Raw genomic sequence first — 71,141 nt, 5'->3', positions numbered from 1 at the left:
TTTCTTAATGCTAAAAAAAAAACTTTAAACCAAAGATGCAAATCCTTAAAATAAGTCTTAGCCTATATTTGAAGCGTTTTTATCTTAAATATAAAAATTCAATATATGAGTTGAGTTAAAGACGATTTCTTTAAATTAAAAATGTTTTTCTTTATTTTAAGGAAAATTTTCCTTACTTTAAAGATCTACAACTTTAGTAGAGAAACGCAAAATTTCAAGATTTGTGTCCTAAATTTAATGAAAAAAATTTTTGAAGCAAGGATTATAAACTTTCTTTTAATTAAAATGTCATTGTTTTAAAGAATTTTGTCCTTAGCATTGCGTAAATTTTGAGTCCTAAAATTTAAGTTGCATAATCTTCCATATTAGGTCAAAATTTTTTTTCAGTGTACTCGCTTGATATTAAAATTTTAGATCCATTAAGATTTAATGTCAAGCATTTTCACATAAAATTATCAGTTTTTTTTTTCATTTCGAGTTCGATTGGGATGCCCAAATTGAAACAGATTTCTAAGAGTTTGTCCGAGACTGGTTCCTGAGGACCTGTTTATGGGGTGCTCCTGCTAAATTGTCCCAGGACGTGTCCTTTGGGATGAGACGCGTCCTAAAATGTAAATTTACCCCGTCAATGACAAATCCATGTTAAAGTGACCGGTCCCTTTCATACGTTTTGACCAGAACAGGGACTGGTCCATACACACCAGGGACTAGTCCTGTACGGGTTCTGTGATTGATCCATTTCCCGTAGGGAAAGAACCTATTTGAGAGGACATTTTTGGAAGTGCTTTTAAAGTTGTGCCTTTAGCATTCCCTACTTTTTATACCCTCGACCATAGAATGGCAAGTATATCTGTGAACTTATGACAAAACTCCATAAGTCAAAATAGAACAATTTCTCAAAAGTTTGATGTTGTGTGTAGTTTTTGAAGGCGCATCTTTCTGTGTTTGCAGATTTTCAATATCTGCCCTAGATCGGGATATATAGAATGGTGAAAACAAAATAAGTCGCGAATTTTTTAAGTATATATTGTAAAATAAAATGATACTTTTGACAAAACAACATTAGTCCACATAAGGTTTGTGTAATTGTTTTGTCGAAAAAAACGCACACTGAAAAAAAGTAGCTCGTAATTTATGACAAATTCTTCAATTCACTTCAAACTTCAATTTAGTTAATCGCACTTCTACACAGTTAGTTTAAATTTCAAAAATTTTATGAAAATCTGATAATAATTATTATTTTTAACTCTTGCAGTTCAAATGGTGTACTATGATATAAAGGGTGATTTGTTAAGAGCTTGATAACTTTTTAAAAAAAAAAAACGCATAAAATTTGCAAAATCTCATCGGTTCTTTATTTGAAACGTTAGATTGGTCCATGACATTTACTTTTTGAAGATAATTTCATTTAAATGTTGACCGCGGCTGCGTCTTAGGTGGTCCATTCGGAAAGTCCAATTTTGGGCAACTTTTTCGAGCATTTCGGCCGGAATAGCCCGAATTTCTTCGGAAATGTTGTCTTCCAAAGCTGGAATAGTTGCTGGCTTATTTCTGTAGACTTTAGACTTGACGTAGCCCCACAAAAAATAGTCTAAAGGCGTCAAATCGCATGATCTTGGTGGCCAACTTACCGGTCCATTTCTTGAGATGAATTGTTCTCCGAAGTTTTCCCTCAAAATGGCCATAGAATCGCGAGCTGTGTGGCATGTAGCGCCATCTTGTTGAAACCACATGTCAACCAAGTTCAGTTCTTCCATTTTTGGCAACAAAAAGTTTGTTAGCATCGAACGATAGCGATCGCCATTCACCGTAACGTTGCGTCCAACAGCATCTTTGAAAAAATACGGTCCAATGATTCCACCAGCGTACAAACCACACCAAACAGTGCATTTTTCGGGATGCATGGGCAGTTCTTGAACGGCTTCTGGTTGCTCTTCACTCCAAATGCGGCAATTTTGCTTATTTACGTAGCCATTCAACCAGAAATGAGCCTCATCGCTGAACAAAATTTGTCGATAAACACATTTCGAACCGAACACTGATTTTGGTAATAAAATTCAATGATTTGCAAGCGTTGCTCGTTAGTAAGTCTATTCATGATGAAATGTCAAAGCATACTGAGCATCTTTCTCTTTGACACCATGTCTGAAAGCCCACGTGATCTGTCAAATAATAATGCATGAAAATCCTAACCTCAAAAGAATCACCCTTTAGTTTACAAAGATTTGGTTCATACCAGTCAGTTCAATTCTATAAAACTTAATGATATTTTTTCTTAAATGGTGGTAAAAATGACCATGATTTGGCCCATTAGACAATTTTAGTATCAGTACGTTCATTTTTTTACTATGGTCCACGAAATGGTTACCTATTTTAAAGAAATTTCCTACGATTAAGTAAGTCGGTAGTTCCTAATTTTTTCAAAATCGGGGGGTGCTAGGTTGATTTGGCAAAGACTAAAAATAAGCTATCGAAAATGTCTATCACATAAATTATAAACATTTTCCAGATCTTTTCTACAGAAGTTTTTGTGACCCCTTAAAGGTGTATTTTCGCTCTCCTGTAAAATTGAGTTTTGAGTTTTATCATAAATCCACAGATATTAACTTTGTCATTCACACCGTTGTGAAGTTTTGAATCGATCTAGCGATGTCCGTCGGTTCGGCTATCCGGCTGTCCATCTGTCTGTTGAAATCACGCTAACTTCCCAAAAGAAACAAACTATTGATTTAAAACTTGACACAAGTAGTTGTTATTGATGTAGGTCCGATGGTGTTGCAAATGGGTCATATCCAACCATTTTTAGATATAGACCCGATATAGGTTAGGTTAGGTTAGGTTAGGTATAGTGACAGCCCGATATTTCAGGCTCTCTTAGACTATTCAGTCCATTGTGATACCACATTGCAGAGTAACCACTTAGAGAAGAAATGTCACCAGCACTACTGAGGTATATTAACTGTCCCCCAGATTTTGCTCCCGGAAAGTGCAAAATTTCATCCGATTCAGTTGAAATTTGGCACGTGGTGTTGGTATACACTAATAGAAAAAATTACGTTCCATAGTCGTGAACGGACGGTGACAAAATGAAACGGAAACGTTCACAAAAAATCAAAACGGAATGTTCACAATTTCGTCCACGGGCGTTCACGATTTCATGAACGGAATTCGTTTTTCTTTGGCCATGAAAAGTCTTATAATAATCGTTAGACGTTATTATGGCAATTATCTTGGTGGTGCAATGTGCTAAGGCGACCGTTAACGCGTATGGTGCAGAAAATACAGGTTCGAGTCACGCTAGCGGAAATCTTTTTTTTTTAATTTTGTTTATAAAGTCGTAACCATAACGTTTTCAGATCATGAACGCTGGTTGTTGTTTTGACAACTCATGGTGTCATTTTATCGTTGTCAGATTGACACCGCCCAGCAAAAAAAGCGTCGCCAAAAAAGTAGTGGAAATGTTCTTTTTGGATCCGGAAGTGATGCAAAATTGGCGCAGAAGCGATGAATTTAACATGGGCTTGTCATAGGACGGATGTCCACCATTTCAACAGCCGTTGCACTGAATACGCACCACTTCTTTAAATGTGATCCGAATTCAGTGTTTTGGATGTGATTAAAAAATTTTGTGGTATTTTGACAAATAATTAATTTTTATAATTTTTTATGCAATCTAACAGTTGTCTGAAACCCTTGACCTCAAATATTTTCAAAATTTCGCAATTTTTCTAGAATGAATTTAGAAATTTTTTGGACAAAATTTAAATAATTTATACCATTTTATTAATCCTTACCCTGTTTTTAACATATTTAAAACAAAAAATGTTAAAATCGCCCTTTAAAAGTATGAAAAAAGCGAGTTATAAAAAATTGAATTAAAAGAACTTCCTGAGTAGTTAAAATAAAGAACATCTCTGGATGGACATTTTTGGAAGTGCTTTTAAAGTTGTGCCTTTAGAAGTACTTCCAAATTTTTTTGCTGGGCGCCTGTTCCCAGTTTGACACCACATATGCGTTGATTCACTTTCATGAATGAATCGTTTTGAAATGAGCACGCCGTGCATGATTTTTTCTATTAGTGTATGGCCTCTAATAATCATGCAAAAATTTGTCCATATCGGTCCATTACTAAATACATATATACCCCCATATATACCGATCCCCAGATTTGATTTCCGGAGCCTTTTGAAAGTACAAATTTCATCCGATTTGGTTGAAATTTGGTGCGCGATCCGATTGAAATTTGGTACGCAATGTTACTCTATGGCCTCTAATAACTATGCAAATATTGGTCCATACCGGTCCATAATTATCGATTTATATAGCTCCCATATAAATCCCCAGATTTTTTCCGGATCCTCTTGAAAGAGGACATTTCATCTGATACAAAATTTAGCACGTGATGTAAGTACATATGTGCCTTGTAATAACCAAGCTCAAAGTAGTCGATACCGGTCCACAATTATACCTAGCCACCATAATTATACCTAGCCCCCATATAAATCGATCTCCAGATTTTAATTCCGGAGCCTCTTGAAGCACCAAATTTCATCCAATCTGGTTGAAATTTGGCTCTCTATTTACCATCTGAAAATTGGTTCATATCCGTTCAAAATTATTTTATTTTATAATTATAAACTGATCAAGATTTAAAGAGGCTTATATAGGTATTTAATCTGCCTCTTTTATCTAACATAGATGTCATATGGACTAACTTGCAATTTAGAAGACAATGATAATAAATAAACAACGAAAACACGTTCTTCATATTAGTTTATATTAAGGCCGGTTCGCTATAAAATGTTCGAGTATTCAGTCCATTATGATGGCCTTAAACTATAGTCGACATTATTTTCTCCTAAATTAAATTTTAGGCAACCAAATATCTCTACACCCTAAGAGAAAATACTTTTCTCTGGAACGCAATTTGATGAAATTCCTCTTTAATCTAAAGTATATTCTGCCGGAGCAAATAAACCTGAATTTTCGACAAACGAATCAACGATTGCCTCTAATATTGTTTAATTGATCTTAAAGAATTTTTTTTCAGCGTCAAAAGAAAACTTTGTCTACACTGTAAAAAATATTGCCGGGAGGCTAAAGATTTAATGTTCTTAAAATACGAATGCAATTTTCGCTTACCATAGTATACACATTTCTCTAAGTCGTTTTGTCCTTAAGTGATTTGACTTAAAAATGGGTATCCTAACATGAAAGAAAATTTTGTTTGACTAAAGTCAACTTGGCTTTAATATTTCTGAAAAATTCTTTAAAATTAATAAAATCTTCTTTAAGTTTGTTGACTTTTTGTATCTTGACTACAAAGCAAAAAGCCTTTAAAAAATAGGAGATTTTTTCCATACTTTAATTTTAAAGACTTTTTTTACTTAAAACATAGCATAATTTCTACTTAAAGACGAGTCTGGAAAATTGGAAATTTAAGTTGTCGTCAGCGTTGCCAATTTAGCTTTTTTCCCGCTAGATTTGGCTTTTTTTTTAGACGTTTAGCGGGAAAGAAATGCATTTAGCTTTTAGCTTTTTTTCTGGCTTTTTTTCATGCCCCTTTTAGCTATTTTTGGCTTTTTTTATTTTCGACATGTTCCTATTGAAATATGGATAAAACTTCGTTTTTATCTAAGCCTTGCTGTCAGAATAAGGTTTTCCACATATTTCAATTCCTTATATAAACTGTCAGTAAATTATTAGGAATATTAGCATTTGACTCGTTTATTATGATATAACTAAATTAAAATAGTAGATGTGAATTGCTTTGTACATTGAAAAAATATTGTTGTGAGGCCAAAGATTTCATTTCCTTAAAATACGAACGCGAATTTTGGTTATAATAGCATTTGTGAATTTCTCTTATATAAACTGTTTTCCTTGTCCAATAGCCGATAAATTCTTTTTGTCCTTATAGTTAAGTGATTCAACTTAAAAATGGGTATCTTTTCATGAAAGAAGGCTAGGGTCAATTCTAAAAAATTCTTAAAATTAATGAAATAGTCTTTAAATTTGTGGAGTTTTTGTATCTTGACCACAAACCAAAATAGCGTTCAAAAATAGAAGAGGTTTTTCAACATTTTAGTTTAAAAACGTATACATAGAATAATTTCTACTTAAAGTCGAGTCTGAATTTGGAAATTTAAGTTGTCGTTAGCACGTTTTTAAAGCACTGTGATAGCTCATGAAGAAAAAGCTGAAAAAAAAAACGAATATTTAAATTCAAATTTGACTCGGAATCAATACCAAAATCATTAGTGTACAAAATCTTTGGAACCGAATATAGAAATAATTAAGGAAATAAAGTTTTGAATGTGGTATTATTTTTTTAACATCAAAAAATGCAATGAAAAAATTCGTAGTGATAGGATCAAAACAAATCTGCTATATATTAATGGAATGGATTTACATTTACGAAAATTGGACAACAATAGGTTTGTATGGGAAATTTTCGAATAAAAGTTATTCAATATAAACTTGCAAGACAGTTAGAATGGGTTTTATTCTCTTGGGTAAAATTAGGAGAAGTGTTCACGTTCACGAATTTATCATTAATTCAGTTAAAACGAAATATATTGATATTTTCTAATGCAGTTCTATGTGACATTATGCAATATATCGCACATTGGACTTGTTGATGATTAACCAGCTGGCAATTGCAAGTTTACTGGGAAAAATGTTTTTACTAGGAAATATAAACGAAGGACTTCCAGTAAAAATTTGTGATAGTAATCAAAATGTATCGAGTACGCAAACAGAGCTAATATGACTTAAATTTTCTTACAGTCTCACAGAAATTGAATTAAAATGAATACAATTAAAATAATATGCATTTTAAGTGAAATAAAGCCTTTAAGTTTGTTAAATTTCAATCAAAAATGTGACTTTTGATACAAAAAATTTTAGCTTTTTTTCTAGCTATTTTTTAAAATTTTTTAGCTGTTTTTGGCTAGTTTTTTGGACAAATCTAGCGGTTTTTTGTGAAACAATTCTGGCAACGCTGGTTGTCGTTAACATTTTGTTAAGGGACTTTGATAGAACATGAGGAAAAGTGAATTGTCTCTTAAAGATATCCTTACTTCAAGTTTTGTGTACATACAGAAAATAAAAGGAAGAAACAAAACAAAATATCCCTTTTTCTTTTAGACTTTCTTATTGAAAGAAAAATAAACCCTATTGGAGAACATTTTCTACGTTTGCTACAAATTTATATATATTTACACTAAAAGAAACATTGTTAACGGCAAACATGGACTTTATTCATACACAGTTGAAGTTTGGAGGAAATTATTATTTTCTGTAGGCCGTCAAAAATTATAATCAAAATAAAAATATATATTATTATATAAATATTACAATTGTATGAAATATAATTTTTAAGAGTATATGCTTTCAATGTAAGTATGTATGTATGTATAATTAATTAATTTTGTGTCCGAATATCACGTAGATAATATTCTTTGCCCATAACCATAATATGTAAAATATACATTTTTGTTTTCTTTTCGTTTGAAAAATTTGCCTCCAAAAAGGAATCCATTCCCCTTTTATGAATGTTATTATATTTATGTCTATGTATATGTATGTATATCCAATGGGAAAAATTGTTGACAATAAAATATATTTAACAAATATTAAACTATAATTTATAAAACTACTGATCTACATATATGTGTATACTGATTATTGTATATTCGCATACAAAAAAAAATTAAAATTAAAACAGGAAAAAAATAATAATAAAATAAAATTATGAACTTTGCATAAACATTTATTTGAAATTCGAATTTCTTTCATTTAAGTTTAGATTGACGCATTGGACACACAAGTCCAAGATTTGGAGAAAATTGTACCAAACAAAAAATCTTATTTTGTCACAATTTTATTTCTATGGGAAATTTTGTCAAAATTGTATTTCTATAGAAAATTTTGTCACAATTTTATTTTTATAGAAAATTTTGTCAAAACTTTATTTCCATAGAAAATGTTGTCAAAATTTTATTTCTATAGAAAATTTTGTCAAAATTTTATTTCTATAGAAATTTTTTTTTTTTATTTTTTATTTCCATCGAAAATTTTGTCAACATTTTATTCTATAGAAAAATTTGTCCATTTTTTTATACCCTGCGCCACACTGTGGAACAGGGTATTATAAGTTAGTGCATATGTTTGTAACACCCAGAAGGAGACGAGATAGACACATGGTGTCTTTGGCAATAATGCTCAGGGTGGGTCCCTGAGTCGATATAACCATGTCCGTCTGTCCGTCCGTCTGTCCGTCCGTCCGTCCGACTGTCTGTGAACACATTTTTGTGATCAAAGTCTAGGTCACAATTTAAGTCCAATCGCCTTCAAATTTGGCACATGTTCCTAATTTGGGTCAGAATAGAACCCTATTGATTTTGGAAGAAATCGGGTCAGATTTAGATGTAGCTCCCATATATATCTTTCGCCCGATATGGACTAATATGGTCCTAAAAGCCAGAGTTTTGGTCCAATTTGGTTGAAATTTTGCACAGGGAGTAGATTTAGCATTGTAGCTATGCGTGCCAAATTTGGTTGAAATCGATTCAGATTTAGATATAGCTCCCATATATATCTTTCGCCCGATATGGACTAATATGGTCCTAGAAGCCAGAGTTTTGGCCCAATTTGTTTGAAATTTTGCACTCGGAGTACAATTAGTAGTGCAGTTAAGTGTGCAAAATTTTATTGAAATCGGTTCAGATTTATATATAGCTCCCATATATAGCTTTCGCCCGATTTACACTCATATGACCACAGAGGCCAATTTTTTACTCCGATTTAGTTGAAATTTTGCACAGGGAGTAGAATTAGCATTGTAGCTATGCGTGTCCAATTTGGTTGAAATCGGTTCAGATTTAGATATAGCTCCCATATATATGTTTTTCTGATTTCGACAAAAATGGTCAAAATACCAACATTTGAAAAGTTGTAAAAATGACTCTAATTTTCCTAAACTTCTAGTACATATATATCGAGCGATAAATCATAAATAAACTTTTGCGAAGTTTCATTAGAACTGCTTCAGATTTAAATGTTTCCCATATTTTTTACTAACATTGTGCTCCACCCTAGTGCATTAGCCGACTTAAATTTTGAGTCTATGTAATGTATAATGTATGTCTCTTGGATAAACCTTTATATATAGCCCCCAACACATTTGACGGATGTGATATGGTATCGGAAATTTAGATCTACAAAGTGGTGCAGGGTATAATATAGTCGGCCCCGCCCGACTTTAGACTTTCCTTACTTGTTTTCTATAGAAAATTGTGTCAAAACTTTATTTCCATAGTAGATTTTATCAAAATTTTATTCCTATAGAAAATTATATCAAAATTTTAGTTCTATAAAAAATTTTGTCAAAATTTTATTTCTATAAAAAATTTTGTGAAAATTTTATTTCTATAAAAAATTTTGTGAAAATTTTATTTCTATAAAAAATTTTGTCAAAATTTTATTTCTATAGAAAAATTTGTCAAAATTTTATTTCTATAGAAAATTTTTTCAAAATTTTATTTCTATTAAAAATTTTGTCAAAATCGTATTTCTATAGAAAATTTTGTTAAAATTTTATTGCTATAGAAAATTTTGTCAAAATTTTATTTTTATAGAAAATTTAATCACAATTTTATTTCTATATAAAATTATGTCAAAATTTTATTTCTATAGCAATTTTTGTCAAAATGTTATTTCTATAGAAAATTTTGTCAATATTTTATTTCTATAGAAAACTTTGTCAAAATTTTATTGCTATAGAAAATTTTGTCAAAATTGTATTTCTATAGAAAATTTTGTCAAAATTGTATTTCTATAAAAAATTTTGTCAAAATGTTATTTCTATAGAAAATTTTGTCAAAATTTTGTCAAAATCGTATTTCTATAGAAAATTTTGTCAAAATTTTATTTCTATAGAAAATTTTGTCAACATTTTATTTCTATAGAAAATTTTGTCAAAATTTTATTTCTATAGAAAATTTTGTCAAAATTTTATTTCTATAGAAAATTTTGTCAACATTGTATTTCTATAGAAAATTTTGTCAACATTTTATTGCTATAGAAATTTTTGTCAAAATTTTATTTTTATAGAAAATTTTGTCAAAATTTTATTTCTATATAAAATTGTGTCTAAATTTTGTTTCTATAGAAAATTATGTCAAAAGTTTTTTTCCATAGAATTTTTTTTTATTTTTTATTTCCATCGAAAATTTTATCAAAATTTTATTTCTATAGAAAATTGTGTCAAAATTTTTTTCTATAGAAAATTTTGTCAAAATTTTATTTCTATAGAAAATTTTTTCAAAATTTTATTTCTATTAAAAATTTTGTCAAAATCGTATTTCTATAGAAAATTTTGTTAAAATTTTATTGCTATAGAAAATTTTGTCAAAATTTTATTTTTATAGAAAATTTAATCACAATTTTATTTCTATATAAAATTATGTCAAAATTTTATTTCTATAGCAATTTTTGTCAAAATGTTATTTCTATAGAAAATTTTGTCAATATTTTATTTCTATAGAAAATTTTGTCAAAATTTTATTGCTATAGAATATTTTTTCAAAATTTTATTTCTATAGAAAAGTTTGTCAAAATTTGTTTTCTATAAAAATTTTTGTCAAAATTTTATTTCTATAGAAAATGTATAGAAAATCTTGTCAAAATGTTATTTCTATAGAAAATTTTGTCAACATTTTATTTCTATAGAAAATTTTGTCAAAATTTTATTTCTATAGAAAATTTTGTCAAAATTTTATTTCTATAGAAAATTTTGTCAACATTGTATTTCTATAGAAAATTTTGTCAACATTTTATTGCTATAGAAATTTTTGTCAAAATTTTATTTTTATAGAAAATTTTGTCAAAATTTTATTTCTATATAAAATTGTGTCTAAATTTTGTTTCTATAGAAAATTATGTCAAAAGTTTTTTTCCATAGAATTTTTTTTTATTTTTTATTTCCATCGAAAATTTTATCAAAATTTTATTTCTATAGAAAATTGTGTCAAAATTTTTTTCTATAGAAAATTTTGTCAAAATTTTATTTCCGTAGAAAATTTTATCAAAATTTTATTTCTATCGAAAATTTTGTCAAATTTTTATTGCTATTGAAAATGTTGTCAACATTTTATTTCTATAGAAAATTTCGTCAAAATTTTATTTCTATAGAAAATTTTGTCACAATTTTATTTATATAGAAAATTTTGTCAACATTTTAATTTCTATAGAATATTTTGTCAAAATTTTATTTCTATAGAAAATTTTGTCAAAATTTGTTTTCTATAAAAAATTTTGTCAAAATTTTATTTCGATCGAAAATTTTGTGAAAATTGTATTTCTATAGAAAATGTTGTCAATATTTTATTTCTATAGAAAATTTCGTCAAAATTTGATTTCTTTGAAAATTGTGTTAAAATTTTATTTCTATAGACAATTTTTTCTACATTTTAATTTCTATAGAATATTTTGTCAAAATTTTATTTTTATAGAAAATTTTTTCAAAATTTTATTGCTATAGAAATTTTTGTCAAAATTTCAATTTTATAGAAAATTTTGTCACAATTTTATTTCTATATATAAAATTATGTCAAAATTTTATTTCTATAGAAAATTTTGTCAAAATTTTATGTTTATAGAAAATTTTGTCAAAATTTTATTTCTATGGAAAATTTTGTCAAAGTTTTATCTCAATCATCAATTTTTTCAAAATTTTATTTCTATAGAAAATTTCTTCAAAATTTTATTGCTATAGAAATTTTTTCAAAATTTTATTTCTATGGAAAATTTTGTCAAAATTTTATATCTATAGAAAATTTTGTTAAAATGCTATTCCTATAGAACATTTTGCCAAATTTTTATTTCTATAGAATTTTTTTGTGTTTTGTTAACTACCTCTTAGTTGGAGAGGAATAATTTAAATAAAATTTACCAAAACATCAAGAATTCAACCTCTTTATGTGACTATCTTGGTTGGACAAATCCAGCCTCATACAACCGCCAAGATAACCGTGTATTCTTTATTTTATTGAATTTTTTTTGAACACTAATTTGTACAAAATGGTGAAGAACCTCATAATTATAACATCATTTACTTTTTTAGTTTTTAATTTTGTGACTAAATTAAATTTCCGAACAAACTCCTACACATGTATCCATACGCTTTGTATTGAAACCAGTGTAGGCAGCTTTGGCAAACTCGAGCATATCATCCATAATATCACCGGCCCCATTTGTTGAGGATCTATGTTGAACTGGTATTTCAAAGAACATCCAAATTTGCATTTCTTGATCAGGGGAATAATAATCTCGTATTGTATCCACCAGCATTGAAGTACTTCCTCGGGGCCGTATGGTTATATTCTCCAAACATTGATTTAGACAAACTTTTCCTTCGGAATCCAATTTTGTTGCAATAATTTGCATATAAGAGAATTTCACTTGATACATTACCCTTCGCCTATCGGCATAGGTAAAAAGGAAATCTAAGCATTCATGGCCTTGACATCCTGCTACCAAATTTTGATATTCACCATTCAACCAACGTTGCAAATCCATGGTACTAAGAAATTTCTTTGCCCTGGAGGGTCTTCCGAGCAGATTGACAATATCAAATTTCCGAATATCATAGTACTCACATTGTATGCAACTAAGGCTCAACTGGGCCGTCTGCAATCGTTTATCGACTTCACAGACCAATAAATGATTGAGAACTGCCGCTGATGATTCTCGATTTGCGACACAACGAATCATACAACAATTGTGATGATTTAGTAGTAACTGACTTATCATGGAAGACATTTCCGATTTGGTATTAGCATCGAAACCATTGCCAACACAATCAAAATGAAGTTTGATTTTGGGCGATGTCAGATTGGATATTTGAGATGAGGGTTTTTTATTGACCTGTAGTGTATTGTAGCCCAGAGCCACACAGGAATCTGTCATTTCAGGTCTAGCTCGTACCTGAACCAAAGTCAGTTTGGAGTGTGAGGCATTTTGGGAACCGGATTTATTCAACTGGACAATTACACGATGTTTTTCCGATATAGCTTTTTCCAAAGAATCCATTTTTTTTTTTTTGATCTATTAGTGTTGATCTTCCGGATGTTACAACGAAAAATTTTGATGTATTGTTTGAAAAATATTGAATAATTTGATTTAAATAAAATAGAAAGCAAAATACTTTAGGGTATATTCTCGATATCAAATGTCAGTTTGGGAAAGCTCCTTTCTGCGAGAGTTGCCTTTTATATTTCGATGGATTATCCCACTTCAGTAAAGATGGAATTACATACCATGCGTTCAATGCGTCCGATGATTGAAGAGTTGAAATTTCTCTTTGAAATCAAAAACTCGAATAGTCTGCCGCAAACAGAAAAAAATCAACCCTTCCATCAACGCACGGATTGACGCATGGTGTGTAATTCAACCTTAATGCTGGTGACATTTCTGAGTGTTTCATAGCTTCTCTAAGTGTTTTCACTGCAATATGGAACGCCATTCGGTCTCGGTTATAAAAAAAGAGGTCCCTTGTCATTGAGCTTAACATGGAATCGGGCAGCACTCAGTGATAAGAGAGAAGTTCACCACTGTGGTATCACAATGAACTGAATACTCTAAGTGAGCCTGATACCTAACCTAGCCCACTGTGCACTCTCCATAGTAGTAAGTCCGCTTGAAGTTCCCGTTAGTCTATATTTTTAAATGCACTATTTATACTAAATACGCAAAAAACGTCATAAATTTAATAAAAAAAAGCAACACCCAAATTTACCAAAAATAAATATGGTGGAATGGTTAGCATGCCCGCCTTGCATACAAAGGGTCATGGGTTCACTTCTAATTTCGACCAAACACCAAACAGTTTCTCAGCAAGGGATTATCCCCTCTCAGTAAAGCTGGTGATATTTCAGGATGCTTCAAAGCTTCTCTAAGGCTATGGTCACACTATTTGACCAAAATGAGTGGCAAACATTTTTCCAGAACCATTTTCCAAATATTTTTATACGGTTTTTGGAAAATAATCCTACTATGATGTTATATATCCAATATGAGCTAAATATGTTTTCTGGTTTAGCTGTGGCGACGGATTCTGTTTTGATTTCTGTCGAATATTTGCCCAGTGTGACCATAGCATAAGCGGTTTCCCCACAATGTGCAACGCCATTCAGACTAGGCTACAAAAAGGGAGTTCTTTGTCATCACGGTTGCCACTTTGGTCCGGTCGGACCAAAATTGGTCAAAAAAATTATTAAATTTTAAATTTGTTCCGATGGTCAGACCAAATTTTGACAAAATTTTCTATAGAAATAAAATTAGGACAAAATTTTATATAGAAATAAAGTTTGGACAACATTTTCAATAGAAATAAAATTTGGACAAAATTTTCTAAAGAAATAAAATTTGGACAAAATTTTCTAAAGAAAAAAAAAATTGATAAAACTTTCTATAGAAATAAAATTTTGACAAAATTTTCTATAGAAATAAAATGTTGACAAAATTTTCTATAGAAATAAAATTTTGACAAAATTTTCTATAGAAATAAAAGCTAAAATTTGCTAAATTTTCTGTAGAAATAGAATTTTGCTAAAATTTTGTACAGAAATAAACTTTGGATAAAATTTTCTATAGAAATAAAATTTGGACAAAATTTTTTATATAAATAAAATTTTGACAAAATCGTCTATAGCAATAAAATTTGTACAAAATTTTCTATAGAAATAAAATTAGGACAAAATTTTCTATAGAAATAAAGTTTGGACAAAATTTTCTATAGAAATAAAGTTTAGACAAAATTTTCTCTAGAAATAAATAATAATAGAATAGAATAGAATAGAATAGAATAATTTACATAAATTGGCCGCTATGTGGCTTCAAATTACATAATGAAAATAAAATAAAAAATAAATAAAATAAAATTTTGACAAAATTTTCTAAAGAAATAAAATTTTGGCAAAATTTTCTAAAGGAAACAAAATTTGATAAAACTTTCTATAGAAATAAAATTTTGACAAAATTTTCTATAGAAATAAAAAATAAAATTTGTTAAATTTTCTATAGAAATAGAATTTTGCTAAAATTTTGTACAGAAATAAACTTTGGGCAAAATTTTCTATAGAAATAAAATTTGGACAAAATTTTTTATATAAATAAAATTTGGACAAAATTTTTTATAGAAATAAAATTTTGACAAAATCGTCTATAGCAATAAAATTTGTACAAAATTTTTACCTAAATTTTCTATAGAAATAAAAAATAAAAAAATTTTCTATAGAAATAAAATTTGGACAAAATTTTTTATATAAATAAAATTTGGACAACATTTTTTATAGAAATAAAATTGTGACAAAATCGTCTATAGCAATAAAATTTGTACAAAATTTTTACCTAAATTTTCTATAGAAATAAAAAATAAAAAAATAAAATATTGGCTAAATTTTCCATAGAAATAAAATTTTGACAAAATTTTCTATAGAAATAAAAAATAAATAAAATAAAATTTGTACAAAATTCTCTATAGAAATAAAATTAGGACAAAATTTTCTATAGAAATAAAGTTTGGACAAAATTTTCTATAGAAATAAAATTTGGACAAAATTTTCTAAAAGAAAAAAATTTTGATAAAACTTTCTATAGAAATAAAATGTTTCTATAGAAATAAAATTAGGACAAAATTTTCTATAGAAATAAAGTTTGGACAAAATTTTCTATAGAAATAAAGTTTGGACAAAATTTTCTATAGAAATAAAATTTGAACAAAATTTTCTAAAGAAATAAAATTATGACAAAATTTTCTAAAAGAAAAAAATTTTGATAAAACTTTCTATAGAAATAAAATGTTGACAAAATTTTCTATAGAAATAAAAAATAAAATTTTTGCTAAATTTTCTATAGAAATAGAATTTTGCTAAAATTTTGTACAGAAATAAACATTGGACAACATTTTCTATAGAAATAAAATTTGGACAAAATTTTTATAGAAATAAAATGTTGACAAAATCGTCTATAGTAATAAAATTTATACAAAATTTTTACAAAATTTTCTATAGAAATAAAAAATAAAAAAATAAAATTTTGACAAAATTTTCTATAGAAATAAAAAATAAATAAAATAAATTTTTGGCTAAATTTTCTATAGAAATAAAATTTGGACAAAATTTTCTAAAGAAATAAAATTTGGACAAAATTTTCTAAAGAAATAAAAAATAAAAAAATAAAATATTGGCTAAATTTTCCATAGAAATAAAATTTTGACAAAATTTTCAATAGAAATAAAAAATAAATAAAATAAAATTTGGACAAAATTTTCTAAAGAAATAAAATTTGGACAAAATTTTCTAAAGAAATAATATGTTGACAAAATTTTCTATAGAAATAATATTTGGACAAAATTTTCTATAGAAATGCAACTTTGACAAAATTTTCTATAGAAATAAAATTTTGACAAAATTTTCTATAGAAATAAAAAATAAATAAAATAAAATTTGGACAAAATTTTCTAAGGAAATAATATGTAGACAAAATTTTCTATAGAAATAATATTTGGACAAAATTTTCTATAGAAATGCAACTTTGACAAATTTTTCTATGGAAATAAAATTTTGACAAAATTTTCTATAGAAATAAAAAATAAATAAAATAAAATTTGGACAAAATTTTCTAAAGAAATAATATGTTGACAAAATTTTCTATAGAAATAATATTTGGACAAAATTTTCTATAGAAATGCAACTTTGACAAAATTTTCTATAGAAATAAAATTTTGACAAAATTTTCTATAGAAATAAAAAATCTTGGTCCAAAATAAAAATTCATTGCGGCAACGCTGTTTGTCATTGAGGTAGAATCGGGCAGCATTCAGTGATAAGGGAGAAGTTCATCACAATGGACGTCTTGTTCTGAAATTGAAATTCTGTAGATTTTTGAGTGAGTACGAGAAGTAAAATCGCGAAATTTGTCCTTTAGTATCGGAAAATTTTAATGACCAGTGCGCCTTCTATGCCTTCAAGAAGGGAAATCGGACCTGTTTGATCATAAGATACTTCTAAACTCTCAATTTCACGCAAAACGGATAAAAACTACGGTTTCTAGAAGCCCAAGACATCAACCAAACCATGGATCGATACACATAATATTCGACACATAATATGCGGTTACAAACTTCATCTAGAATTCCAATGTTATGCAAGTCAGATAAAACCTAGGGTTTCTAGAAGCCCAAGAAGTCAAATAGGGAGAGCTAGACCAAAACATGGACAGATATAAGCCATACACATGGACCGATATACATGGACCGATACATGCCATATTCGATGTAAATATTTTGTGGACCTAAAATACCTTTACATTTTTTAATTTAGGGAAATAGGATAAAACCTACGATTTCTGGAAGCCTAGCCTAGACGCTAAATCTCGAGACCGGTCCATATGCGTGCTATACCAAAATATGAACCGACACACAACATATTCGGCACACCTATTTGTGGTCCTGAAATAACCATAGGTTTCCAATGTCAAGCAAATCAGATAAAAACTACGATTTCTAAAAGATAAATAGGTATATCGGTCTATATGGGGGCTATACCAAAAACATGGATCAATGCACAAAATATTCGGCACACCAATTTGTGGACCTAAAATATATGTAGATTTCCAACTTCAAGAAAATCTAAAAGTCCAATACTCAAAGCAGGGGGTCGGTTTATATCAAATTTTGGGCCAATATAGACCATCTCCGAACTTGCCTAAAAACCTATCTCGGTCAAATTTCAGGAAGATAGCGCCATTATTGAAGGTTGTAGAGTGATTACAACAGACAGACAGACGGACATGGTTATAGCGTCTTCAAATTTCTCCCTGATCAAGAATATATAGACTTTATATAGTGGGAAATGGATATCTCGATGAGTTACAAATGGAATGGAAAACTTATTATACCCCCATCACCATTATAAAAAGGTGGGTATACAAAGGTTGGCAGGGATTGTGTCAAAAATTGAACGCAAGAATTTTTAATTTCGATTTTAATTCATTGTAGTGAAGATTATATATTTAGCATTTTCGATTTCTTAAACAGTATATGGAATTTTCTGTAAAAATGCAAAATAGTATTTGACACTTTTTTTCATAATTAAATATCAACATCGAGAACACCGCTAAAAGTAATGAGATGGCAACACTGCACAATTATCTCAGTGCAGCTGGCAAATGACATCTAGACTGCGCTACTGTCAAATAAATTGACACTGTCTGATTTTCGGCAAAATCTTATTACCGGAAGAAACCTAAAACTATTAGCTACTGAAATAAAATAAAAAACACTTTAGACAATTACTAAAATAAAGTTAAATAGTTCAAAATAAATTATATATTACACAGAATATGAACATTTCTGTGAGGATAAACAAAAAAAGCAACAGCTGTCGGCACAACACCCAATACCCGGAGCCGTAAATTTTGGAATTAATAACAAAAAGGTTAATTGGTAAGACTTTTTTGCTATATAAAACGAAATAATAAATGACTAAACTATGTATATATTCCAAAGATTACATTGGAAAATGGCAAAGGAATCTTTTCGTGAAAGACAAATGCAGGAACTGGAGGCCATAAAGGTATGTCTGTCTATAAATGAACGAGTTTAGTTTAGTGGTTGTAGTTATTTTTGTTTGTAGTTTTTCTACATCTGATTTAAAACGCAATTTATTCGCACATATGCGCTAACACACACAATATATTTTTAGTCAATTTTTGGCAATGATGTGGAGGATTTACGTCCCTACGATAATAATGCTACGCCCTCACAATGGAAGCCTACAGATATTCGATTAATGTTGACACCCCTGAGAGATTCCTCAAATGGTCAGCCGGAGGCCTACGTGAGAACAAAACTTCATGTGGTATGCCCGTCGAAATATCCAAAATTGTGAGTAGAACATTTATATGAATGTTGTTTGTTTTTATTTAGAAACAAAATAACGTGCTAATATGCACGTACATACATGCATACATACGTACGTACGTATTGTACAATTCTATATAAACAAGCTAGATGTCTGCGGTATTTGGGTTATAAAGCAAAATGGCTTAATTACGAAAACAATTTATATGTAGGAATATGAATATTTTTATAATAAAAGTGTAATTAAAAACAATAGTTTATAGATTAGTGAAGTTGAGGGTGATAGTGGCCATAGTTCAGAAAATTAAAATATGAAAGACGTCTGAATTTCAGAACATATATATGTGACCAAGATCTCGGAAATTTGATGTAAATTCTTTAATGTCGTTCGAAAGAAATTTTGTAAAATATACTAGAGATTGAAATGAAAATGGAAAAGTCGATGACCATATAACGTTTACAAATTTGGTAAAAGTCAACTTTCGAATTTTGCGACTGATGATATGTTGGCTTTTTGACGTTCAGCACGAAAATATCTGGATCACATCCCCTCCTTTGAATTCCATGTCAAATTTTTCGTTAAAAGTGCATTAGTCGATTTTGGTCCCTATCAACAGTCTATTTCGCCAAATAAAAAAATTTGATTAGTCGATTTGAAAGATTATAAATAATTAATTGTGACTTCGATTTTTTTGTCAAAAATTTGGGTTTCGTCCTTTTTGTCGCCAAAATAATTCCAAATTAAAAACTTTGTTGAAACTGTATACGCAATCAATTCAAAAATTAACTTTTTAATTAAATTTAAAAAAATATATGTTATTAAGAAAATTATAGAAAATGTTTACGTTTTTAATTGAAATTTTTATCCCAATTTACATTTATGCCTATTAACATTTTAATTAAATAAAAATTAACAAGTATATACGGCCGTAAGTTCGGCCAGGTCGAAGCTTATTTATCCTCCACCATGGATTGCGTAGAAACTTCTACCAAAGAGTGTCATCCACAATCGAATTACTTGGGTTGTGGTATCTTACAACTTAACATCGTTTTCTAAGTTGTGAGTTAATCCATACGTGGTATATACTAGACAAAAAGGGTATGTATATACGGTCGTAAGTTCGGCGAGGCCGAATCTTATGTACCCTACACCATGGATTTCCTAGAAACTTCTGCGAAAGACTTGTAACACTTGCCAATGGCACGGTATCTCAAAACTTCCTAACACCGTCTTGCCGTGGTGCAATGGTTAGCATGCCCCCCTTGCATACACAAGGTCGTGGGTTCGATTCCTGCTACGACCGAACACCAAAAAGTTTTTCAGCGGTGGATTATCCCACCTCAGTAATGCTGGTGACATTTCTGAGGGTTTCAAAACTTCTCTAAGTGGTTTCACTGCAAGGTGGAACGCCGTTCGGATTCGGCTATAAAAAGGAGGTCCCTTGTCATTGAGCTTAACATGGAATCGGGCAGCACTCAGTGATAAGAGAGAAGTTCACCACTATGGTATCACAATGGACTGAATAGTCTAAGTGAGCCTGATACATCGGGATGCCACATAACCTAAACACCGTCTTCTAAATTGTAAGTTAGTCCATACGTGGTATATATTAGACAAAAAAGGTATATATAGGTAAGTCTGCAAATAATTACGAACCGATATGGACTTTTGCGCGGTAATTAGAGAGCCAGAATCGAAATATAGCACAATGTGCCAAATTTCAACCAGATCGGATGAAGGCACCGGAGCCCAAATCTGGGGATCGGTTTATATGGGGGCTATATATAACTATGGACCGATATGGACCAATTTTTGCATGGTTGTTAGAGACCATATACTTACACTATGTGCCAAATTTCAGTCGGATCGGATGAATTTTGCATCTCCAAAAGGCACCGGAGGTCAAATCTGGGGATCGGTTTATATGGGGGCTATATATAATTATGGACCGACATGGACCAATTCCTGCATGGTTGTTAGAGACCACATAGTAACACCACGTACCAAATTTCAACCAGATCGGATGGATTTTGCTGTTCCATGAGGCTCCGGAGGTCAAATATGGGGATCGGTTTATATGGGGGCTATATATAATTATGGACCGACATGGACCAATTCCTGCATGGTTGTTAGAGACCATATAGTAACACCACGTACCAAATTTCAACCAGATCGGATGAATTTTGCATCTCCAAAATGCACCGGAGGTCACATCTGGGGATCGGTTTATATGGCAGTTATATATAATTATGGACCTATGTGGACCAATTCCTGCATGGATGTTAGAGACTATATACTAACACCACGTACCAAATTTCAACCGAATCGGATGAATTTTGCTGTTCCATGAGGCTCCGGAGGTCAAATATGGGGATCGGTTTATATGGGGGCTATATATAATTATGGACCGATGTGGACCAATTTTTGCATGGTTGTTACAGGCCATATACTAACACCATGAACAAAATTTCAGCCGGATCGGATGAAATTTGCATCTCCAAAATGCACCGGTGGTCAAATTTGGGGATCGGTTTGTATGGGAGCTATATATAATTATGGGCCTATGTGGACCAATACCTGCATGGATGTTAGAGACCATATACTAACATCACGTACCAAATTTTAACCTAATCGAATGAATTTTGCTCTTCCAAGAGGCTCCGGAGGTCAAATCTGGGGATCGGTTTATACGAGGGCTATATATAATTATGGAACGACGTGGACCAATATTTGCATGGTTGTTAGAGACCATATACTAACACCATGAACAAAATTTCAGCCGGATCGGATGAACTATGCTTCTCTTAGTGGAACCACAAGCCAAATCTGGGGATCGGTTGTATGGGGACTATATATAATTATGGGCCAATTTTTGCATGGTTATTAGAGACCATACACTAACACCACCTACCAAATTTCAGCCAAATCGGATGAAATATGCTTCTCTTAGAGGTTCCCCAAGCCAAATTTGTGGGTCCGTTTATATGGGGGCTATACGTAAAAGTGGACCGATATGGCCCATTTGCAATACCATCCGACCTACATCAATAACAACTACTTGAGCCAAGTTTGAAGTCGATAGCTTGTTTCGTTCGGAAGTTAGCGTGATTTCAACAGACGGACGGACGGACGGACATGCTTAGATCGGCTCAGAATTTCACCACGACCCAGAATATATAACATATACTTTATGAGGTCTTAGAGCAGCATTTCGATGTGTTACAAACGGAATGACAAAGTTAATATAACCCCATCCTATGGTGAAGGGTATAAAAAAATAATTTAAAATTGTACTCGGCAATAATTAGCTAGCACTTCTTAATTGAATCTATCAAACAATTTATAAAAAAGGGAGGTCAAGTTCAACTAAATACAAATAATTGATTGCTCGATTAAAGTATTAAAGTATAAAGTATTAATTGATTGCTCGAATAAAGTATTAATTAATTAATTAATTAATTCATTAATTTTGCGATAATACCTTATTAAATTTTTAATGGCCAATAGGCTTTTGTATTATAATGAATAAATAAATAAAATAAATAAATTAAAACATTATATTTTGTTGATTTTTTTCTGTGTGTGATCAACTAATAAATTAATTCATCTTTCAAATCAAAATAAAAATATAGTCAATTACAAAATGTTTACATTTTTAATTATAATATAAATTATACCAATTAACATTTTAACTTAATAAACAATAATATATATCCAATTAAAAAAAAATTCTTGAAATTTTATTCGGAAAATATGAAGTTGGACTCAATTCAACTATAAATATAACCGGGAAATTCATAAGAAAGTATAAACTAACGTAAAATTACAAGAAATTTCTTTTATCCAATGGAAAAATAATTATAAATAAATAAACAAACTTCTAATTCATAATAGATATCCTAAAAAAACTTAATTGAATTCAATCAATCAAATTTAAAAATCAATTTTTAATTTAATTGAACCATTAAAAAAATTAATTGAAAGTGCCGGAAAAATTCAATTAATTTTTTAGTCAAGTATATTTTTAATTTTAATCACAGAATTAAGATTTATACAATCATTACCTTGATTGAAGAAATTTCAATTTAAATGTTCATTAAATCAATTAATTTCGTAATTAAACCAGAAAAAAATCTGTCTCTGTGTAATTGACACTATCATTTTTGTGTATGAAGCAATTTCAACAAAAAATAATTGGATGAACTTTGTGATGGAATTCGTAAAAAAACTTGTTATCTGCACGGAAACAAATATCACCAAAATATTTCCAATTAAAAAGTTAATTGAATGAAAAAATAATAAATAATAAATGAATGATGATTACTTTTGATTGTATCAGTTAATTTTGCTGTTTAAATAAAGACAATTAAGATAATGATTGAAAATTTTTAAATTTTTAATTAAAATTATAATTATTCCAATTAACATTTTAAATAAAATAAAACTATTTTCAATTAAAAAATTATTGGAAATTTTACTCTGAAATAATTAATGGAACTGTTATATTCGGAAAACTCGTAAGAAAGTATGACCTCTTGTAAAAATACAAGAAAATTATATTAGGCGATAAAATTACAAATAAATAAACAATAATATAATAAATAAACAATAATATAAAAAATAATTTTTAACCTCAAAAATATAATTTTATTAAAATTTTAATTGAACCACCTAAAAAGTTAATTAAAAGTGCCGGAAAAAATCAATTAATTAATTAAAGCCCACAAAACCTTACCAAAAACAAAAGCTAATAATTGAAAAAAAATCGATAAACCATATAAACTTTCAATTATTTAATCTAGTAAATTTTTTTCTTATTAATTCTGTGATTGATACTATCATTTTCGAGATTGAAGAAATTTCAATTAACAAATTAATTTGATTAGTTATTTTCGTGATTAAATCAAATTTTTTTGTGAACCCCAAAAATGTTTCCATGTAAGTCTAACTTTCTAATATTTTCTTTTTTGCAGAGCACCTAAAGTTACATTGGAAGAATCAAAGGGTATATCCGATCAACTGTTGGAGGAATTACTGCAACAACTTCAACAACAATCCCAAGAATTACGTGGCGAAGTTATGATCTATGAATTGGCCCAAACAGTGCAAGCTTTTCTCCTCAAGCACAATAAACCGCCAAGGGGTTCTTTCTATGACGAAATGTTACAACAAAAGCAACAAAGAGAACAAGAATTACTAGACATGAAGAAACAACGCGAGAATCAAGAACGGCAAAATCTTCTCGAAGAAGTCGAGAGACGTAAAGAAATGTTCAAGTCTGAGGCGAAACGCCGTGAACCAAGACGCAGTATGAGCGAATCAAATCATCGTCATCCAAGTTCTTCCGAAAGCTCTGAGAGTTCATCGCCCTATTATCGTGGACAAATGTATCCGGCTAAATGTATGGAACATCATAATAGTGAAACTTTATATTTCCACAAAGTGGGTAGACAAATTAAACGAGGATGTTGTTTGGGTCACTCGCAAAAGGGTTGCATAGCCTATACAGGCATCGACATCGACACAGGCCAATTAGTTTATATAACCGAATGGAATATTAAATATGCACATATTGAGCAACATTGTGCTGGTAAATGTATATTCACTTCAGAAACAAAATGTCCTGGTGGCCATCGGGTCGATGATGTGATAGCTTCAATTGAAAAACAAATTAGTACATTAGCCCAACTACATCATAAGAATCTCATTCAGTATGAATGTGTACTGTGTATTAAACGCAAGGAAGGTCTCTTGGTATATTTGGTACAAGATTTTGTCTTTGGTACAAGTGTTTTTAGTATATCATCTGCGCTGGGCTGGTGTATGGATGGTGTGCGTGGTGTGGCCAAAGGAGTATTGGAAGCTTTGGTATTTCTACACAATAAAGGTGTATCGCATAGCCATCTCTTGGATACTACAGTTTTTATGGATAATAGTGGCACAATAAGAGTAACCGATTTCTCTATTGTAACAAATCTTCTGGAGTTGATAGGAGGTTCGGGCCAAAGGTCAACACAAGGTGATTTACCAGCTTTGGGGGCATTGGTGGAGAGTTTAATGAATACACATACACCCGAAATGAGAGATTTCGTAGAAAAGTAAGTTAATATTTAAAAATCGGAAATAAATTTTTTAAGCTTTTTTTTTTAATTTAAATTACAATTATTTTTATTTAATGTTTGATTTTTTAAATTTTCGTCTAGTAATTACTCTCTCTTCTACTCTTCCCCAGGTGCAATTCTGATCGTACGCTATCGGCGTCCGAACTTTTAGAACATCCCTTCCTACGATGTTCCCTATTCACCACGGACGATAAGGAACATCAATACACGACAATGGCTTTAACTACACAAAAGACTCATGGTGGACGTAAACCCAGCTTAGCTGTAGCCCCATTAAATCTTAAAAAAGCCCGGACCGGTGACGCACAACCTACAACACCACAAACATTAGCTCCCTTTAGTATCCCATCTCTGCCATCTTCTCAATCTCGTTTGCGTACCGAATTTGAAGTTCTTATGTATTTGGGAAAAGGTGCCTTTGGTGATGTCTTAAAGGTACGAAATATTTTGGATAATCGAGAATATGCCATTAAACGAATTCCACTGCCGGCACGAAGCAAACAACTTTACAAAAAGATGACACGAGAAGTGGAATTGTTGTCGCGTTTGAATCATGAAAATGTTGTAAGATATTTCAACAGTTGGATTGAGAGTGTTACCGATGAAGATATGGAGGAAATGGATAAAATGGTATCCAGTGATTGGTCAATGAGCCTTGAGAGTATTAAACCACCAAAGTCGCCTCAGGTTGACTTAAATGTGACAACAACTGAAACTGACTCTTCAAGTTTGTGGAATGGCTATATACCACATATGGATGATTCCGATTCGGATGGTATACAATTTGTAGATTCGAATGGTGAAGTGGCGGTGTACGATGATGTAGATGGTGACGATGAAGTCGACTCAGAGTTAAATAAGGCTATGTCGCCCAAACCGTTAATGCAAATTATGTACATTCAAATGGAATTCTGTGAGAAATGTACTCTACGTACAGCCATTGATGATAATCTCTATGAACAAACCGATCGTCTTTGGAGACTTTTCAGAGAAATTGCTGAGGGCCTATCGCACATCCATCAACAAGGCATTATTCATCGGGATTTGAAACCTGTAAATATTTTCTTGGACTCTCATGATCAAATCAAGATTGGTGATTTTGGTTTAGCCACCACAAGTTTTTTGGCTCTACAAACACATCAGGAACAGAGTGCACATCAAACCTCTCATACCCATAATAATATAACGTCCACTGAGGATGGCACGGGTACGGGAAAGGTGGGAACAACTCTATATGTAGCTCCTGAACTGACGGGCAATGCCTCCAAATCTACATATAGCCAAAAAGTGGATATGTACACATTGGGTATTATCCTATTCGAAATGTGCCATTGCCCTTTCTCTACTGGTATGGAAAGAGCTGAAACTATTATCAATTTACGAAGCCCCAACATAATTGTCCCAGAATATATGTTGAAAAATCCAAAAAATGAGAAGACAGTTAAGGTAGGAAACGCTTTTTTGCTGAAGACTACCTATACTAACCTCCTTTCTTACAGCTTGTTCGTTGGTTACTAAATCATGATCCCTCCCAAAGACCTACTGCAGAAGAACTTTTAGCCTCCGATCTACTACCACCAGCTCAATTGGAAGCAAGTGAATTACAGGAAATGTTGAAGAACGCCTTGGCAAATCCTCAAAGTAAGGCTTACAAGCATATTGTAGCTCGATGTCTTCAACAGGAAAGCGATGAAATATTGGAACATACCTATCATATGGGTGGAAGTCGTACCATGAAATCATGGAATACACCCATTGTTCTCGATAGTTTGGTGACGTTGAGTCCTCTTATCGAATTTGTTAAAGGCAAAGTTGTCTCACTCTTCCGTAAACATGGAGCCATCGAAGTGGATACTCCTTTAATGTCTCCCCTAACTAAACATACTAACCATTGGGCGAATCCTGTCAAACTTATGACTCACTCTGGTTGTGTTGTGGTTTTACCCAGTGATTTGCGTACCGAGTTTGCTCGTCATATTGCTATGAGTGGGGTGAATATGATACGACGTTATTGTGTGGATCGTGTCTATCGGGAGGAGAAGGTCTTTAATTTCCATCCAAAACAGAATTATGAATGTGCTTTCGATATTATATCCCCACATTCGGCCAGTCATCTGGTGGATGCTGAACTTTTATCTTTGGCCTATGAAATTGCGGCGGAAATACCAAATCCCAGGGAGAAGAATGTAATGATACGTATGAACCACACCAACCTCCTGAGGGCCATTCTTCTGTATAGCAATGTGCCAAAACCCTTGTATGGTGATCTATTTGCTAGTATTTTGGATTTTATTGAGGGTCGAATATCGAAATTTCAATTCCATTCGATTGTCAATGCCATAATGGAAAAATCTAAAACATCTGCTTCAGCTCTCATTGATCTTTTATTGGCCAATTTCCAAATGAGTGGTAAAAATAGTGCCGACGATTCCTCATTACGGTCACTGGTACGTGGAAAAGGTGAAGCGGCCTCATTGGCCAAGGGGGCATTGCGTGAAATGGAATCCATAGTTTTATTAGCTCAAAGCCTTGGCGTTAGATGTCCCATACATATTTTTGCAGGCTTGCCCATCAGCTATGAAAGAGCCAATACCGGTGGTGTTGTTTGGCAAATGATTGCTGATGTCAAACCCAATCGCACATCACGACCTTCTGTGCTGGCTGTGGGAGAGCGTTATGACAGTATGTTAATGGATTTTCAAAAACAGGCCCAAGGTTTTAATCCAAATTTACCCAATCGTGGCATAAGTGGTGCAGGTCTTTCCTTTTCGCTGGATAAACTGGTGGCCGCCATGGGTTTCGAAGATTCTCAGAAATGTCGTACCATTGATGTGGGTGTATGTGTTTCTGGTTCAAGACCTCCTCTCAAAGATGTCACCTACATTATGCGTCTATTATGGTCAGCTGGTATACGCTGTAGTTTTGTTGAATCGGTGACTAGCAGTGGAGATGAATCTCAGGACTTGGCAAAATTGGGAGCAGCGCATGTTATTTTAGTTGCAGAAAATGGAGCCTTGCGCATACGTTCTTGGGATAAGGAGCGTTTCCAAGAGCGTCATGTCACTCGATCTGAATTGGCAGATTTTATACAGAAAATTCCAATACGTTCCGATATAAGTGGCTACAATGCTTCACATGACTATGCGACACAACAGTCGAATTCCGGTGGAAGTGGCTGTGGTGGTGGCCCTGGAGGTGGCGGCAGTCATGGTGGACGTGGAGATAATGCTCTCTGCACTTCTGCTTCGGGTACAAATTTGAAAAATATCAGTTCCAGTAGTTTAAGTAATCTACCCAACATTCAGGTCATATTTTCTTTGACCCATGACAAAATGTCGGCCAATTATCGTAGGAGATTAGAAAATCAAGTGAGTATGCGTGCAATTATGATTGTTTGTGTATATATTCTAATGTCTGGCAACTTCTTTTTCATTTAGGTAACCCAACAAATGTCATCGACGTTGGCACAATTTGCCAAAACTGAAAATATAGCAGTGCTGGTGGTCGAATTGTTACCGTGTACCTTAAATGCCATTGTTGCGGCAATTAATCCACGAGCTATAGATCGTAAAGAGACTGAACAGGAAATAAATTGTGTTATTGATAGGTAAGTTGGACTTACACATTTGGTCCTAGTCCTGTTGTCGTCGTCTCTGAAGAATAATAGGCAATCGTATGTTAGGGGGTTCTACGTACTGTATTGCCAATGTTATACGGCATTCACATTACATCCCAGCAAAAAAATTTGGAAGTTCTTCCAAATGCACAACTTTAAAAGCACTTCCAGAAGATGCACTCCCAATGATGTTCTTTATTTTAACTACCCAGGAAGTTCTTTTAATTCAATTTTTTATATCTTGGTTTTTTCATACTTTTAATAGGTAATTTAAAGTTTTTTGTTTAAAATAGGTTAAAATCAGAGTAAGAATTCATAAAATGGTACAAATCATTTAAATTTTGTCGAAAAAAATGCTAAATCCAATCTGAAAAAATTGTGAATTTTTGAAAATATTTGTGGTCAAACGTTTCCGACAAGCGTTAGAATCATTAAAAATTATAAAAAATTATAAAAATGATTTATTTCACAAAATATCACAGAATTTTTTAATTTACATCCAAAACATTGAATTTGGATCACACCTAAAGAAGTGATGCAAATTCAGTGCAACGGCTGTTGAAATGGAGGACTTCTGTCCTATGATAAGCCCATGTTAAATTCATCGCTTCTGCGTCAATTTTGCACCACTTCCGGATCCAAAAAGAACATTTTCATTACTTTTTTGGCGACGCTTTTTTTGCTGGGATGTAATGTGAAAAGTTCACGGAGGGGTGGATGCACGGTTGCCACAGTTGGTAGAATTCTACCAAAAATGGTAGATTGTTTGGTAGAATTCTTGATGTTTTGGTAGAATATCACAATTTTTTTCTAAAATAAAATTTTGATAGAATTTTCTATAGAAATAAAATTTTGACAGAATTTTTTATAGAAATAAAATTTTGACAAAATTTTCTATAGAAATAACATTTTGACAAAATTTTTTATAGAAATAAAATTTTGACAAAATTTTCTATAGAAATAAAATTTTGACAAAATTTTCTATAGAAAAAAATTTTGACAAAATTTTCTATAGAAAAAATTTTGACAAAATTTTCTATAGAAATAAAATTTTTGTTTCTTGGTGTTTTATTCGATCTTTTTCTTTTTAATAAAAGTCAATAGTTTTTCAAGCTTAAGATCTTCGTTTCCTTTATTTTTTATTTTTAATCCATTATTCCTGATATTTCGCAATTTTCACTGAATTGCTTCTTCAGAGGGGTTATTTGATATATGAGACAATGATCACAAAACAATTATTATTCTAATGGAGCATCACTGCTCTCGTCTACTTTTTCTATTGCAATAGATAAAGTAGACGAGAGCAGTGATGCTCCATTAGAATAATAATTGTTTTGTGATCATTGTCTCATATATCAAATAACCCCTCTGAAGAAGCAATTCAGTGAAAATTGCGAAATATCAGGAATAATGGATTAAAAATAAAAAATAAAGGAAACGAAGATCTTAAGCTTGAAAAACTATTGACTTTTATGAAATAAAATTTTGATAAAATTTTCTATAGAAATAAAATTTTGACAAAATTTTCTATAGAAATAAAGTTTTGACAAAATTTTCTATAGAAATAAAATTTTGACAAAATTTTCTATAGAAATAAAATTTTGACAAAATTTTCTATAGAAATACAATTTTGATAAAATTTTCTATAGAAATAAAATTTTGACAAAATTTTCTATAGAAATAAAATTTTGACAAAATTTTCTATAGAAATAAAATTTTGACAAAATTTTCTATAGAAATAAAATTTTGACAAAATTTTCTATAGAAATAAAATTTTGACAAAATTTTCTATAGAAATAAAATTTTGACAAAATTTTCTATAGAAATAAAATTTTGACAAAATTTTCTATAGAAATAAAATTTTGACAAAATTTTCTATAGAAATACAATGTTGCGAAATTTTTATATAGATATAAAATTTTGGCAAAATTTTCTATAGAAATAAATTTTTTGCAAAATAAGATTTTTTGTTTGGTAGTTTTTTGATAAAATTTTCTCCAAATTTTGGTAGATTATTTTGTATTTTGGGCTCGAGTGGTAACTGTGTGTGGATGTCACGGTAGAATTCTACTAAAAATGGTAGATTTTTTTTTGTTGTTTGGTAGATTGGTAGGATTCTTGATGTTTTGGTAGATTTTGCAAAACATTCCTCTCCAACTAAGAGGTACTTCAATTTTCTATAGAAATAAAATCTTGCTAATAATTTCTACAGAAATAAAATATTGCAAAATTTTTCTATAGAAATACAATTTTGCAAAATTTCCTATTGATATAAAATTTAGCAAACATTTTCTACAGAATTAAAAATTTGCAAAAATTTTCTATTAAAATAAAATTTTGCAAAAAAATTCTACAGAAATAAAATATTGCAAAGTTTTCTATAATAATAAAATTCTGACAAAATTTTCTATTGAAATAAAATTTAGAAACATTTTCTATCGAAATAAAATTTTGCAAATTTCGTAGATTTGTGATAAAATTTTGGTAGATTATTTTTGGCACGAGTGGCAACCGTGGTGGACGTTGGATTTGGGGATCTCCAGACTAGAGGTGTGCGCTTGACACGAAATTCTCGTGACACGCGTGATTCACACGTCAATCACTGAGTCGTGAACAAAATCCAAAGCAAGTCTCGTGAATGTGCGTGAATGGGACTAAAATAAATAAAATAAAATCAGTTCGTGAATGTGCGTGAATAAAATTTCTGCAGTCACGTTCACGAAAAAAAAATCAAGATTTAATTCATACTCGTATGTTAACTGAAGGGAGCCACCGTGGTGCAATGGTTAGCCTGCCCGCCTTGCTACACAAGGTTGTGGGTTCGATTCCTGCTTCGACCGAACACCAAAAAGTTTTTCAGCGGTGGATTATCCCACCTCAGTAATGCTGGTGACATTTCTGAGGGTTTCAAAACTTCTCTAAGTGGTTTCACTGCAATGTGGAACGCCGTTCGGACTCGTCTATAAAAAGGAGGTCCCTTGTCATTGAGCTTAAAATGGAATCGGGCAGAACTCAGTGATAAGAGAGAAGTTCACCAATGTGGTATCACAATGGACTGAATAGTCTAAGTGAGCCTGATACATCGGGCTGCCACCTAACCTAACATAACCTAACCTAACCTGTGTTAACTGAAATTAATTTAGCTTTTGAACTATATTCTATTTTTGAAGTTTGTTTCCTTTGTTGATTTCCGTTTGGAAAATGTCGTGAGGCTCGTGAATTTGTTGTGAATCACGAGAATTGTCGTGAATCGTGCGTGAACGTGAGCCTTTAAAAGTAGTTCGTGCGTGAGTACTGGCTTTCATTTAGTGAATGTGCGTGAGTGCGATTGGCTACAACACGTATCTTGCGTGAGCGTGCGTGAATAAACATTTTTCTTTGTGAATGTACGTGAGTGGGAATAAAATTTCAGTCACGAGCACACCTCTACTTACGTGAGTAATAGTTTACTCACACTCACTAACGACTGAAAAATCATACTCACGGACGATATTTTTTGGCAGGACTCACGCACACTTACGAAAAGAAAATTTGTACTCACGCACGAAAACGTCGTGACTCACGAAAAATACCGTGACTCACGAAAAATATCGTGACTCACGAATAATTTTATGATTAATTTACCTTACCGAAGTGTCTGAAAACATCAGCATTATTAAAATCGAGAGTGTTATTGAACTCTTAACATCCCGGGTGTCACTAAAATTGTAATTGAATTTAACTCTTAAGAGTTTAATGTTGGTGTGCAGGAATATTTTCGTGAGTGTAATTCGTTACTCACGCACACTCACGAAGATATTATTTTCGTGACTCACGCTCATGCACGACATTTTGGTTTGTTAATCACGCTCACGCACACTCACGCTGTTGTCATGAGCGAGACTCACGACTCACGCCCGAATCGCGAAAATTTTCATGAGTCACGACAATATCGTGTCACGTGCTCACCTCTACCTCTACTCCAGACTTCAATTAGAAGAAAGCTAAATTCTGACAATTATCGACCAAACGCTGATAGTCGCTTCAGCGAACAACCGTTCTCTCTCATATTTGTGCTACCGATAAGAAATTCAGGGACATCATCAACCCAAGTAGCAGCTAAGGATACAAAAGTCGAAAAGTTGACTTTTCGTAATCTTGAAATTTGATATTAAGTGATATAGATCATATTATGCAGACATTTCAGTATATAGTCGAATGTCGAGACATAAAAATTCGAATTTTCAATAAGCGAAAAATTTTCCAAAATTTAAAAAATATAGTTTTCCAATTTTGGAAGAAGTCGAAAACTCGACTTTAGCAAAACTCACATTTCCAAATCGAAAAGTCCGTATTTTTATTTTCATTACAATCCCAATAACAATGGTACTCGCAGACAAGCTTGATGAATTTCGTCGACATTGGTATTAGGGATTGAATTGCTGATTGATTGTGTCGAAGAAGTCCAGTATATTTTTTATGTCTGATTAGTTCTGTGATTGAAGAAATTTCTATTAAAAAATTAATTAGGTCGATATCGTGATTAACTCAGAAAGAACAAGTATATACAGCAGTAAGTTCGGCCGGGCCGAATCTTAAATACCCACCACCATGAACCAGATATTAGGGTTTCCTTTGAAATTTCAGGAGGGCTAGAGGACTTGAGGACACTTCCCGAAGATAAATTTAAAGATTTCACCTATGAGGACTATATCAGATTCTGGATTTATAAGAACCATTTTTGCTTGAGTTTTAGAGGAATCATTAACATCTCTTGTAAGTGTGCAAGAAAAATATAAAATAACGTCTTGATTTGAAATCTTAAATCTGTAGAAGTAAAATCTGGAAATTTTACATTGAGTTTCAAACAATTTTTATGATCAGTATTTACAATTTCTGGCAAATCAGATAAAAACTACGGTTTCTAGAAACCCAAGGAGTTTAATCGGGAGATCGTTCTGATGGGGGCTATACTAAAATATGGACCGATACTCACCGCTTTCGGCACACCTCTTTATGACCCGAAAATACCTATAGATATCCAATTTCAGGCAAATAGGATAAAAACTTCGGATTCTAGAAGCCCAAGAAGTAAAATCGGGAAATCGGTCTATATGGGGGCTATACAAAAATATGGACCGATACTCACCATTTTCGGCACACCTCTTTATGGTCCCAAAATACCTCTAGATTTCCAATTTCAGACAAATTGGATAAAAACTACGGTTTCTATAAACCCAAGACCCCAAATCGGGAGGTCGTTTTATATGGGGACCATAAGCGTAGGAAGGCCTCTGGGGAGGGGGCTTAGACCCCCCAGAAAAATTTTAGCCCCCCCCAGAATTTGAAAACCTATTTACGATTTTACATTTTTCTAAAAATTAAACAAGTATATACACAGCAGAAAGTTCCGCTAAAGATTTTCATGCACAATCGAATTACTTTGGTTGTGGTAGCAGTTGCCGATGGCAATGTTTTTAATCTGGTATTTATAAAATAAATCTGTGGTTTTTTTGATTTAGTTGAATAACTAAAGCTCCTTTATTATTTTGTTTAGTCTGGTTTAGTCAATTTAATTTAAAAAATAGTAATTGATACTATTTGGGGGCTACACCAAAATATGGACCGATACTCACCATTTTCGGCACACCTCTTTATGGTCCCAAAATACCTCTAGATTTCCAATTTCAGACAAATTGGATAAAAACTACGGTTTCTATAAGCCCAAGACCCCAAATCGGGAGATCGCTCTATATGGGGGCTATACCAAAATATGGACGGATACTCACAATTTTTGGCACACGTATTTGTGGTCCTACAATACCTCTAGATTTCCAATTTCAGGTAAATTGAATAAAAACTGCGGTTTCTATAAGCCCAAGAAGTAAAATCGGGAGATCGGTCTATATGGGGGCTATACCAAAACATGGACCGACACTCACCATTTTTGGCACACCTCTTTATGGTCATAAAATACCTCTAGATTTACAATTTCGCGCAAATTGGATGAAAACTACGGTTTCTATAAGCGAAAGACCCCAAATCGGGAGGTCGGTTTATATGGGGGCTATACCAAAACATGGCCCGATATAGCCCATCTTCGAACTTGACCTGCGCTCAGACAAAAGACGATTCTGTGCCAAATTTCAGGACGATAGCTCCATTATTGAATGCTGTAGCGTGATTACAACAGACAGCCAGACAGACAGACAGACGGACAGACGGACATGCTTATATCGTCTTAGAATTTCTCCCTGATCAAGAATATATATACTTTATATAGTCGGAAATCGATATTTCGATGCGTTACAAACGGAATGACAAACTTATTATACCCCGTCACCATTCTATGGTGGTGGGTATAAAAAAAATTATTTACTAAAATCTTTATTTTAATTACAAATTATAATAAACGTGTAACAAAAAGAAACTAGCAACTTAGGCTATCGGCTTAAGAAAAAAATATTTGTTGTCTTCAATCACAGAAATGGTAGGATCAGTCATCAAAGTCAATTCCAATTAAAAAATTATTTGAAACATTTAATTGGTTTGTGTTTGATTTTTCTTTCGATTATTTTTTTTTTTTTTTAATTTTAATTGGAAAAATGTTGGTGATATTTTTTTCTGTGTATACCCAGAAAACACAAACAAAAAATATGTCAATTTAAAAAGTTGATTGAAGCTGAACTTTAATTAATTAAAAAGTTATTTGATACAATTAAAATTTTAATCTAATTAATAAAAAATATTGATTTTTAATTAAAATATTTGCTATACCAATAAGTTTTTTAATTAAAAAAATTAATTGCAATTTAAAATATATCGGGGAATAATATGGTTTTTAGTAAAAAATAAATTAATTCACACAAATAATTGAAATTTTATTTAAATGTCCTGTTCCTGTAAATTCATAAATTCACTCCAATATGATTCTATTTGGGTTTTTATTTTTATAACTCATTTCTTGATTGAATTGGATATAATGCTGTTTCAGTGTATAAATGACAGTTAGAAATTGTTCAAAATACAGTGAAACCTCTGAAAGGTGGACATCCACGGTCGCCTAAATTTTGTCCACATTTGTGTCTAGTTATGAGAGGTTAATTTTAATGTGTTAATATAAAAAACATCCACAGACAATTGTCCACATTTGGGAGGTGTCCGTTTTCAGAGTGTCAAAGAGAAGTTTCACTGTATATGGTAGTTAGCGTCACTACACAGAAACAAATTTCACGAAAATTTTTCCAATTAAAATCTTAATTGAGTTTTGAAAAATATTCAATTAAAAATTTAATTGATTCAACAATTTTTGTAATTGAAATAAAAATCAATCACACAAATTAATAGTATCAATTAATTTTTTAATTGGATCAATTAATTTTTAATTGACTGTCAATTAATTTTTTAATTGATACTATCAATTCTGTGATTGAAGACATTTCAATTAAAAAATTAATTGGATCAATTAATTTCGTGATTGAATCAGAAAAAAAAATTGTGTGTTGTATTGGACGAAGAACTAGCCTGCATTGATATCACAATATTTTTTTTTCAACAAATTGTATACAAATATATTGCGAATTATCATAAGCAATTACGACGATGACAACAGGAAAGAGGCGAAATAACAATTATCCAAAAATTGTATCCCTTCTAATATTTTCTTTTATTTTTATTTTTTATTTGGTTTCTTTTAGGTTCCCGAAAAATCGTCGCTACATTTCGGAAATATGTGATGAAATCATAGATTATATCACAGATACAAAAATAACTGTTGTTGCCTTATATACCATAACTGATTCCTATTATCGAGTTATAATTTAATGGAACTGGTAACAATGCAAACAAACAAGAAATAGCATTAATAGGAGCATTTAATGCGAAAGAGATTATTTATGAAATAATTTTCGAAAATCATAATATTGTATAACGAAAATTCTTACATCGTATTGTTTTTGAGATGTTTAAGCTGTAAACTCTGTATACTCTTTTTTTTTTAATCCTTCTATGAAGATTTTAATTATATTAATTTAAACATCCTTCTTTTTTTTCCATAGCATGTACCATTAGGGGATGACATGATTCAAGTAGATAAAACCCCCATGTTGCTGAACGATTTGTGTGTCATAGATCATTAATCTTAAGTATAAAAAAAATTTATTCCAATTACTGGTAAAATTTTTTTTTACATTACTAATAAAGACTTTTTCTTAAAGTAAAGAACAAAATTGCAAAAAGGATTTATGCAAGGAACTTGAAAAGGTAGTATTGCATACCAATGAATTGAAAAATCAGATTATGCAAACAATTAAAGTAGCTGATACCCACCGCATAAGGGTGGGTATCAGCTAATTTGACCTAACATTAACTGTGTTAACTAACATTGTCCATAACCACAAAATATCCTAAGATGGTTTAGCACCTTCGTAATATTACAATCAATTATGAGTAATAAAATTTCAGCATATGGTCGATGATAAATTGAAGAAAAAACTCGTTAAAATGAAACAAACTTTGACTCTCTTTTAAAGAAGAAATTTTGTAAACTAAGAAATAGAATCTAAGGAGTAGCTGTAAAACTATAGATGCCACAAAATTTTAAATTACATCATAAATTCAAAGAGTTGTATTCATAAAAAAAAACTAAAGTTAGTTTCGAAAACTAATTTCAAATGGTACAATAGATTTTAAATCTATTTGAATGCTTGTGAATATGGCTCTATATAGGTTGAAATTAATACATATTTTATATTTTATTATTTTCTTTACTTTTTAATTATTATTCTAACCCCCATTTTCATGAAGCTCCGTTAGTGCTACGTTAGCTAACGAACTTCTAAACCGTGCTATGTACATATCTGTCATCTTGCATATATATTTCATATGCCAGTTAGAAACGTAACTGCTGAAATTTTTTCAGTTAAAGTTAACCAAAGAAAAGATATTTCCATTTTTCTTTCTGTTAACTGAAAGTTAAAGCCTAACGGAGCTACATGAAAATGACCTTAAATATCATTTTTATATGATTCAAATATCGAATTTTTAATGAAAAATGTATATACATTCATAGCATCAATGTATTGTATAAATTCCATCCATTTTCATTTCACATTTGCATAGTTTCTAATTTTCTTTAGTTTTTAAAATTAAAGTTAATATAAATTTTATAAGTGAAAAAATAAAAAAACTATTTTAATTGAAATAATTTTGCCTACTGTCTACGTGGCTTAGTTTTTGGACTCCATAGGTAAGATTATTGCTAAAGTATTTTCAATAATGTAAATAATTTTTAAAACTGCACTCAAGCCCCCTCGCAGCTTAGATTACTAAACCAAAAAGTAAAAACTAAAAATTCGAAATTGAAATCCTAAACTCGAATTTGAAAATTTAAATTCGGGTGGTTTATCACTGCATTCGATATCGAATTCATAATCGTTTCGAAAGAATTGTCTATACGATTAAAAGTTTGGATCACGCCATTCGATCGAAATTTGATGTAATTTATCTAGCATTGCCAAGATCACAAGCCAAAGGAGAACAAAATTAAATGATAAAAATTAAGTTAGCGGCACAAAATAGAATTCAGAAAAAATATCGATTTTACGTGTTACAGGGAGCCACCGTGGTGCAATGGTTAGCATGCCCGCCTTGCATACACAAGGTCGTGGGTTCGATTCCTGCTTCGACCGAACACCAAAAAGTTTTTCAGCGGTGGATTATCCCACCTCAGTAATGCTGGTGACATTTCTGAGGGTTTCAAAGCTTCTCTAAGTGGTTTCACTACAATTTGGAACACCGTTCGGATTCGGCTATAAAAAGGAGGTCCCTTGTCATTGAGCTTAACATGGAATCGGGCAGCACTCAGTATTAAGAGAGAATTTCACCAATGTGGTATCACAATGGACTGAAAAGTCTAAGTGAGCCTGATACATCGGGCTGCTATCTAACCTAACCTACTTGTTACTTGGAGGAATATAATTTTTGGTGGCATGTCAACGTCAATTCTATCGATATTACAATTGTCTGCCATCTTAAACCTTTTGGCAAGTGGAAGCTTTCATCATTCACTATTCTTACATGGTGGTCCAGAAGCGTTAGAAGCAAAAAAATGTTTGGCAACATTGTATTTCTATAGAAAATTTTGCCAAAATTTTATTTCTGTAGAAAATTTCGTAAAAATAGAAAATGTTGTCAAAATTGTAATTCTATAAAATTTTGTCAAAATCTTATTTCTATAAAATTTTGTCAAAATTTTATTTCTAAAGAAAATTTTGTCAAAATTTTATTTCTATAGAAAATGTTGTCAAAATTTTATTTCTATAGACAATTTTGTCAAAATTTTATTACTATAGTCAATTTTGTCAAAATTTTATTTCTATAGGCAATTTTGTCAAAATTTTATTTCTATAGACAATTTTGTCAAAATTTTATTTCTATAGAAATTTTTGTTAAAATTTCATTTCTAAAGAAAATTTTGTCAAAATTTTATTTCTATAGGAATTTTTGTTAAAATTTTATTTCTAAAGAAAATTTTGTCAAAATTTTATTTCTATAGAAAATTTTGTCAAAATTTTATTTCTTTAGAAAATTTGGTCAACATTTTATTTCTATAGAAAATGTTGTCAAAATGTTATTTCTAAGAAAATTTAGTCAAAATTTTATTTCTATAGAAAATTTAGTCAAAATTTTATTTCTATAGAAAATTTTGTCAAAATTTTATTTCTATAGAAAATGTTGTGAAAATTTATTTTTTTTATTTAATCCATTATAATCGAGCCAATATTGGCCATATACGATTAGTATATTAAAAGTGTAATGATATTTAATTAATTCAGTATTATGAGATGTAATATAGTTTTATTTGGCCTGTTTCGGCTTTTTATATTACGTTGTTGAATAAATAAATAAAAAAAATAATTCATAAATTTCATATTAAAAAATATACATGTAACAATCAGGGCTGTGGAGCCGGAGTCTTGGAGTCGGAGTCTGAAGATTTTGCTGGAGTCGGAGTCGTAAAAATTTTGCTCGACTCCGGCTAAACCAAATTTTTTAAAACACTTCACATTTTTGTAACTAAGCAAGTTTTTGCGCATATTAGTTTCCATTGCGTTATTCATTCGATCAATGTACAGCATGATTGTAAATGAAAATCAACTTCCAATTACGGCTATCTTTTTATATTTCTTAGAATGTTAGACTAGCAGATGGGCTGGATCGATCCATTTTAATGCCCATATCAATTTATTTGAAATATTTCGAACAATCGATATTATTTTTATTTTAAGGCCATGAATGAGGAATATTGACAGAAAATTTTTTCAAAGTTGTTTTTTATAGAAAATTTTGTCAAAATGTTGTTTCTATAAAAAAGTTCGGTCAAAATTTTATTTCTATAGCAAATTTTATCAAAATTTTATTTCTATAAAAAATTTATTCAAAATTTTATTACTATAGAAATATTTCTTTTCTATAGAAAATTTAGTCAAAATTTTATTTCTATAGAAAATCTCGCAAAATTTTGTTTGTTACACAAAAATTTTTTCAAAATTTTATTTCTATAAAAATTTAGGTCAAAATGTTATTTCTATAGAAAATTTTGCCAAAATTTTATGGTAATAGATTTTTTTATTAGAAAATTTGGTCAAAATTTTATTTCTATAGAAAATTTTGTCAAAATTTTATTTATATAGAAAATTTAGTCAAAATTTTGTTTCTGTAGAATATTTTGCAGAATTTTATTTACTACACAAAAATTTTTCTAAAATTGTATTTTTATTGATAATTTTTTAAAAAATTTTATTTCTATAAGAAAAAATTGTCAAATTTTATTTCTATAGCAAATTTTCTCAATTTTTTTTCTTACTGATGCTCACTGATACTCACTCCTATAAAAAATGTATTCAAAATTTTATTACTATAGAAATATTTTTTCTATATAAAATTTAATCAAAATTTTGTTTCTACAGAATTTTTTGCAAAATTTTATTATATATAGAAATATATATAGAAAATGTTGTTTGCTACTCAATTTTTTTTAATTGTATTTCTATTGATAATTTTTCAAACTTTTATTTCTATAAAAAATTTTGCCAAATTTTATTTTTATAAAAATTTTATTCAAAATTTTATTTCTATATATTTGGTCAAAATTTGATTTCTTATTTAAAATTTTGCCAAAATTTTATTTCTATAGAAAATTTAGTCAAAATTTTGTTGCTGTAGAAAATTTTCCAAAATTTTATTTCTATATAAAATTTTGCAAAATTGTATTTACTAGACAAAATTTTTTCGAAAATTGTATTCAGTGAGCATACAATTTTGGAAAAATTGCTGCTAAGTCGAAAACTTGTAGAAATGACTCAAATTTTCAATTTTTTCAATGAATGAATCATAAATGCATTTTTGCGAAATTGTCTAAACAATTATAAATATTTCCCAAATATTGCCCGAGTTTTGTAGAAGTCTGATTTGAGATTTTATCAAAATGTAGATCTAAATACAAGGTTGTGCAGAGTATATTATAATCGGCCCGCCCGACTTTAGACTTTCCTTGCATTTTTATTTTTCGTTAAATTTGTGTTATGGGAGGTAACACAATTTTAACGTTAGATTTAAATTTTAAGTACATAGATTTTGTAGAAGTATATACAATTTTGTCTAAATCGATTCAGATTCAAATTCATGCATATGGAAATATAAAGCTTTATATAGCTCGCAACAAATTTAAAGGATTTGAGATAGTATCAATAATTTTAATCCACAAATACTTATACTGTTGGTACCTTCTCATATTATGATGGGTATTTATATCATTATTTTATTTATTCAACATTGCCCTAAATTTGAAATATAGAGTTCAATTGGCATCTAATGTGAAATTAAGACCTTTTTTGCACACATAAATAAATACGATACTTTATATCGATCCACTTACGGTACCCCAACAATAGAACTACAAATTAGTGGTATTAAAATGAGATTTAGTTATATTACCCGGAGTCGACTCCGGAGTCGGAGTCGGAGTCGAGCTGATGAAAAATGCTGGAGTCGGAGTCGGAGTCGAGCAAAATTGGCTCGACTCCACAGCCCTGGTAACAATAATAATTCAATAATCATAACAAAAAAATATTTTTAAGTCTATTAGGAAGATATGGTACTATATGGTATGTGACTTTATTGATTGAAGTGCTCCATTAGTTTCCTCTTAAAAAAAGGGTTCGAGAAGTCAAATGTCTTTAAGGAAACCGGAAGAGAGTTCCATAACCTACAAATCCTTACCATAAATGAGCGCTCATATATTAACGATGATATTTTCGGCAAAATAATCAATTTATTTCATGTTAACCCGGACAAACGAAATGATTGAGCAATATCGAGTGGTGATTGAGTAACGATAATACGATTGAAACATAGTAGATTCCTGATCCTAATAAAGTCCTCAAAGGAACATTGTAGGAATTCCAGAGGAAATGGTAAAAACATGATCCCTCCTCCTGAGGCCGTAAACATATCTAATAATCCTATTAAAAACAATATGCAGCTTCCTCAGAATGCCTAGATCTGTGCCATAGTAAACCTCCAAGCAATACAAAATGTGAGACATCAATAAAGCATGCGAAATTCGTACTTTAACGGGTGTAGGTAAATAACAATCAATCAATATTTCTATAGAAAATTTTGTCAAAATTTTATTTCTATAGAAAATTTTGTCAAAATTTTATTTCTATAGAAAATTTTGTCAAAATTTTATTTCTATAGAAAATTTTGGTCACAATTTTATTTCTATAGAAAATTTTGTCAAAATTTTTTTTCTATAGAAAATTTTGCCAAAATTTTATTTCTATATATAGAAATTTTGTCAAATTTTCTATAGAAAATTTTGTTAAAATTTTATTTCTATAGAAAATTTTGTCAAAATTTTATTTCTATAGAACATTTTGTTAAAATTTTATTTCTATAGAAAATTTTGGCAAAATTTTATTTCTATAGAAAAATTTGTCAAAATTTTATTTCTATAGAAAATTTTGTCAAAATTTTATTTCTACAGAAAATTTTGTCAAAATTTTATTTCTATAGAAAATTTTGTTAAAATTTTATTTCTATAGAAAATTTTGTCAAAATTTTATTTCTATAGAAAATTTTGTCAAAATTTTATTTCTATAGAAAATTTTGTTAAAATTTTATTTCTATAGAAAGTTTTGTCAAAATTTTATTTCTATAGAAAATGTTGTCAAAATTTTATTTCTATAGAAAATGTTGTCAAAATTTTATTTCTATAGAAAATTTTGTCAAAATTTTATTTCTATAGAAAATTTTGTCAAAATTTTATTTCTATAGAAAATTTTGTCATAATTTTATTTATATAGAAAACTTGGTCGAAACTTTATTTCTATAGAAAATTTTGTCAAAATTTTATTTCTATAGAAAATTTTGTCAAAATTTTATTTCTATAGAAAATGTTGTCAAAATTTTATTTCTGTAGAAAATTTTGTCAAAATTTTATTTCTATAGAAAATTCGGTCAAAACTTTATTTCTATAGAAAATTTTGTCAAAATATTATTTCTATAGAAAATTTTGTCAAAATTTTATTTCTATAGAAAATTTTGTCAAAATTTTATTGCTATAGAATTTGTCAAAATTTAATTTCTGTGGAAAATTTTATCGAAATTTTATTTATATAGAAAATTTTATCATAATTTTATTTTCTATAGAAATTATTTCTATAAAAATAAAATTTTGTCAAAATTTTATTTCTATAGAAAATTTTGTCAAAATTTTATTTCTATAGAAAATTTTGTCATAATTTTATTTATATAGAAAACTTGGTCGAAACTTTATTTCTATAGAAAATTTTGTCAAAATTTTATTTCTATAGAAAATTTTGTCAAAATTTTATTTCTATAGAAAATGTTGTCAAAATTTTATTTCTGTAGAAAATTTTGTCAAAATTTTATTTCTATAGAAAATTCGGTCAAAACTTTATTTCTATAGAAAATTTTGTCAAAATATTATTTCTATAGAAAATTTTGTCAAAATTTTATTTCTATAGAAAATTTTGTCAAAATTTTATTGCTATAGAATTTTGTCAAAATTTAATTTCTGTGGAAAATTTTATCGAAATTTTATTTATATAGAAAATTTTATCATAATTTTATTTTCTATAGAAATTATTTCTATAAAAATAAAATTTTGTCAAAATTTTATTTCTATAGAAAATTTTGTCAAAATTGTAGTTCTATAGAAAATTTTGTAAAAATATTTTTCTATAGAAAATTTTTACAAAATTTTATTTCTATAGAAAATTTTGACAAAATTTTATTTCCATAGAAAATTTTATTTCTATATAAAATTTCGTCAAAATTTTATTTCTATAGAAAGTTTTGCCAAATTTTATTTCGATAAAAAAATTTCTCAAAATTTTATTTCTATAGAAAATTTTGTCAAAATTTTATTTCTATATAAAATTTCGTCAAAATTGTATTTCTATAGAAAATTTTGCCAAATTTTATTTCGATAAAAAATTTTCTCAAAATTTTATTTCTATAGAAAATTTTGTCAAAATTTTATTTCTATAGAAAATTTTGTCAAAATTTTATTTCTATAGAAAATGTTGTCAAAATTTTATTTCTATAGAAAATTTTGTCAAAATTTTATTTCTATAGAAAATTTTGTCATAATTTTATTTATATAGAAAACTTGGTCGAAACTTTATTTCTATAGAAAATTTTGTCAAAATTTTATTTCTATAGAAAATTTTGCCAAATTTTATTTCTATAGAAAATGTTGTCAACATTTTATTTCTGTAGAAAATTTTGTCAAAATTTTATTTCTATAGAAAATTCGGTCAAAACTTTATTTCTATAGAAAATTTTGTCAAAATATTATTTCTATAGAAAATTTTGTCAAAATTTTATTTCTATAGAAAATTTTGTCAAAATTTTATTGCTATAGAATTTTGTCAAAATTTAATTTCTGTGGAAAATTTTATCGAAATTTTATTTATATAGAAAATTTTATCATAATTTTATTTTCTATAGAAATTATTTCTATAAAAATAAAATTTTGTCAAAATTTTATTTCTATAGAAAATTTTGTCAAAATTTTATTTCTATAGAAAATTTTGTCATAATTTTATTTATATAGAAAACTTGGTCGCAACTTTATTTCTATAGAAAATTTTGTCAAAATTTTATTTCTATAGAAAATTTTGTCAAAATTTTATTTCTATAGAAAATGTTGTCAAAATTTTATTTCTGTAGAAAATTTTGTCAAAATTTTATTTCTATAGAAAATTCGGTCAAAACTTTATTTCTATAGAAAATTTTGTCAAAATATTATTTCTATAGAAAATTTTGTCAAAATTTTATTTCTATAGAAAATTTTGTCAAAATTTTATTGCTATAGAATTTTGTCAAAATTTAATTTCTGTGGAAAATTTTATCGAAATTTTATTTATATAGAAAATTTTATCATAATTTCATTTTCTATAGAAATTATTTCTATAAAAATAAAATTTTGTCAAAATTTTATTTCTATAGAAAATTTTGTCAAAATTTTATTTCTATAGAAAATTTTGTCATAATTTTATTTATATAGAAAACTTGGTCGCAACTTTATTTCTATAGAAAATTTTGTCAAAATTTTATTTCTATAGAAAATTTTGTCAAAATTTTATTTCTATAGAAAATGTTGTCAAAATTTTATTTCTGTAGAAAATTTTGTCAAAATTTTATTTCTATAGAAAATTCGGTCAAAACTTTATTTCTATAGAAAATTTTGTCAAAATATTATTTCTATAGAAAATTTTGTCAAAATTTTATTTCTATAGAAAATTTTGTCAAAATTTTATTGCTATAGAATTTTGTCAAAATTTAATTTCTGTGGAAAATTTTATCGAAATTTTATTTATATAGAAAATTTTATCATAATTTTATTTTCTATAGAAATTATTTCTATAAAAATAAAATTTTGTCAAAATTTTATTTCTATAGAAAATTTTGTCATAATTTTATTTATATAGAAAACTTGGTCGCAACTTTATTTCTATAGAAAATTTTGTCAAAATTTTATTTCTATAGAAAATTTTGTCAAAATTTTATTTCTATAGAAAATGTTGTCAAAATTTTATTTCTGTAGAAAATTTTGTCAAAATTTTATTTCTATAGAAAATTCGGTCAAAACTTTATTTCTATAGAAAATTTTGTCAAAATATTATTTCTATAGAAAATTTTGTCAAAATTTTATTTCTATAGAAAATTTTGTCAAAATTTTATTGCTATAGAATTTTGTCAAAATTTAATTTCTGTGGAAAATTTTATCGAAATTTTATTTATATAGAAAATTTTATCATAATTTTATTTTCTATAGAAATTATTTCTATAAAAATAAAATTTTGTCAAAATTTTATTTCTATAGAAAATTTTGTCAAAATTTTATTTCTATAGAAAATTTTGTCATAATTTTATTTATATAGAAAACTTGGTCGAAACTTTATTTCTATAGAAAATTTTGTCAAAATTTTATTTCTATAGAAAATTTTGTCAAAATTTTATTTCTATAGAAAATTTTGTCAAAATTTTATTTCTATAGAAAATGTTGTCAAAATTTTATTTCTGTAGAAAATTTTGTCAAAATTTTATTTCTATAGAAAATTCGGTCAAAACTTTATTTCTATAGAAAATTTTGTCAAAATATTATTTCTATAGAAAATTTTGTCAAAATTTTATTTCTATAGAAAATTTTGTCAAAATTTTATTGCTATAGAATTTTGTCAAAATTTAATTTCTGTGGAAAATTTTATCGAAATTTTATTTATATAGAAAATTTTATCATAATTTTATTTTCTATAGAAATTATTTCTATAAAAATAAAATTTTGTCAAAATTTTATTTCTATAGAAAATTTTGTCAAAATTGTAGTTCTATAGAAAATTTTGTAAAAATATTTTTCTATAGAAAATTTTTACAAAATTTTATTTCTATAGAAAATTTTGTCAAAATTTCATTTCTATAGAAAATTTTATTTCTATATAAAATTTCGTCAAAATTTTATTTCTATAGAAAGTTTTGCCAAATTTTATTTCGATAAAAAAATTTCTCAAAATTTTATTTCTATAGAAAATTTTGTCAAAATTTTATTTCTATATAAAATTTCGTCAAAATTTTATTTCTATAGAAAATTTTGCCAAATTTTATTTCGATAAAAAATTTTCTCAAAATTTTATTTCTATAGAAAATTTTGTCAAAATTTTATTTCTATAGAAAATTTTGTCAAAATTTTATGTCTATAGAAAATTTTGTCAAAATTTTATTTCTATAGAAAATTTTGTCAAAATTTTATTTCTATAGAAAATTTTGTCAAAATTGTATTTCTATAGAAAATTTCGTCAAAATTTTATTTCTATAGAAAATTTTGTCAAAATTTTATTTCTATAGAAAATTTTGTCAAAATTTTATTTCTATAGAAAATTTTGTCAAAATTTTAATTCTATATAAAATTTTCATTTTTTCATTTCTATATAAAATTTCGTCAAAATTTTATTTCTATAGAAAAATTTGCCAAAATTTTATTTCGATAAAAAATGTTCTCAAAATTTTATTTCTATAGAAAATTTTGTCAAAATTTTATTTCCACAGAAAATTTTGTCAAAATTTCATTTCTATAGGAAATTTTGTCAAATTTTCATTTCTGTAGGAAATTTTGTCAAAATTTCATTTCTATAGGAAGTTTTGTGAAAATTTCATTTCTATAGGAAATTTTGTCAAAATTTCATTTCTATAGGAAATTTTGTCAAAATTTCATTTCTGTAGGAAATTTGGTCAAAATTTTATTTCTATAGAAATTTTTGTCGTAATTTTATTTCTATAGAAAATTTTGTCATAATTTTATTTATATAGAATTCTGGGATATGACAATGGCGACAACTATAGACTTTTGTTGTTCTGAACAGTATTGTATCGCATCAGATTTGGATTTTCCGCTAACTGCATTCACCCTGGCTTAAGACATATGAACAGGGTCCAAAGTGGGCTAACTCGATTCCCATGAGATTCGTGCTAAGTAGCACTTATTAAATTATTTTCATAAAACTTCATATTTTCCCATCAGTTAGAGTTCATTTTAAAACGGTATTTTAAAACAAAAGTGAAAATTAGTCATAATTTCTTTTTGGGGTCGATTTGCAGCTTTAGTTACATTTTGTTGGGACTGATATTCATTATGAAATGTCGCCCCACATTTGAGGCCTTGTTTCATTAAGGTTTTGGGGCTCATTTTCGTGGGGCCCATTTTCATACACACCGTGCATACAATGTGTAATGAGTTCAATACCATTTTCGGCAGAAAATATGGAGAGTCTAACAAAAAGCTAAACGTTTCGTACTAAATATTTTTTAATATTATTACCTTCTCAATATATATAAAATGATACATATTTAATGATTCTTTTTGACTTACCCAAAAAGTTAAATTTCGCCGGTAATTTACAATTTTGCTAATATTTCAATTGCAATGGCCATTTCTAACGAAGTCAAATAATTATAGATTGTGTTTAATGTGATTGATTGTTAAATTAATTTGTTTAAACTGGGTGGAGTTGATAGTGTGCTCGATTTCCTAGGATGTTCTCTTTATTTCTTGCGTAAAATATTTTGGGGTTGTGACCACGAATTTAATTCGACCTATTTTTGACCATTATTTCTTTGACCCTTAAAAATTAATATATAAAAATAATTAATCTAAATATTTGTGTGTGGTTACTTTTTAACAATTTTTTTAATTATTTACTTGTAAATTTTCAGGATAAAATGGAGCTACTCTTTCCTACTAGACATTTGATAATAGTCTTGACTTACCATAAAAATTAAATTCTCTGCTGTAATGTAATGGTTTAGTTGCTAACGTGGTCGAATCAATTTTGTCAAAATTTTATTTCTATAGAAAATTTTGTCAAAATTTTATTTCTATAGAAAATTTTGTCAAAATTTTATTTCTATATAAAATTTTCATTTTTTCATTTCTATATAAAATTTCGTCAAAATTTTATTTCTATAGAAAAATTTGCCAAAATTTTATTTCGATAAAAAATGTTCTCAAAATTTTATTTCTATAGAAAATTTTGTCAAAATTTTATTTCCACAGAAAATTTTGTCAAAATTTCATTTCTATAGGAAATTTTGTCAAAATTTCATTTCTGTAGGAAATTTTGTCAAAATTTCATTTCTATAGGAAGTTTTGTGAAAATTTCATTTCTATAGGAAATTTTGTCAAAATTTCATTTCTATAGGAAATGTTGTCAAAATTTCATTTCTGTAGGAAATTTGGTCAAAATTTTATTTCTATAGAAATTTTTGCCGTAATTTTATTTCTATAGAAAATTTTGTCATAATTTTATTTCTATAGAATTCTGGGATATGACAATGGCGACAACTATAGACTTTTGTTGTTCTGAACAGTATTGTATCGCATCAGATTTGGATTTTCCGCTAACTGCATTCACCCTGGCTTAAGACATATGAACAGGGTCCAAAGTGGGCTAACTCGATTCCCATGAGATTCGTGCTAAGTAGCACTTATTAAATTATTTTCATAAAACTTCATATTTTCCCATCAGTTAGAGTTCATTTTAAAACGGTATTTTAAAACAAAAGTGAAAATTAGTCATAATTTCTTTTTGGGGTCGATTTGCAGCTTTAGTTACATTTTGTTGGGACTGATATTCATTATGAAATGTCGCCCCACATTTGAGGCCTTGTTTCATTAAGGTTTTGGGGCTCATTTTCGTGGGGCCCATTTTCATACCCCTAGTTAGCATACACACCGTGCATACGATGTGTAATGAGTTCAATACCATTTTCGGCAGAAAATATGGAGAGTCTAACAAAGAGCTAAACGTTTCGTACTAAATATTTTTTAATATTATTACCTTCTCAATATATATAAAATGATACATATTTAATGATTCTTTTTGACTTACCCAAAAAGTTAAATTTCGCCGGTAATTTACAATTTTGCTAATACACAGTCTTACACAAGTTTACATACGGTTTAAGAAATTGTATTTTCTTTAATTATTAAAATATAATAAAATATGCATATATATGCTTTTGATTTTGTAAATTAATTTGAAAAACAAAGTATTTGTCCATTTTCAAGAAGATGTTTTTAGTCTGGATTATAAACAACAACAAGAAACATGTTTAGTTATAAGGTAAAAACCTCAAGGGTATGTAAACTTATGTGAGACTGTGTATTTCAATTGCAATGGCCATTTCTAACGAAGTCAAATAATTATAGATTGTGTTTAATGTGATTGATTGTTAAATTAATTTGTTTAAACTGGGTGGAGTTGATAGTGTGCTCGATTTCCTAGGATGTTCTCTTTATTTCTTGCGTAAAATATTTTGGGGTTGTGACCACAAATTTAATTCGACCTATTTTTGACCATTATTTCTTTGACCCTTAAAAATTAATATATAAAAATAATTAATTTAAATATTTGGGTGTGGTTACTTTTTAACAATTTTTTTTTAATTATTTACTTGTAAATTTTCAGGATAAAATGGAGCTACTCTTTCCTACTAGACATTTGATAATAGTCTTGACTTACCATAAAAATTAAATTCTCTGCTGTAATGTAATGGTTTAGTTGCTAACGTGGTCGAATCATCGTATTTTGTGTGGTAATGTGATTGATTGTTAAATGAATTTGTTAAGACAGGATGAAATTGATAGTGTGATTGATTTTTAATGATGTTCTTGTATTTGATATTTCGGATTGTGGTCACGAACTTTAATTCAACCTTTGATTTCTTTGAACCTTAAAAATTAAAATACAAATAACTAATCTAAATATTGATTTGGTTCAGTTTTATATAAAATACCATAGTCCATTTACATTAGGCACGAAATCTACAAAAAATGGATTTGCAATCCCTTTTTTTATAAAGCAAATGATAATTGAAATCTATTTAAAGTGGATATTTGAAGTGTATTGTATTGTGAATGAGGTATTAACTTACCAAAAAATTATTTTTCTTCTGTAATGTAATATTTGCTAATGTCACATCTAATCTTGCTAATGTGTTAATGTGATTGTTTAATGAATTAATTTCGAATGGAATGGAATTGCTAATATGTCCGATTATTAGTGATGTAGTCTTGAGTCTTGTAGTTTTTCATTTTTCAGCCAAGAATTCAAATTTTCCGATTTCTTTAACCCTTTAAAATTAAAATACAAAAAGAAAAGTAATTACATACTAAATTAAAGAACAAGTTTAATCATTTGTTTGGTTCATTTTCTATTGAAACAATTTAATTTTTTGAAATCATCTTTTCTAAAATTTGTTCCGCTTTCCAATGGTTTGGAAAGCTCTGAATATTTTATATACACATTCTAATTTGTATGCAGCAAATTAAAATAACAAAAACAACTATTAAGTAATCTTAAAATAATAATTAATATTAAATTATTTCATTTTATGTTATTTTGTAATATTAACATACTCTTATGTTTTCTTTTCTTAACTATGAGGTTGGTGTGTTACCATTTTGAACATCGTCGGGATTTGATTTATTTAGACTGCGTACAAGGCTGACTGTAGGTTGTAAAACTTTACGTGATAAACGCATAAAACCAGACACAGGATCACGGCCAAAATATTTCACTTGAATTTCTTGACCAACTTCTAAGCCCAGCGCAGAGGGATGAGCGACCTAAAATAGAATTATTTAATATTAAAAAAAAAAATTGGAGTTTATGAAAAATTTCCCAAATGTCGAATTTTGACTAATTCCCTTTTGTCAAGAACCTTTAAAAGGGAACATAAAAATACAATATAACTTTCAAGAATGTAAAGGAAAATAAATCGGCATATGAATATTCGTTTCAGCGCCATCTATATGTGAAAAAATGCGAAGTACATACGAAAGAAAAAATGGTAAAAATTTAGGAAACTATGGCTAAATGGAAAAAGATGGACATCCAGATTAATATGTGAAACATTTATCTTTTAGTCATCTATCCGTATGGCCTATAAATAATTGTAGTCACTGCTCCTTGAGAGAAACGTAACGACTGTGACCTTATGGAAAAATATGGGCATTCATTTTTTATTTGTGCAAGCTAGATCTTTTAGTTCTATATCCGATGGTAAAAACGGATATTGAAAATATGTTTGGGATTCCCAATACAAGGCATACAAAAAAGTTGAGGCATTGCTCTTAAAATGATGGTCCAAATGGAAAAGTATGAGCATCCAGATTTATATGTGAAAGTTAGGTTAGGTTAGGTGGCAGCCCGATGTATCAGAAAGTTAGAACTCTTGGTCCTCTATTCGATGGTGAAATCGTATATTGCAAAATATTTTTTTGGATTTCCAATATATGGCCTAAAAAAGTGGAGACAGTGATCCTCGGGGGAAAATGTCCGATATGGCTCAATATAAGGCCATCAACATTTATATGTAAAGGATATATCTTTTAGTCTTCTATACAATGGTTAAGTGCCAATATTGAAACATGTTTTTGGGATTCCCAATTTATGGCCTACGAAAACGTGTGGACGGTGTTCCTCAAGAATAATGTGTCCACTATGGCTAACTAAAAAAATATGGGGATCCAGATCACGGTTGCCATAGTTGGTAAAATTCTACCAAAATTTTTAATTTTTTTAGTGTTTGGTGATTAGTAGATTTCTTGATATTTTGGTACATTTTGAAAAAACATTCCTCTCCAACTAAGAGGCACAATTATGCAAAAATTTTCTTTGGAAATGAAATTTTGCAAAAAATTTTTTTTTTTAGAAATGACATTTTGCAAAAATTTTCTTTAAAAATAAAATTTTACAAAAATTTTTTATAGAAATAAAATTTTGCAAAAAATTTCTATTTAATTAAAATTTTGCAAAAATGCTATAGAAATAAAATTTTGCAAAAATTTTCTATAGAAATAAAATTTTCCAAAAATTTCCTATAGAAATAAAATTTTTCAAAAATTTTCTATAGAAATAAAATTTTGCAAAAATTTTCTATAGAAATAAAATTTTTCAAAAATTTCCTATAGAAATAAAATTTTTCAAAATTTTATTTCTATAGGAAATTAAAAAAAAATAAATAAAATTTTGCAAAAAATTTCTATAGAAATAAAATTTTGCAAAAATTTTCTATAGAAATAAAATTTTTCAAAAATTTCCTATAGAAATAAAATTTTGAAAAATTTTATTTCTATAGGAAAATAAAAAAAATAAATAAAATTTTGCAAAAATGTGCTATAGAAATAAAATTTTGCAAAAATATTCTATAGAAATAAAATTTTTCAAAAATTTCCTTTATAGAAATAAAATTTTGCAAAAAAAATCTATTTAATTAAAATTTTGCAAAAATATGCTATAGAAATAAAATTTTGCAAAAATTTTCTTTAGAAATAAAATTTTGCAAAAATTTTCTTTAGAAATAAAATTTTGCAAAAATTTTCTATAGAAATAAAATTTTGCAAAAATTTCCTATAGAAATAAAATTTTTCAAAATTTTATTTCTATAGGAAAATAAAAAAAAAATAAATAAAATTTTGCAAAAATTTCCAATAGAAATAAAATTTTTCAAAAATTTTCTTTAGGAATAAAATTTAAGCAAAATTTTCTACAGAAATAAAATTTTGCAAAATTTTCCTATAGAAATAAAATTTTTCAAAAATTTCCTATAGAAATAAAATTTTGCAAAAATTTTCTATAGAAATAAAATTTTGCAAAAATTTTCTATAAAAAATAGACAAAAAATGTTTGCAAGAAATAAAATTTTGCAAAATGTTTTTTAGAAATAAAATTTGGACAACAATTTCTAAAAAAAAAATATTTTTTGTAGATTTGTGGTAAAATTATCCTACAAATTTTTTTTGGCACGAGTGGCAACAAAATATGTGTTGGAATTCCCAATATAAGTAAAACAACCATAAAAAGTCAATTTGGATAACAATGAAATGTAGTTTCTAAAACACGTTCTTACAATCGTTATCCCAACTTTTAACATACCTTTCTTTGATCCAATTGTGAGTTATGCAATAAGGCCGGAGGCATTCCATTATACAATATCACCATAACACCTGTATCTCTCAGCTCTGTAATTTTTGCCGTATAAATGCCACCAAATTCCAAATCGGGTATTCTTTCTTTGGGAATAAGGAACGTATCAATCATTTCTTTGGCCTCATGCATAGCCGATTGTGATGGTGCGAATAGTGTAAATGTTGTCTCATCCTCAGTCGTTGCTGTACATCCTGTTTCTATGTAGAGTTTTTTCAAATTTAAACCACCTGGACCAATCAATTGGGCACGCTGTTGTGGTTCCACTGTAATACGTTCCGTAACTGGCCAACACTCCTTTTTTACTTTTCGTGGTTCACGTATGGCCTCGGACATTATATCCAATATTTTAGTTTTAGCATCGGTGGCTTTTTGTAACGCCTCCATAACGACTTTTAATGGAATTCCAGGAATTTTCAAATCAGCTTGTATGGCTGTAAAACCTTTACGCGTGCCAGCCACTTTCATATCCATGTCTCCCATGTAATCTTCAATACCCAAAATATCCGTTAGAATTCGATAATCTTGTAAATGCTTTGTGTCATTATTTTCGTATTTGGTTACCAGACCAATGGCCACTCCGGCAGCAGGAGCCGACACAGGTACACCAGCATCCATAAGGGCCAAAGATCCACCGCAAACGGTTGCCATAGAACTGGAACCATTTGATTCGAGAACCTCAGAAGTCAGTCTTACAGTAAAAGGAAAATCATTTGGCAATGTAGGAACAAGAGCTTTTTCCGCCAAAGCCCCATGGCCAAGTTCTCGGCGACCAACGGCTCCTACACGACCTACTTCACCGGTGGCATATGGAGGGAATTCATAGTGTAGCATGAAATTTTTGGCTTTAAGACCACTGAAATTAATTTGAAAAATGCTTAGCTATATTTGTCTGAGTATGCCTTATAACTAATACCTTTCCAAAGCAGTCACTGTGTCCAATTTCATAGCCGATTCTTGTGAATCTAAAGCCACTGTACAAAATACTTGAGTTTGGCCCCTTTGAAACAATGCCGAACCATGTAAAGGTTTATACAAATCTACCTAAAAATATTTACCGCATTATTTAGGAAGCAATATCAAACCCTTATACTTACTTGACAGCTGATATTCCGCAGACTATCATAATCTCGACCATCACATCTTTGTTCGGTTTCAAATATCAATTCTCTGAATATTGTTTTGCATAAGCGATTGAATTCTTCGGTAATTAATGCTGGTTCGGTGTCGGGATAACTTGACCACACTTTGTCAATAACATTGGAGCGAACATCATTAACCGCAACATCCCGCGATATTTTATCATGTTTGCCATCTTGGAATATTTCCCGTAAACGCATTTCACTCATACTACGAACTGCACTCACGATTTCATCATCCACCCTCGAAATAGTTTCCATTGACCGTTTCTCTTTGCCATAAGTTTTTTGCAAACGTTCAATTTCTTGAATTATAATTTGAGCTTCACGTGTGCCATGTTTTATTGCTTTGAGAATGTCTTGTTGCAAAACAACATTTCCTTTGCCTTCCAACATTACAACCATATTTTGTTTTGTGGCTGTTACAACCAAATCTAATTGCGAAGATTGTAGTTCTCTGCGTGTGGGATTAACAATAATTTCACCATCACAAAGACCTAATCTGAAATGAAGATAGGGTTTCAAAAAAAGTTATTGTAATTTATGAAATTTAATAGATATGAAAAATTCCTATAGAAAGGAAATTTTGACAAATTTTCCTATAGAAATGAAATTTTGACAAAATTTCCTATAGAAATGCAATTTTGACAAAATTTCCTATAGAAATGAAATTTTGACAAAATTTCCTATAGAAATGAAATTTTGACAAAATTTCCTATAGAAATGAAATTTTGACAAAATTTCCTATAAAAATGAAATGTTGACAAAATTTCCTATAGAAATGAAATTTTGACAAAATTTCCTATAGAAATGAAATTTTGACAAAATTTCCTATAGAAATGAAATTTTGAAAATATTTCCTATAGAACTGAAATTTTGACAAAATTTCCTATAGAAATGAAATTTTGACAAAATTTCCTATAGAAATGAAATTTTGACAAAATTTCCTATAGAAATGAAATTTTGACAAAATTTCCTATAGAAATGAAATTTTGACAAAATTTCCTATAGAAATGAAATTTTGACAAAATTTCCTATAGAAATGAAATTTTGACAAAATTTCCTATAGAAATGAAATTTTGACAAAATTTCCTATAGAAATGAAATTTTGACAAAATTTCCTATAGAAATGAAATTTTGACAAAATTTCCTATAGAAATGAAATTTTGACAAAATTTTCTATAGAAATGAAATTTTGACAAAATTTCCTATAGAAATGAAATTTTGACAAAATTTCCTATAGAAATGAAATTTTGACAAAATTTCCTATAGAAATGAAATTTTGACAAAATTTCCTATAGAAATGAAATTTTGACAAAATTTCCTATAGAAATGAAATTTTGACAAAATTTCCTATAGAAATGAAATTTTGACAAAATTTCCTATAGAAATGAAATTTTGACAAAGTTTCCTATAGAAATGAAATTTTGACAAAATTTCCTATAGAAATGAAATTTTGACAAAATTTCCTATAGAAATGAAATTTTGACAAAATTTCCTATAGAAATGAAATTTTGACAAAATTTCCTATAGAAATGAAATTTTGACAAAATTTCCTATAGAAATGAAATTTTGACAAAATTTCCTTTAGAAATGAAATTTCGACAAATTTTCCTATAGAAATGAAATTTGGCAAAATTCCCTATAGAAATGAAATTTTGACAAAATTCCCTATAGAAATGGAATTTTGACAAAATTTTCTATGGAAATGAAATTTTGACAAAATTTCCCATAGAAACGAAATATTGACAAAATTGCGTATAGAAATGAAATTTTGACAAAATTTCCTATAAAAATGAAATTTTGACGAAATTTCCTATAGAAATGAAACTTTGTGAAAATTTCCTATAGAAACAAAACTTTTTGAAAATTTCTTATAGAAATTAAATTTTTGGAAAATTTCCTTTAGAAATGAAATTTTGACAAAATTTCCTTTAGAAATGAAATTTTGACAAAAATCCTATAGACATGAAATTTTGACAAAATTTCCTATAGACATGAAATTTTGACAAAATTTCCTATGGAAATGAAATTTTGACAAAATTTCCTATAGAAATGAAATTTTGACAAAATTTCCTATAGAAATGAAATTTTGACAAATTTTCCTATACAAATGAAATTTTGACAAAATTTCCTATAGAAATGAAATTTTGACAAAATTTCATATAGAAATGAAATTTTTCCTATAAAATTTGCTTCATTTGCTTCTTTCGTTGACTGATTCCATTCGGGCTGAAATTAATGATGGGAAATTGAGTACGCCTGTGTCACTAGATCTATCCAAGGCATTCAACTCTATTAATCATTTGCTATTGGTTACCAAACTCAATGATGAGTTCAATTTTTCTCCCTCTGCTTGCAGGCTTGTATATTCCTATCTATGTAATAGGTCCCAATTTGTTGTTCTCAATGGTGCTCAGTCTGGTACTCTGCCGCTTTATTCGGGCGTGCCTCAGGGCTCAGTTTTGGGTCCATTGCTTTTTATTTTATATGTGAATGACCTATATAGATATACCGATTCCAGGAGTTGTAAGACATTCATGTTCGCTGATGAAATTTTCTTACTATTTAATGGCTCTAGTTCTTCATCTGAAATTTTTGAGAGTGATATCAATTCCTGTCTAGATCGCTTTCTGGTGTGGTCTTCTATTAACCATCTCACAGTGAACGCGTTGAAAAGCAGAGCTATGGTATTTAGGTCGTCTAGAGGTTCGTTTGCATGTCCTAGGATTTTCCTAGGTCAGGAGGAGATTCAGATTGTGGATAGGCATCGTTGCTTGGGTGTAATAATTGATACTGATCTTTCTTTTCAATATCATATCGATTCCGTATCAGGTAGAGTTTGGGGGACATTGCGCAGGATTTATGAGACCAACTTATTTTTGCCTCTTCCGGTTAAAATTAAATTGGCTCATGCTCTATTGATGTCCCTAGTATTATATGGACTTGAAGTTGTTTCTGGAACTATCTTGCAACATTTTTCTAAGTTGAAGCGCATTGTCAATGTGATTGTACGCGTTGTTTATAATGTAAGGCGTAGAACTTCCATTTCTGCATATGTAGTACGATTCCTTGGATGTTCGTTTAGGAGATTTGTTGATTATCGCAATCTCCTATTGTTTTATAACATCATCCACACTTCTAGACCTTTAGATTTGGTTTCTACTTTTACCTTTTCGCGTTCTATTAGAAATGTTCAGATATTTATTCCTCGTATAAGGAGGAATATTTATGCTAGATCTTTTGTGGTCAGAATAGCTCGGTGTTGGAATCGATTGCCTCTAGAACTACGCATTTTTTTCTCATTGTAATAACGCATTTCGTCTCAAACTCATGGAATATATGGCTAGTGCTACCTAAACTGTAAGGTTCTTGGACGATTTACATCTCATCTATTGCATACACACTTGGTATATTCTATGTAACTCCTATGTATTTTAAGTTATTGATTTTATGTTGACTTGCACTGTATATGGGACCAATTTCCACTTATTTCATCGCTATTTTAATAGTCACTACTACTCTTGCGGCTGTGGAGCCAATTAAATTAGTTTCTTCTTAGTTTAAGGTATTAACTTGTTTACCTTATATCGATGGCTCAGTATTTTTGTTATGATGTAATATTTTTATAGGCCTCTATTGGCTTTGTATTACAGAATTTTTGAATAAATAAATAAATAAATTTAATTTCTATAAGAATTTCAATTCTATAGGAAATTTTCACAAAACTTCATTTCTATAGGAAATATTCTCAAAAATTAATTTTTATAGGAAATTTTCACAAAATTTCATTTCTATAGGAAATTTTCACAAAATTTCATTTCTATAGGAATTTTTCACAAAATTTCATTTCTATAGGAAATTTTCACAAAATTTAATTTCTATAGGCAATTTTCACAAAATTTCGTTTCTATAGGAAATTTTCACAAAATTTAGTTTCTATGGGAGATTTTGTCATTTTCCAATCTCACGGCATTCCCAATTTAACACACTTTTAATTTGAAAGACGACAATGAAATTTTCGTAAGTGCATACATGTGAATTTTTACCTTACTGCTCCTATGGGACCATTCCATGGTATATCACTTAAACTCAATGCCAGTGACGATGCATTTAGTGCTAGAACATCAGGAGAATACACGGAATCCAAAGCCAACATATTGCATACCAATTGTGTTTCTGTTCTATACTCAGACGGGAATAAAGGACGCACTGAGCGATCTATTAAACGTGCTGATAGTATTTCTTTTTCCGAAGGTCCCATTTCTCGACGTAGAAAATTTGTTGGAATACGTCCGGATGCTGCAGTTTTCAGACGATAGTCAACAACAAGGGGAGTAAAATTTGTTCCGGGCGTGGGTTTACTTTTGGCTACCGCCGTTACCATAACTGCAGTATCACCCATTTCACAGACTGCAGTAGCATTGGCAAAACGGGCATATTTGCCTGCTGTCATAAGAAGATTGCGGCTGAAATATGTTTAAATATTATTATAACTAGAAAACATCTTGTATCACTAGCAATAACTCACCCATTTGAGAATTTTATTTCCAACTTTGGTGGATCACTGGTGCTAGATGTATGAACTAATTTTCTCGCAATATGGGAATGTTGACGTAGTTTGAAGTTGAGTAATTTTAAATAATTTGTTGGATATTTCATAACTAATTTCATTAATAGGCTGATATAAAAATGTTATAAAATAAAACGGATTTTTTCTTCTTCTTTTTGGGTAATAAAACAGCTGATTTAATTTTGCACATGTAGAATTGGAAAAAAGAAAAACAGCTGCTTACAGTGTTGCCGCTTCCATAGAAAAAAACATGAAATTGTCGTTACATTAACAGTTTCCTATTAGAATCAAATAGTATAATAATTAGGGTTGTCACTCGGGATGGAGTATTATAAATTACGGGATTCAGGATTTGAAAATATTGAATCAAGGGACCTCGGATTTTTTTTACGGGATCAAGAAATTTTCGGGTTTGTTTAAATATTTTGATTTATAGCACCAAAAAAAAAATTTATTATGAAGACAATTTGGTTTAAAGCAATTTTATTACCAAAAAAAAACACATCACAAAAGAACATAAGAGTAAATTAAAAAGCAATTTAAAATTCCTATCACAGTTAACAAATACTTAATCCAATTCAACTTTATGAAGGAAAAAAACAAACAAATTAACAAAAAAATTTAAAAGCAATTTCATATTTCAATTGCTACCATAAGTTCAGTTTTCAAGCTGAAAACCAGCTTCTTTTCAAGGTTACTCAAGGCATATTAAAGAGGTAAAGTCATGCAATCAGGTGACTAATATCGACATTCATCTTGTCAAAGGCTTTGTTTACGTTTAGTAGGTTTGTTTACATTCTTTGTGTACATAAATATTACAATACAACAACACTACACATACAAAAAATGTCAACTTAAGTGACCTGCCATTTTAGTTTGACTTTCTAAATATCATGGGGTGTACACACGTTTGCTCGTGACTTTACCTTTAATTAATATGCCTTGAAGGTTACTGTATTTATTCATTTAATTTAAAAATGTTAAATGTTTGTTAGAGTTTTGGTGACAAAAAATTAACATAGTACCAAACCTTAAGGCTAGTATTAAGTTGTCATGATTACTTTTCTTTAATAATTAATTTTAAAGAAAATGTACTTTTTCAAATTTTTCTTTGGATCATTCCCCACCAAGTTATAGCAAAATTTGCCGTAAAAGTTATAGTGCTATGCTTCTACAGATTCAATTTAATTTTGACGGGTAAACTCGAACTTAATAGCCACCTTTACTCAACAACATTTTCAGAAATTCCAATTTACTTTAAATTCAAATATATATGCAACGTTAGTGCAAATAAATACCGCGACCGCAAAGGAAAAACATTATGTGTTCTTCAAAGCCTTGTTTATTCGTTTTTGCTATAACATTTATTTCAATCATATTAAAAACGGCATCTTTTAGTTTTTATACTATCCTATCAGCATTTCAATGCCGAATTTGATCCCATGGCACCAAAACTATCGTCAATTATGATGCAGAGTGTGCATAAAGCTTTTGAAATTATTTTTTTACTACAATTGCTAAAACAGTCATTATGTTGTGAAACACACTAATGCTATGTTCCCACCGACTCGTTTTCCTCATTCGTTTTTCCAAAAGAGTTCACCGTTCAAACCGGGTTGAGATGTTTTAGTTGAACAATTAAGCTGAGTACTATGTTCCGTTTTCAAGCCAGCTTGTTTTCACGGTTACTTTTTTAATTAACTAATTTAGAAATATAAAATTATTTGCAACCAATTCCTTGGCTCTTTTCCATCCATAATTTGCAGAGACTTGATAAAAATGTTATCGTCTTCATATATATTTTTGCACTTTTAATTTAGTGTTTTGGTGAAAAACTCGAACATAGTACTCACCTTTACCATGAAAACTAGAAATTCACATTTACTCGAAATTCACATATATGCAACCTATGTCCAAATAATTACCGCGAGCGCAAAGGGAAAAAAATTTTCATGTTATTTTCACATGTCCATGTTCTTAAAAGCCTTTGTTTATTCTTTTTTTTCTCTATGAAACTTATTTCAATATTTTCACATATATTTTGAATAGGGTATGTTATTCGGGGTATATTCCAAATTAGGTGGGTTCACATTCTAAAATTGACATGTTTTGGAGGAAAACTTGTGTTTTGAACTTGTTTTTTAGTATGGCGAAAACGACTCGTTTTGAAGTGCTTATAAAAGGAAAACATCTCAAACCCCAAAACATGATTGGTGAGAACACCATGTTAGGTTAGGTTAGGTTAGGTTAGGTGCAGCCCGATATATCAGGCTCACTTAGACTATTCAGTCCATTCCCTGCCAACATTTTTTGAATTTGAGGACTCTTTTGAGAATCCCCACTACGTCGAAAACAATCATATACGACATCAAAAACTCGTCGGAAAAGCGCCGTCACTATTGAGAAGTTGTACCACGCCAAGTTACTACAAAAATGTTTCGCATGAGTGCAATTATTAGGTGCCTTTATAGATCAATTTAGAACGACGCCAATAAGGGACCCTCCAAACAATCAGAAAAAGTGCATTTTAAGATAGTTGTAAAAGAATCATTGTGGTCGAGTAAAACACGTTTGTTTAGATATTTATTAATTTGATTAAACATTTACAAATTCTTAAAAATATAACATTTATACCACTATCACATTACATTTAACATAATTTTTGGCATTAATGATGATGTTGAGTTACAAGTAGCGAGTTACATGTTGCTGCGTCTATCAACCAGTGTTTTTATTCCATGGAGGCAGCGTGTCTGTAAAATATCTGAAAAACAATCACTTTATTCCATTTGGAAAATCACCAAATTGTTCACCAATATACCTTTCACAATTTTAAGCGTATAATCTATGTTTTCAGAACTTTATTTTCGTTTTTATTTAATTAAAATATAACAAGCTGGTTGCGCTTGGCGTTTCACAAAAAAAATGGCTTTTTTAACAGTAGGGATGGCAAATTACTTGCATGTACTTTTTGATGTACCTTTTCATGATGGTTGAAGTGACATTTACGAGTCTGTGGTAACGATGAGGTTGAAATGGAACTTTGAAATGCTGGCAGGGTTGTGATACCACATGGTGAACTTCCCTCTTATCACTGAGTGCTGCCCGATTCCATGTTAAGCTCAATGACAAGGGACCTCCTTTTTATAGCCGAGTCCGAACGGCGTTCCACATTGAAACCACTTAGAGAAGCTTTGAAACCCTCAGAAATGTCACCAGCATTACTGAGGTGGAATAATCCACCGCTGAAAAACTTTTTGGTGTTCGGTCGAAGCAGGAATCGAACCCACGACCTTATGTATGCAAGGCGGGCATGCTAACCATTGCATTACGGTGGCTCCCATATAACCTTCCTAACTTTGACAGCACTTCTTAGAATCCCCACCACGTCAAAAACAGTCGTATACGATATCGCAAAAATCACCGGAAAAGCTCCGTCATTGTGAGAAGATATACACGTCAAGTTACTGAATGAAAACATCGCTTCAGTATAATTATTAGGGCACAGACATTTCGTACGGATAAATATATATTCTGAACGGCGCATTAGCAAATTTAAAGTCATCACCTGTTTTTGTTGCCAGCCCATGGATATCAATTTTATTTTAAATATTGCGAATGCGCGAACACGCAAATCTATGTCAATATGTTAAAACCTGAACAGGCCTGTATAATAAAATTTGAATGAAAAATTAATAATTTTACAACATTTTCACAAATGTAATTTTGATATTATCGGCTTAACTGTGAAGTTGGAAGTTGGATACATATATCTGTTTTAATTGTTAAAGTTTTTCAGCGTAATAATTATTTGGGGTTCTACGTTTTGTTTTTACTTAATTTTAATTTCTTTTTGAAAAAGTGATCTAGATTAGCATCCCTATTAACAATTCCAATAAGTATAAAATACTCATCAATGGGAATGTACTCATTAACTTTTTGTGGATAAGAAAATGTACTTTTCTGTACAATCATTGGACCATATCAAATAGCTTTATCTGTCTTCATAGCATTCTTTTGGTTCATTCTTTCGTTAAACGCCGTTCGCAAATCACGTACGCGGATACTCGGTGCGAGATAAACTGTTATATTCTAACGTTTACTGGTATACCGTCTATACAAAGCAGTGTTGTCTCGTCGCGTTTACATCGCCGTTCATTTCTCAGCACAGCGCCGCCCCCTCGCCCATTTACGCCGTCGCGAAGTAGTGAAAGAGAGAAGGAAAAAAATAAAAAAAAATCATTGAATATTTAATGCCGTCTTTCGTCGGGTAACAAACGGTCAAACGGTGTACACGCACTCGGTGGTGCGCTTTAATCAATAAAGCAAATAAAATCCAATAAGAAATTTATTTAGCAAATTCTCAATCATAAATAATAACATACCTGTGCAATAATTTCAAAGCGAAAAGTGCCAATCACCTGTGTAAATTTTTTCTCATATTTATTGGTGGTATTTTATTGCGGTGGCACAAAAGTGCATGTGAGAGTGTTTGTGTAGGCAAGTGTTGGTGTGAGTATTGACGGTCGGTCGCAATAATAAGCAAAACAAGTGATAGAGGGAAACAGAGAAGTAAAACAACGATACAACACAAAATCAAAATCTGCAAACTACAAAAGATCGCAAAAGAAAACACCTTAAAATAAAGTGAGCAGTCGACGGCAGAAAACTGACAACGGTGACAACGACGACGACGTCGTCACGACTTCTACAACAACAACAACAGCATTAAATGTAAATATTACAGACAACAAATGCCGCAAAACGTCAACAACAGTAACGCCACCCGAGTATATCAAAGAAATGTAAATTTCCAAGTAGAATTTAAGAAACACAAAAAAATCATCCACCTTGTTAATGGAAATGTGAATGCATTTCACTAGTATCCCTTTAAGCCTTAACGCCGACTCCCATTTGGATTACACACCCCATTTTCTATTTCCTTCCAAAAACATCTACCATACATTTTTCATCGCGGCCAAAAGGACAAAACAGAAAAACGAGCAAAGCTTTAAATCCATAAATTATTACACATTCATTTGGATTGTATGAATGGTATTGATGGAGAAGAACAATCTTCCTATGATTCAATGTTCAGTATGTAATTAGATTGCTAAAAATATCCAGACCGCAAGAAGAAAAATATTCTGATTTGAAACTAAATATATAGAGAATTCTAATGACTTTTTGACCACAATCTTGCCTAACGATGAGTAGTTTGTCTTATCGTGGAATTGGTATATATGGATCATAGCTACATAGCAATAAAGAAAAAATAAACTGGTATAACAGTAGTCCATGTGGACATTTAAGCTACAACAACAGGCTAAGATGTTAGTATCTATAGCGGTGGCACGAATTTGAGGGTATCTTGAAGGACCATTTGCAAGATCTTAGGATGGGTGCATCTTAGAATAGGGGAAAAAAGTAAAAACATGTTTTTTTTTGTTTTCGAATACATTTTTTGGGTCGAATGATAGATCGCCATGTCAATTGTTCATATTTAAAATATCGTATAGGTACGATTGATGTTTCGTCAATGGGTGCAGTCCCACCTTGTCTGTAAGGATAGCGACACACATTAGCGTAGCAAGACAATTGTCCTAGGGGGGGGGGGGGGGTATAGCCCCCCTAGCTAAAAATTTATAGACTGAACTTATAGGTTCAATTAATGTTTTATTTCATAAAATTGAATAAAAAATTAGACATCAAAATAACTCGACAATTAATTTATAATAAAGCAACTAAAAGTAGTTTCACACTTTTCCCAGCAAAAAAATTGTGAATTGTTCTAACGGCACAACTTTAAAAGTACTTCCAAAAATGTCCTCAATTATTTTAACTACACAGGAAGTTTTTTTTACTTCATTTTTTTCTCGTATTTTAATGTGTAATTTTTTGTTTTCTTTTTTTTCAAATAGTTAAAAAAAAGAGTAAGAATAAATAAATTGGTACAAATTATTCAAATTTTGCCACAAAACTGCTAAATCCATTATAGAAAAATCGATAATTTTGGAAATTATTCGAGGACGTTTTTCCTCGAATAATTTCCAAAATTCCAAAATTCAAACAAGCGTCAGAATGCATTAAAAATCATAAAAACAATATAAAAATTATTTATTTGGGAAAATATCACAAAATTTTTTAATTCACATTCAAAACAATGAATTCGGATCTCACCTTAAGAAGTGATGCAAATTCATTGCAACGGCTGTTGAAACGGTGGACATTTGTCCTATGACAAGCTCATATTACATTCATTGCTTCTCCGCCAATTTTGCACCACTTAAGACCCAAAAAGAACATTTTCACTACTTTTTGGCAACGTTTTTTCGCAGCATTATTAAGATATTAATTTATGAAAGAATAGTTTTAATATCAATTACTATTTTTTTAATTAAATTGACTAAACTAAATCAATCATAAGTTCAACCACAGCTTTATTTCATAAATATCTGACTTCAAACATTGCCATCGGCAACTACTACCACAACCCAAGTAATTCGATTGTTCATGAATGTCTTTAGCGGAACTTTGTGCGATTGTATATACTTGTTTAATTTTTATAAAAATTAAAAAAAAACTATTGACATTTATTGAAAAATGGAAAATCATAAATAGAGTTTCAAATTCTGGGGGGGGTCTAAGCCCCTTCCCCAGAGGCCTTCCTACGCTTATGGCGACACATGTATATTATTAGTCTAGTACACACTTTTTCATAATTGTATTTTAACATCATATTGTCATAAGCGTAGAAACGCCTTCGGGGGGAGGATTTCCGTAGAGACGTACGTGTGGGTGCCAAGGGCCTATGTTTTCTGAATCGCCAGTTGTGGTTGCCAAGAGCCTATGTTTCCTGAGTATCCAATGATTCGTAGGCCGTTAGGCATTTAATTGTAACCAATATTTTATTGTTTAATCTAATCAGATTCGAGTGAAAACAAGTATATACGGCCGTAAGTTCGGCCAGGCCGAATCTTATGTACCCTCCACCATGGATTGCGTAGAAACTTCTACGAAAGACTGTCATCCACAATCGAATTAATTGGGTTGTGGTATCACCATGTACCAAAATTCAGCCGGCTGAAATTTGCTTCTCTTAGAGGCTCCGCAAGCCAAATCGGGTGATCGGTCTATATGGGGGCTATATATGTAGTTATTGACCGATGTGAACCAATTTTTGCATAGTTATTAGAGACCATATACCAACACCATGTACCAAATTTCAGCCGGATTGGATGAAATTTGCTTCTCTTAGAGGCTGCGCAAGCCAAATCTGGGGATCGGTTTATATGGGGGCTATATATAATTATGGGCCGATGTGAACCAATTTTTGCATAGTTATTAGAGATCAGCCGGATCGGATGAAATTTGCTCCTCTTAGACGCTCCGCAAGCCAAATCGGGGGATCGGTCTATATGCGGGCTATATATAATTATTGACCGATATGGACCAATTTTTGCATAGTTGTTAGAGACGCAAGCCAAATCGGGGGATCGGTCTATATGCGGGCTATATATAATTATTGACCGATATGGACCAATTTTTGCATAGTTGTTAGAGACCATATACCAACACCATGTACCAAATTTCAGCCGGATCGGATGATATTTCCTTCTCTTAGAGGATCGGCAAGCCAAATTTGGGTGTCCGTTTATATGGGGGCAATACGTAAAAGTGGACCGATATGGCCCATTTGCAATACCATCCGATCTACATCCATAACAACTACTTGTGCCAAGTTTCAAGTCGATAGCTTGTTTCGTTCGAAAGTTAGCGTGATTTCAACAGACGGACGGACGGACATGCTCAGATCGACTCAGAATTTCAACACGACCCAGAATATATGTACTTTCCGGGTCTTAGAGCAATATTTCGATGTGTTACAAATGGAATGACAAAGTTTAAATACCCCCATCCTATGGTGGAGGGTATAAAAATTATGACAACTAACTAACAATATTTTCTATGTCTATCTGTTATAAAATAAAAATATTTGAATTTAAATTCTAAATAAGAAAACAAAGTAGCTACATACGCAATCTAGTTTTGTACGACTATACGAGTTCTATCCCTGTTAGCTCATGGATATCAATTCGGGTTATAATTACGTATTTGCAGGTAAATAAAAAAATTCGCACCGGTGATACACTTCGCCAAATTGAAAATACCTTAGCGTTCACAACAAAAAGTTTGGATATCCACTTAAATTTCATTTTCACTTTTTAAATCCAAGAATGCGAAAATTTGGTGTTCTGAATTTCACGGTCATTTAAACTTTTCTGTAATCAGGTGGGTTGCATAAATCACCAAAAAATCACTAGGTTGGAGCTCAAAATAAGTGGCATCAAGAGACTTTTTTAAATCATTATTATTGATAAATTTATAAAAAAAAATAAAAACTTATTATAAATTTATAAATAAATTAAAATATTTTCAAGTGACAAAAGCGCAACTTAGTCAACTTTCACCATGACTTGTGCTAGTGAATTAAGTTTAGGAAAATTGAAGTGAACATGAAGACTAGAACATCAAGATTGTGGAATTGATTCACATTCATCTGCTAGTGAATATATGAGCATTGGCATTTTTGTTTAATCAGCTGCGTTGCACAAATCACCAAAAAAAAAAAATCACTAGAGTGGAAATAAAAATAAGTGTAATCAAGAAATTTTTTTGTTTTTAATTAAATATGATTAAAAAAACCATGTATTATAAAAACAAATAAATTTGTTGAAATATTTTTTAATAAAATCTTTTGTTGACAAATTTATAAATAAAACCTTACAAATTTTTTTTTATGTGACATAAGCGAACGTAGTGAATTAAATTCACGAAACTTCCAGAGAACAAGGACACTAGAATACCAAGATTGTGGATTTGATTCATATTCTCCCGGTAGTGGGTATGTGAGCATGGACATTTTTGTGTGGAAATATTATATTTAAACAAACCTCATGTATTACAAATAAAACTAAATTTTTAAGTGGGTATATATACCCTAAACCACATAGTGGTCAGGGTATAATAACTTTGATCTGCCAAAAAATGTGCTTACCACAAATGTTGATTTTAGACCCCATAAAATATATACTGATTGACTCAGAATCCCCTCCTGATTTCAACTTATGAACTACAAAATTGCACAGATTTGGCTCAGCCTTATATCTAGAGTATATATTTTGTAAGAGAAAAATTTGATGCAAATATGGTTGATTTATATGAAGGAAAACTATTAACAAAAACCTTCTATAAAAATATTTGTAAATAATCAATTAAATATTACTAGTACAAATTTGTGACTAATGGATTGAGAGACATTTGACAGTTTGTTCTGAAGCGAGTAGAGATATTTTTAAAGGAAAGAGGAATGGTGTCGATGTTAGCAATATGGTGTAGTCTATCAGTAGAAAAGTCCCATGGCAGTCTGAGGACCATTTTCAAAATCTTGTTTTGTGACCAATGCAATTGTCTTATGTGTGTCTTTGCACAACCACCCCATACCGGGCATCCATAAAGAAGGATTGCTCGAAATATAGTTCTCACTATCAACATTTTATTAGTTCTACTCAGCGATGAGTTCCTGTTAATAAGGGGGTACAAAATCCAACATACTTATCAACTTTTTTGGTGGTTTCAGAAATATGTGTATTGAAAAGAAGTTTCCTATGCAAGTAGGTTAGGTTAGGTGCAGCCCGATGTATCAGGCTCACTTAGACTATTCAGTCCATTGTGATACCACATGGTGAACTTCCCTCTTATCACTGAGTGCTGCCCGATTCCATGTTATGCTCAATGACAAGGGACCTCCTTTTTATAGCCGAGTCCGAACGGCGTTCCACATTGAAACCACTTAGAGAAGCTTTGAAACCCTCAGAAATGTCACCAGCATTACTGAGGTGGGATAATCCACCGCTGAAAAACTTTTTGGTGTTCGGTCGAAGCAGGAATCGAACCCATGACCTTGCATATGCAAGGCGGGCATGTTAACCATTGCACCACGGCTTGGCTTCGTATCCAAGTAAATATACGGTATTTAACACTGTCAGACCAGCTAATGCTGCTCCCTGCAAGAGTAAGATTCGAGCTCGGCAAGTAACATAACTTTCTTTTCCTCGTAAAAAAGATAGCCTGTGTCCTGTCAGAACTCAGTTTTATCTTCCATTTGTTGTAAAATGCATTCAAATCGTCAAGCTTTGTTGGAAGTTCAGTCAAAGTGTTATGACTGAGTTCATGCTCTTGGAATATAGCCAGGTCGTCTGCATATGCCGCAAATCTACAGAGGGAGATCCTGGAACATTTTTTATACACCAGATGATTTTTAATCAAATTAAATATTCAAATATTTATATTTGCACAAAAAATTGCAAATAAAACCGTGAAAATACAAAATTTAATTTTGAGTAAATTTCCTCTTAATGAAAAAAAACAAAACGAAATGTCTGAAAATTTATTTGGGCTTTTTCAACATTTTCTGGTCGGAGAGCGATGGGTCATCTATTACTTAGTTATCTACACACGCAAAAAAAAAAAATCTGATTCAATCACGAAATTAATTGATCCAATTAATTTTTTAATTGAAATGTCTTCAATCATGAAAATGATAGTATCAATCACAGTTTTAATTGGGCATAGAAAAAATCCTTTATTAAAAAATCAATTGATGTCATTAGCAATTTTCAATGAATTATATCCTGCGCCACACTGTGGAACAGGGTATTATAAGTTAGTGCATATGTTTGCAACACCCAGAAGGAGACGAGATAGACACATGGTGTCTTTGGCAAAAATGTTCAGGGTGGGCTCCTGAGTCGATATAGCCATGTCCGTCTGTACGTGAACACATTTTTGTAATCAAAGTCTAGGTCGCAGTTTTAGTGCAATCGACTTCAAATTTGGCACAGATATGTGTTTTGGCTCAGAATAGAACCCTATTGATTTTGGAAGAAATCGGTTCAGATTTAGATATAGCTCCCATATATATCTTTCGCCCGATTTGCACTTATATGGATCCAGAAGACAGAGTACAATTGGTAGTATAGTCAAGTGTGCAAAATTGATTGAAATCGGTTCAGATTTAGATATAGCTCCCATATATATATTTTGCCCGATATGGACTTATATGGCCCCAGAAGCCAGAGTTTAGGCCCAATTTGGTTGAAATTTTGCACATTGGGTACAATTAGTAGTGTAGTCGAGTGTGCTAAATTTTATTGAAATCGGTTCAAATTTAGATTAGCTCCCATATATATCTTTCGCCCGATATTAACTAATATGGTCCTAGAAGCCAAAGTTTTGGCCCAACTTGGTTGAAATTTTGCACTAGAAGTACAATTAGTACTGTAGTCATGTGTGCCAAATTTGGTTGAAATCGGTTCAAATTTAGATATAGCTCCCATATATATCTTTCACCCGATATAGACTAATATGGTCCTAGAAGCCGGAGGTTTGGCCCAATTTGGTTGAAATTTTGCACTAGAAGTACAATTAGTAGCGTAGTCATGTGTGCCAAATTTGGTTGAAATCGGTTCAGATTTAGATATAGCTCCCATATATATCTTTCGCCCGATATGGGCTAATATGGCTCTAGAAGCCAGAGGTTTGGCCCAATTTGATTGAAATTTTGCACTTGGAGTACAACTAGTAGTGTAGTCAAGTGTGCCAAATTTGATTGAAATCGGTTCAGATTTAGATATAGCTTTCT

The 71,141-nt window shown here is 29.9% G+C and overlaps 4 protein-coding genes and 1 long non-coding RNA gene across 10 annotated transcripts in view; 2 read left to right on the top strand and 3 right to left on the bottom strand.

The window, feature by feature from the left end:
* Positions 1-11,970: 11,970 nt before the first annotated feature.
* LOC142242917 (uncharacterized) lies at positions 11,971-13,212 on the bottom strand. Its single transcript, XM_075314398.1, has one exon. It carries the CDS (start codon positions 13,093-13,095, stop codon positions 12,148-12,150), a length of 948 nt encoding a protein of 315 aa, XP_075170513.1. The 5' UTR covers positions 13,096-13,212; the 3' UTR covers positions 11,971-12,147.
* A 5,063-nt stretch (positions 13,213-18,275) lies between these two features.
* Gcn2 (eukaryotic translation initiation factor 2 alpha kinase Gcn2) lies at positions 18,276-36,874 on the top strand. The gene is made up of 8 exons (XM_075292160.1): positions 18,276-18,511; positions 18,575-18,641; positions 18,771-18,952; positions 23,903-25,027; positions 25,162-26,497; positions 26,551-28,419; positions 28,489-28,658; positions 36,344-36,874. Exons 2-8 carry the CDS (start codon positions 18,588-18,590, stop codon positions 36,468-36,470), a joined length of 4,863 nt encoding a protein of 1,620 aa, XP_075148275.1. The 5' UTR covers positions 18,276-18,511; positions 18,575-18,587; the 3' UTR covers positions 36,471-36,874.
* Positions 36,875-50,288: 13,414 nt separating this feature from the next.
* On the bottom strand, positions 50,289-59,602 carry PNPase (polyribonucleotide nucleotidyltransferase 1). Of its 3 annotated transcripts, XR_012718268.1 has the most exons (8): positions 59,396-59,602; positions 58,914-59,333; positions 54,823-55,366; positions 54,642-54,769; positions 53,675-54,581; positions 51,154-51,363; positions 50,670-50,868; positions 50,289-50,467 (listed from the first exon to the last, which is right to left on the bottom strand). XR_012718268.1 is itself a non-coding variant. In XM_075292163.1 (7 exons), the coding sequence occupies exons 1-6, from the start codon at positions 59,536-59,538 to the stop codon at positions 51,175-51,177; spliced, it is 2,331 nt and encodes a 776-aa protein (XP_075148278.1). In that variant the 5' UTR covers positions 59,539-59,602; the 3' UTR covers positions 50,643-50,868; positions 51,154-51,174. The 3 variants fall into 3 exon arrangements, 2 of the variants coding, with proteins under 2 accessions (XP_075148278.1, XP_075148276.1); XM_075292163.1 differs by lacking the exon at positions 50,289-50,467 and having other exon boundaries at positions 50,643-50,868; XM_075292161.1 differs by lacking the exons at positions 50,289-50,467; positions 50,670-50,868 and having other exon boundaries at positions 50,932-51,363.
* A 2,405-nt stretch (positions 59,603-62,007) lies between these two features.
* Positions 62,008-62,348, bottom strand: LOC142242916 (uncharacterized). Its single transcript, XR_012724249.1, has 2 exons — positions 62,259-62,348; positions 62,008-62,201 (listed from the first exon to the last, which is right to left on the bottom strand). It is a non-coding gene; the product is annotated as an uncharacterized LOC142242916 (long non-coding RNA).
* Positions 62,349-63,474: 1,126 nt separating this feature from the next.
* Positions 63,475-71,141, top strand: part of Gprk2 (G protein-coupled receptor kinase 2) — a 647,504-nt gene continuing 639,837 nt past the window's right edge. For 2 of the 4 annotated variants that reach the window (XM_075292158.1, XM_075292155.1), the window contains exon 1: positions 63,475-64,242. The gene's annotated coding sequence lies outside the window, so the exon portion shown is untranslated. The remainder of the gene's footprint in view (positions 64,243-71,141) is intronic. The other 2 variants (XM_075292157.1, XM_075292156.1) reach the window with 2 other exon arrangements.

The sequence above is a fragment of the Haematobia irritans genome, chromosome 1 (genome assembly GCF_050003625.1).
Source record: "Haematobia irritans isolate KBUSLIRL chromosome 1, ASM5000362v1, whole genome shotgun sequence".
In the NCBI taxonomy this organism is placed as follows: Eukaryota; Metazoa; Arthropoda; class Insecta; order Diptera; family Muscidae; genus Haematobia; species Haematobia irritans.
This window is presented reverse-complemented; position numbering and strand designations above follow the sequence as displayed.

What these genes read in the sequence shown, in the direction of transcription:
- LOC142242917 (XM_075314398.1), bottom strand. Translation starts at nt 13,095, where the DNA reads ATGGATTCTTTGGAAAAAGCTATATCGGAAAAACATCGTGTAATTGTC.
- Gcn2 (XM_075292160.1), top strand. Translation starts at nt 18,588, where the DNA reads ATGGCAAAGGAATCTTTTCGTGAAAGACAAATGCAGGAACTGGAGGCC. An exon ending in CCGTCGAAATATCCAAAATT is followed by an intron (nt 18,953 to 23,902) that starts GTGAGTAGAACA and finishes TCTTTTTTGCAG; the next exon opens with AGCACCTAAAGTTACATTGG. An exon ending in GTAGGAGATTAGAAAATCAA is followed by an intron (nt 28,420 to 28,488) that starts GTGAGTATGCGT and finishes TTTTTCATTTAG; the next exon opens with GTAACCCAACAAATGTCATC.
- PNPase (XM_075292163.1), bottom strand. Translation starts at nt 59,538, where the DNA reads ATGAAATTAGTTATGAAATATCCAACAAATTATTTAAAATTACTCAAC. An exon ending in TGCGGAATATCAGCTGTCAA is followed by an intron (nt 54,770 to 54,822) that starts GTAAGTATAAGG and finishes AAATATTTTTAG; the next exon opens with GTAGATTTGTATAAACCTTT. An exon ending in CACAATTGGATCAAAGAAAG is followed by an intron (nt 51,364 to 53,674) that starts GTATGTTAAAAG and finishes ATTCTATTTTAG; the next exon opens with GTCGCTCATCCCTCTGCGCT.